Source organism: Pollachius pollachius (assembly GCF_949987615.1).
Source record: "Pollachius pollachius genome assembly, chromosome: 11".
Taxonomy (NCBI): domain Eukaryota; kingdom Metazoa; phylum Chordata; class Actinopteri; order Gadiformes; family Gadidae; genus Pollachius; species Pollachius pollachius.
In genome coordinates, this window is record NC_136944.1 from 9,811,417 (window position 1) to 9,881,416 (window position 70,000).

Genomic DNA, 70,000 nt, shown 5'->3' on the forward strand with positions numbered 1-70,000 from the left:
GGTGGAGCAGAGGTGAAGGGAGGTTAGTCGGACAAACGTTGCTGCAATCATGGGCTCAGGAAGACTGTGTCGCTCTGAGGGGCGCCGCTGGCCTCCTCGAGATCGGCAGAATGCTGCAGCGAAGCCAGCAGAGCGACTGTGTGGTGAAGAGAGGCCCTCCGTCAATGCTTCCCTGTGTGTATGTGCGTGTGTAACTGTGTGTGTTGTGTGCACGTATGTGTAACTGACATGTGTGGGTGTGTGTGTGCGTGTGTGTGCTTGGCACGTGTGTGTTTGTGCGTCGGTGCTGCTGCTATATTTGATTGCGTAAAGAGAGTAATTGCGTAACGCAGACGTTCACAGACATTGTCTCTACAACGGTATGTCTGTGTTTATGTTTGTGTGTGTACGTGTGTATGTGTGTGTGTGTGCGTGTGTGTGTGTGTACAATAATCGTTTCTGTGTAAACAGAGAGATATAGCAGCATTGGCAGAAATCCATGAACAAGAGAGAAACAATATCAACAAAGAGAGCTTGAGAGAGCCAGAGAAAAAGATAGATAGAGACAGATAGAGACTGATACAGAGAGGCTGGGATATTGAAACAGAGACAGATGGAGGGACAGGGAAAGAGAGGCTTTGATTTAGGGACAGAGTTTGGGAGCGATTGATAGAGAGACAGCGAGCTGTGGAGGAGTGTGCATCGGATTTACACAGTCTGTTGTGTATGATGAGACTTCTTTAAGTATGTTAGTGTTGCTGAGCTGAGCACAGCTGTGTTCAGTGTATACCTAACGTTGTCACACGCCCACTATTGGTCGGCATCTGACTTGTTATGTAGAACCGTGTGTGTGTATATGATGTTTGTATGCATTAAGGGAAATGAGTGTATCTTTGTGTGTATACGTGTTTAAGTTAACTTGTAGATTGAGTGTGTGCGTGTGTTAATGTGTGTGTGTGTTTGTATGGTTGGGGGTTGCGTGTGTGTGTGTAGATTTACTGTGCAGTGAGTGAGCCCTCTCAATGCACAGACAAAGAGGAGAAATCAAGTCAGGCTTGGGAATGGGGGGGGGTGTTGGGGGAGTTTCTGAATGACAGTGAGTCGATCATGGGTCAGTAGCTCTGCATAGCTGCTGCATGTCATGTCACACACACACACACACACACACACACACACACACACACACGTGCAGAGTACGCGCACTCGCAACCCGTATAAACAGGATGCAAGCCTGACAACCTGGGAACAAACAAAAAAAAATGGAAATGGATGGAGGGAGCCATCTCTCCTGGTCGTTTACGCTGCAGTGTCTAACCCTGGATCCCCAAGAACAGGAGACAGATGCCAGAGACAGTGTAGAAGAGGCTTGCCTTTATATCCAGTACTTATAGATATATACATCATATATATATATATATAGACTGTGTGTATATGCACACACATTCTCTATCGGTTCCGCTGTCCTCAGTTTCACACCTATAACTCACGTCATGCATCAAAGTCGTTTGCACTCAGCAACACTTCCCACTATGATTGATACTGCAGTACATCATAGTAATACCCACACCCACGCGCTCGAGTACACACGCACACCTAGAGACCCACACACACACACACATGCAAACTCACACACTGATACTTTCAGTGGACCCCAGGGGTTGGTTAGCCGGTCAGAGATGTGTCATAACTCTCAAGGGGTGGTTTCTTCACCGATCAATCTCAGCTTACCTTTGACCTGTTGTCATGTCCCATTTACATAGTTGAAGGAGAGGACCAGCCTGAGGGCAATGGTAGGAGAACTTACTCGTTCATTCAGTTTTAGTTCTGCTTAACTAACTATAGACGGTTGGCTAAGTTGTGTCTTTCGATCCACTTCTATTTTATAGGGGTTCCCAGTGAAAGCCCATCACAGTCAAATGACTGAGGATCTATCTCTCTAAACAGGAAGTCCTGTATCATCGGTGTTTTCCTGCACACTGCTGCTGCTGATGTGGCTGCTGCTGACCAAGGCTAACGCTACAACTGTCTCAGCTTTTTCATCTTTCCTTCCCACGTTTTTCCCATATTTATTTGAATGTGTGTACGCAGCATTTATGAAGCTGCCCTCGTCATTCTGTGATGCAGCTGGTGGGAGGAGGACAGGCTGGGAGGGGGCAGCCTCACTGGAGGCGCCTCCTGGGTTCACAAGCTGGGTTCTGACCAGTGTGTTTGCGTTGAAGATGAACGCAGATACCGCCACGTTATGTTCGTGGTCACCATGTATCCATAAGTGCTCTTTAAACACCTCTCTCTCTCTCTGACTTTAAGCTCAGGGGTATACAACCTTTTAAATACCCTATCTGATGCATCTTTCCTTTTTCCTTTATTTGCCTATAACCTAGTCTTTCTCTTGCCTAAGTTGGCCCATTAAGCGATTGATAGTTTACGATATACATCCTTCTAATAAACAGCTGCTACAGCCCATGCTATTAAACCATAAACAAATGCAAATACTAACCCTGACTCCCCCCAAAAAAAAATAATAATAATAAAAACATACAAATCGAAAAACCTGAAATAGTCAGTAATGGCCAGGCATTAACCGCCAACACTCATGGTAAATCCTCATGTCTGGTGTGCTAAGCTCCATCCGCTCTGCTCTCCTCTTCTCTGCCTTCCTCTCCTCTCACCGAAAACAGCTGGCGGGGGCCTGTTGGCGGAAGAAAACATCCCTCCATCTTCCTGTCGCTCGCCTACTCCCACTCCATATCTTCCTGTGTCATCTCTCCCCCCCCTTACCTCTCCCTGTCTCTCTGTTCTTCTATTTTCCAGATGAACTGGCTGGAAAGTTGTAGCATCCAATAAACATAGCGCTTAGGGCTTTTTTTTTGCTTCATTTCTGTCGTAGGCCGGCTGTGTTTGGCCTCTGCGGGCCCCTGTGTCGGCTTTCTGGCTAGTGAGACTCTCCAGTCGTTTCCTGAGTGAGACACAAAGGACCATGAGGCAGGGAGCTCTTTTCATTTAGAGATCCCAGATGTACTCACAATAGTACATTTAGCAAGTTACACATCCCACTCTCGAGTTTGAGCCAACTTTGCTTGGTGTGAATTGACTGCATCATACATGCAAATGCTAACTACACCTGAGACATGAGAGCAATTAGCAGAGGATTAAGTGGCCGAAAGGCTGTTTACGTTGTGTTAATTGCATATGTTGGTAATGCGACTAGATAATGATCTACTTTTGCATTGCAGCCACACCAGAAATGCACAATTGTCATACAGTGGCTCAGAAAATGTGTGTTGTGTTGTTTGGGATAAGCACGTAGACCTTCTTGCACATGGGTTTCAGTGCTCAAGGTTGTGTCCTCGGTCAACAAGTGAAGGTCATGTCCGGACTCATAAATTAAGGTGAGATTATAAAGACTGGGATCAATCAAAAGGAAATAACAAGGAAATTTTCCGGCAACATATTTACCAATGATTTGTCTGATGCTGCATACAGCATCCTTTGCGTTGCCCTGCAACAATAACCGCTGTCCTCCACTCTTTTATCTTAGACTCCTTCCTCTTCCCTGCGAAAAAATCATTACCCCAAGATAGAGACAGAGATATGAGATAGTGAGAGTTTTGCATGTGAACGGCTTGCTTTATATGCCATCAACAGATGGCAGACACACAGATGGCTAAAAGCAGTCTCAGTTGCGAGGCAAATCGCCTGAGCAGAGAATGTGTGTTATTTGAGGAGGAGTATACATTGTAAGTCACTTTTGAAAAGAAGGACTCAATGTAAATGACTTTGTGTAAATGCAAATAGCTCAGGGTTAGTTTTCAGAGGGAAAGTTAATAATAAAGGATGTGTACAATCTGAGTCAGATATACTAAGGAACTTGGAAAGCTAAGACTCAAGTCTTTCGATCTTTTGACATAATTTGTCCTTTTTGTAATTTGGGTCATGACACAGATATCAGAGCCATTCCCGGCTTGGTTTTTCCTGCCGTAAAGAGGATGGGTATCTTTAGGCACTTGTGTGAGGCATCACTTTGATACGAACAACCGATTGGACTGGTGGATGCTGTGATCAGGCTTGCTAAAGCTTCAAGTGATTTTGTCACAGTGTCCTGATGGGGGCTTTGGAGTGACAGAACAGTTTCTGTTGATTTGATGTGTCCTCTGATCCTATTTTCGTAGAAACATGACTCTGTATGTTTACTTAGAGACGACAGCAAACCTAACCAGCACTGACTAGTGTGGAAAAGATTTCATATTTTATTCAACAAGATAGGATAGAGGAACAGTCAGGCGGGTGCTGTTCCTTCCATTTCTGTGAGCATATGACAGCTATATATGCAAAGCAATATTCCTTGTTTGTGTAAAGTGTAAGTTTATATGTGTGTATGTATGTATGTTTATGTTAATCATCTCTGGATTTTCTGAATTAAGTTTTTGGCTGTTTAATTTTTATTTATTTGCTAACTGGTCCACTGAATAACCAACAACCACAAGACTGGTGGTTTAGAAGAAGTATAACTTCGAGAGGGAGATACATTTAGGAGGAACAGAGGGAATTATTTTAGCGAGAGAGAGAGAGAGAGAGAGAGAGAGAGAGAGAGAGAGAGAGAGAGCAAGAGGGAGAGAGACAGAGAGAAAGAGAGGGAGAGAGAGAGAGAGAGAAGACAAATATATCTAAGCATAGAACACAGGATAATAATTCTCGTGAATATAAATCTGTGCTGCACTTGCACAGACTCAGTCAGTCTGCTGGGGGGACTGCCCTTTTGGCCATTATGTTAAGAGGGGGAAAAAATGTGTGCAAACTTTTAAATCAATAGTACTGATGCCAAAGTTATGAGGGTAAAGTGATAAAGTGGGCGAGCGGCGAAGCCCTAGCCCAGGCTCAATGTGTAATCTTTATAAATCTTTCTAAAAGCTTTATACATTAAAGGGTGAATCATGTACTTGGAATCAAGAAGGCAGAGAGGAGGCTGCCGGCTCGGTTTTGGCACAACACATTGAACTGAACACATTGACGACCGTTTGAATTTTCCCGACATGCATTTAACAACCTTTCTCCTCGTGGTGTCCTCACGTGGACCTTTTTTAAAGTAAAATTATCCTTAATTATCCTGACAGTGTCTGGTGTAGCTGTATTTTCTGCCTGCCATTATTAGCTCTTGAGCAACAACTTTAGACTAATTTGGGCTCATTGCTCTCTTGTCTTCGATGCCTTAGGAGGCAGAACTCCAGATAAATGTACAGTCACTAATGGGGGAATGGGACTCTCCGATGTGGAGTGTTAGCTCTGTGTTTTGTCCAATCAAATCACTAAAAGCAGCCATCACCGGAATGGAAAAGCTTGATGCAACCGGGGGTAGTTCAATCTCAGATCTCATCAAAGTTTAAGAGGTTGCTCTCAGAGTGAACGGACACGATGTAGGAACCATGATGCTGCAGTGTTCCTACTGCATCACTTACTCAAGACCCATCTGTGAAAAGTGAATGTAAATGGCTTTGCGGTGAACAGCACTTTACTGTACCAGCAGCATATTGCACCAATTATTCTCGTTATGATTGTCCACCCACTGGCATTTAAATTCAGCATTTGTCCATATCCTGCTGTTTATCAAAACGTTTTAGATAACTGATCATTAGCACCCTTTTTGCTTTTTATATCCAATAAGTTGGTTTGTTGAATGTCCTCCAATTAAAAAGCCGAAAAAAGGATTGCAGCAATTTGTGTGTGTGTGCATCACTGCGTGTGAAATTGTATGCATGAGTGTCGGTCTGTACGTGCACACATTTGTGTGTGTGTCTGTCTGAGTCTGTGTATGTGTGTGTGTGTGTGTGTGTGTGTGTGTGTGTGTGTATCAGTGCTTGTGTTTATGTAGGCAAGAGTAAAGGTGTGTACGTGCATACATTTAAGAGTGTATGTGTGTGTGTGTATGTGTGTGTGTGTGTGTGTGTGTGTATGTGTGTGTGTGTGTTTGTGTGTGTGTGTGTGTGTGTGTGTGTGTGTGTGTGTGTGTGTGTGTGTGTGTGAGTGTGTTTGTGGTCTGTGTGGACTATGTGACTTCAAGAGACATTACTTGAAGTCAAGTCAAGTGAAGCTTTCCCTTAAAGAGCAGGAATGTGGACGGGACAGAAGATGATGGGAGGTCTGGTACTACCAGATTGTGAGGTAGCAGCCTGTGGAATTTGGCCTTGTTCCACATCACATACAATCTATCAAGAAGCTGGAACTGTCAGACGGAGCTCCCCCTGCACAATTCTTCGGTGGTGCAGGGGTTCTGCGGGATGTCGGATGGCTGTGAGTGGGCGTAAAATTGCCAGGATGAATGGATTACTGTATTGTGTAATGTGCATGCCATTGCATTATGAATTGCTCCACAAGGTGTAAGAGATTAAGTGTAAAGTTACCAGAAGGTTCTCAGTAACACTGGAACCCTTGTGACCAGCAGAAGGGACCGGGACATTCAGCTCTTCTTGAATCCTGTCGTGCTGATAGGAACGATGGTCATGTGACCACTGTAGAAGAGAGATGATTACCTAACTTTAACTTTTTACTTTTCATGGATTCATATAATGCAATGGGAAGTTGAGGAAATATATGAAGTAATTCCACTAGATGTGATTGAATTGATCACACACAAACACACACTTCATTGGTTTATGATGTTATTATTCAGATGTGACATACTTGAGTGACGGCCACGTACATACTTTGTCATGTGCACAGCGCGTTTTTTTGGTCCTTTTTAGCCCACCAACCCTATAACACTATATAACACAATAAATAGAAGAAGTAATGACAATTCGACCATCCCGGCAAAAGTTATTCATTTCCTGACACATTCCTAGAACCTGCTTACATCACTGCACTCACTCAGCTGGAATGCAACTCTTGCAGCGATTGCAGCAACCAGACTCAAAGGGCTTTTCTCATGACATTCTGCGACGAAGAGTATTCTGAATTAACTTTTAATGAGGAGCACCAGGGCCCTTCCCTTGTTTGTGTGGTTTCCATTGTTACTGGCAGCAGCCCGAAGCTACCAGCACTTATCAAAGCACATGTCCTCCTTATTATCGTGTCCTGTAGCAAACCTGGGGGAAATCAGGCGTTTCAATGTTTTTTTAAATTGACAGTTTGGTCACCGAGGAGAATGCTTTGTTGACATGGACATCGGACACTGTGTTGTGATTGGAAATGATTGATACCTTTTATACATTCATAATTTAATTTTTCAAGGGCAGATGAGCAAAAATAGTGTGGGTAGTTTTCAGACGTCTTCTCCTGGTCTCTTTGAGTTCTAATAGCTGTCTTATCCTATTGACCCTTTGGGCCATATATCCATCTAGCACAGCGCCATCAGCATGCCTTCCAGCTTACTAGTGCTGTGGCTGCTACACTCTATGCCAAGCAGATTAGACGGGTTGAATCCACGGTCTTGTGATTTAGCAACCAGTCAATAGAGGCACGTCAGACTCTCTGAATCAGATTTGAATCTCTCCCAGCAAGCTGTGCCAGGAACCTGAGCATCCGTCTTCCAGCTTGTCTCTCTCCCCCCCCCCCCCCCCCCCCCCCCCCCGTCATCATCGCCCCACCAGCATCTTTACAGAGACTCTTCGCAGAAACTTTCTGTCCTTTCCCAAAAAATGTTCCTGCCTCTGTGCCGTTTGGACATGAGACAGCGTGAAGAAATCACATTACTCAAGACCAAGGGTATTTTTCCACTTGACACAATTTTTTCATTGTGTCAATATTTTTCAGCTTTTCATCTTCTGGTCGCATTATGTCTTCAATGGAGAGCGAGAGCTTCATGTTTCACAAAGACAGCCATTGAGATTATATCAGAGAAACAGAGAGATTGTGTCATGAGGGAGCTTCGAACAGAGCAGTGATGCTGTCAAGCAAAAAAGCATAGATCACATGCAAACCGATCCATTCTTCCGTTTGACGTGCAGAGGGCTGGTCATGAGCCAAACATTCGGAGTCAACCACGAGATGAGACCTCATTGGCAGGAGGGTCAATTGCAGTATCTGCTTAACATTGGCAGAAGGGTCTCAAATGGCTGGCAGCCATTGCCCCCTATAATGTATTGAACTTGAGGGAGTGTATAAAAAAAATGCATGGTTAAGGTCATAAGCTTTTCTATGATCTTTAACATGCATTGAAATAGGCTTGTGACCCCATCCAGATATGTAAGTTTCCGTTTCGCAAAGATTATCAGTCTAGCCTTGATTTCTTTGGACTGCAACTCCCTCCCCTCGTTCCTATTGGTCCTAGCATTTTTCAGTTTGACTGATGCCCGACCAATTTGAAGAAAAAAACAAATGGGAATGAATAGGGATCTCACGCATTCCTCTCACGAGGACAGCATTGAACCGTGAACTGCAAAGAGATTTTTTCTCGTGGACATCTCATTAATGGGATTCCTACCAAAGTGATGCCCAGTGTTTGAGTGTTTGCTTATGTGAACAAACACATCAAGGCCTCGCGTGTCTCATGGCCTCACTGGGATTGTGTTAAAGCAGACCTTCACCGACCAGGAGTCGGAAGGAAACCTAATCCGTTTTCTTGAGCCGTAAGCCTTGACCTGCGCTAGGAAAGTTGACCTCACATCGTCATCGCTGTGTAACAGCAGCAAGTTGTGCTGGATTGCATAACATATCGCTTGAACACACAACACGATGTGCAAATATGGCACACTTTTTGGCGTGAATTGTACGTATACAGTATAGACCACGATATAACACAAAATAGATTGTGTATTGTAGACAATATAATACTGTGTGCATATTGCATATATTGCAATTTCAATCAAACTATATATCTACTTATCTATCTATCTGTCTAGCTTTCTATCTATCTGATATCGTTGTTTCTATCTATCTACTATCTATCCACACATTTATACATCTGTACTTTACTCACTTTACTTCCCATCTGCCCCACATTTCATCGATTTTGCTTCCCAGCTAATTTAAGATTATTCCTGTTCACTAATTGCCATATTATTAGGGCAACGGAGCCATATTCACAGAGCCATCATTAACCAACTGGGCACCGGGCCAAGCAAAGTGCTTCCTCGTCCATGACAAGGAGCTGTTCATGTGTCCGAAACCTGATGGTCTTCATCTCTCTCTCTCTCTCTCTCTCTCTCTCTTTCTCTCTCTCTCTCTCTCTCTCTCTCTCTCTCTCTCTCTTCTCTCTCTCTCTGAGAGTCAGAGAAAGAGATGTACTGGGTGTAGAATGTTTCTCTCGCCTCATTCATCACAAAAGGAAGGGGAAACAAGAGAGTGCAAAGCTGCTTAGAGCTGTGTGATTACGTTAAGGGGATTTCAATCCACTCTCACTGCAAGTGTGTGTGTGTGTGTGCGCGTGTATATATGTGTGTGTATGTGCCTGTGTGTGTGTGTGTGCGTGCATGTGTGTATATGTCAGTGTAGATGTGAGTATATATGTAAGTGTGTGTGTGAGTGTTTATATACGTGATTGTGTGTGTGTGTGCGTTGGTCTATGAGAGAACGAAGAGCGTATAGCAGAAGCTCCGTCTGCTGTAGCTTCAAGTGAGAATGACCTACTTCCTATGAGCATGCTCTCAAATGGATTGCCGTTTGGTGTGTGTGTGTGTGTGTGTGTGTTTGTGTGTGTGTGTGTGTGTGTCTGTGTGTGTGTGTGTGTGTTGGGGGTGGGGGGTAGAGGGAACATCAGAGAGATATGGGGATGGGGGGTAGGGTTAACGTGGAACCATTAAATGAACGATAAGTAGTGGTCTCTCAGGACCTGTGCCTTTGAATAAAATAAATGTGTGTCAAGTTTGATGTATGTATGCGTACATTGTATTGCCTTTGTGTATCTTTGTAGTGTGTGTGTGCATACATGCAGTATCACACAGAGCTCACCTGTGCATACAACGTGGTCAGGCAGTAAACGTGTGTTTATCTGTCAGCCAGACGGCGGCCGTCTGACCTATATATCTTTATGATGTGCTAATGAACCACTCTGAGCAGGTGGACCGTTAAGAACAGGACAACTGATATTTAGAGACAGAGTGTGTACAATTCTATATTTCATTGTAGGGGGGGGGGGTATCTCATCTTATGTGCATAATAGGACCGAATTTTGTAATAATTATTTTGTTCACTAAGCATTTATATATTATAATTGGCTGTACAACTACTGTGCAAGTATGTTTTTCCTTTAAAAATAAAAGTACTCTTGATTGTATTTTACTCTGAGTTAGCTGGATCTCCTGCTCTGACACACTCGATCCTGCTGTGCAGGGTGCAGGGGAAGGTTACCAGTTAAGTGTTTGAGAGTATAGAGAGATTCAGCGATTTGGTATGCACTGGGTCACATCCAGCCTAATCCATTTAACTGTGGAAGGACAGGTTGCTTGGCTGTCGACTGTATTCTCCACCCGCACAGACACACACACACACACACACACCTGCACACACACACACACACACACACGCACACCCGCACACACACACACACACACACACACACACACACACACACACACATACACTCACGGCATCTTTCTGTTTCTCATATCGCTTGCACGTATCTGCTACTGTTTTGTAATCTTGTTCTCTTTTTTCTTCTCCCCTTTGTTAAACGCTCAGTACCGGAGGACTTGTCTCTAGAGGAGAAAGATGAGCTTTCCAACATCCGGCGCAGGAAAAAAGAGCTGCTGGATGATATTGAGGTAATGACTCTCACTGTTCGGCTGATGCTGTTATGCAATGCCACCATCCCGTCAACCCAGCTTTACAACACATCAGATACATTGCACATCAAGGCAACTAAACATCACATCCCATATACTACGCACCAACCCCACTATACATCACATCACATATACTACGCACCAACCCCACTATACATCACATCACATATACTACACACCAACCCCACTATACATCACATCACATATACTACGCACCAACCCCACTATACATCACATCACATATATTACACACCAACCCCACTATACATCACATCACATATACTACACACCAACCCCACTATACATCACATCACATATACTACACACCAACCCCACTATACATCACATCACATATACTACACACCAACCCCACTATACATCACATCACATATACTACACACCAACCCCACTATACATCACATCACATATACTACACACCAACCCCACTATACATCACATCACATATACTACACACCAACCCCACTATACATCACATCACATATACTACACACCAACCCCACTATACATCACATCACATCACATCACACATATACTACACATCGACTATAGCTGTGAAAGGCCCTTTAAAATAATGGCATATTAACAGGTAGCTTGAGGACATGAACCAATATAAGTGTTGCTGTCAGCGTTTTTTGTCTATGTGCAACATGGCGTATGATGGAGAAATTATAGAAAAAATGCACAATGATGCAAAAGCTAATTCATGTTTGGGCACTTTGTCGCAGGACTGTGTTTAATCGGTCGAGCCTCTGTCTTATTGGAAGTGTCAGTATAATGCCTCAGGCATACAAAGCCTGAATTTCACCTCATGTTTGTGGTAGCGTGACACAAACAAGAATAAAAATCCAATTGTTGTAACGGAGCATAGCACACAAAGCTTGGCTGTATTTATGTTTGCGCACTTCAAATAGGACTAACTATCAATATTGGACAAAGACATTGTTTCGCCTCTGTCCCGACACGGCTTGTTCTTTTATCTAAACCCAATGGGTCGAGTGGTTTTAGCTAGCATAAAAACTAACTTGCTTATCTTCTCCATTGCAGCGGTTAAAGTTTGAAATTGCAGAAGTGATGACCGAGATCGAGCAGTTGACCTGCGTGGGGGATAGGTACGATTTTACCCTTTGAGCTTTTCTATTGTATCTTTCACTCTCTTCTCCCTCTCTTTCCTCTTTCAACATCTTTCAACCGCTCACTCCCCCGAGCCTCACACCTGTCATCCTTGTGTGTGTTTGTGTGTGTGTGTATGTATAGGTTTGTGTGTGTGTGTGTGTGTGTGTGCGTGTGTGTGTGTGTGTGTGTGTGTGTGTGTCCACCTGCACTAACTCGCATGCGTTTGAAGAGGGAAACGGAAGTAATCGCTGACCAAACATGTCTAAACATGCTCCATTCAGACCGAGGTGCTGATTGGTTGGATTAGCGGGGAGGGTGACAGCGTTTCTGTGCAGATGGCGAGGGGGCAAAAAGAATACACACACACACTCACACACACACACCTGTGCAGGTGGCTATTTCCATGTGGGATGTATGCAAATCTATCTTAAAATAGACGGTTGTTGAGAGGGAAATTTTACAGGAAAATACAAACCTTTCAAAAAGCATGACGGCTGGTTGACAGACAGGTCAAACCCATTTTCAGCTGTTTGTATATTTCTCCATCTGCCTGTTTTCATGAAGAGTAATAATAACCATTCATGTAACAAAACATTCATGCAACCACATAATTTGTTCAATAAATGAAAAAACAAAACCTGGGGTTGGTGTCTAATCATGTAGCTTGTGTCTGTTTTCTTGATTACAGCAAAACGACACAAAGAAACAAACAGATCGCCATGGGAAGAAAGAAATTCAACATGGACCCCAAAAAGGTCAGGCATCCTCTTGCTTCTCAAATTAAATTCTAAAGGGCCTATTGAGTTACGGCAGGCTGGTATTTTTTATGGTGGACATGAGATTACATTTTCAACATGATTTAATTAGACAGCGTAGGAAACCACACTGATATGTTTCCTGTTTTTGTTATTTTATCCTTGCAAAGGGTCAGCTGTCATATTCTAAACCTCAAACCTCAGGAACAGTCTAAATGCTTGCTCATTCAGCAGATGCTTTCATCCAAAGCGTCTGACAATGAATTTGTAGCTAAATGAAAAGGTAGTCAGACACGTCTAAGGCAAGCATTGATTAGATGTTTTAATCACAGCACGAACATTGTAAGCTTTTACAAGACGCAGGCAATGTGCAGTCCGTAAATCCGCAAAGTATACGACTTCGGACGATCTTTATAGAGAAAGAATGGATACATATTGAGGTGTAGTTTGCTTTTAAAAAGCAGTGTATTTCTTTTACTACAAACAATCAAAACATATGACATTTCATCCACGTTGATTTAAAGCGATGGCCAACAGGATGTTAAAATGTAAAATAACCATAACAAATCACAGGGATGTATCCACCACACATCTACCAAATAAATGGTCAGGAACATTTAGAGGGAGTATGTTAATCGAATCTAAAAGTCATCTTATGACCTCACTGTTGGAAAGACTCAGGGGCGTGGTCTGACGCTCCGCCCCCTCAGTGTTTCGTACTTCCTGAAGAACACGAAACGCCGTCCATAGGCAGCGTTGCCCTAATGTGAGTGGCCTGAATGGGCCACGTGAGTGAACAGTAATTGGTGAGCTGCCTAGCTCAGTAGCCAGGAGGGAAAAAGGACTCAACTCATCAAATCAGCTTGAAGGAATAAAGGGATATCGTTAGGCAAAAATGACTTGTGATTGCAATGGATTTCATGTGTGTGTTTGTGTGTATGTGTGTATGTGTGTGTATGTGTGTGTGTGTGTGTGTATGTGTCTGTGTGTGTGTGTGTGTGTGTGTGTGTGTGTGTGTGTGTGTTTGTGTGTCCTTGTGTGTGTATGTACGTGTGTGACTGTGTGTATGTGTGTGCGATTTGTATGTGTGTGTGTGTGTATGCACTTGTGTGTGTGTGTGTGTTTGTGTATATGTGTGTGGGTGTGTGTGGCCGTGTGTGTGTTTGTCTGTGTGTATGTGTGTACGTTTGCCATGTGTCTCCACAGGGCATCCAGTTCCTCCTGGAGAACGACCTACTCCAGCACACCCCCGAGGACATCGCTCAGTTCCTCTACAAAGGCGAAGGCCTCAACAAAACGGTCATCGGAGACTACTTGGGGGAACGGTAAGGAAGCTAAGCTATAATTCTCTCCCACCTCCTCCCTTCTCTGACAGGAAGAAGAGGAGGATGGAAGACAACAAGGGGAGAAGGAAGGGAGGCCCTCCCTTCCTCCCCACTTCCTGTCTTCCATCCTCCTCTTCTGGAGTAGTTGGTATACATAGGCGAGACTGGAGTTATGGAGCTGGAGGAGGAATCCTGTTTATACCTACATGACGTTTGTTATTGGTGTGGAATCAATTGGATTTGGGGCGGTTTGGATCTGCTTAGCTGAGGTAGAGCGGGTTGACTTGTAACCGGAAGGTTGCTAGTTTGAGCCCCGGCTCCTCCTAGCTGAGTGTCGAGGTGTCCCTGAGCAAGAGCACTTAACCCTAACTGCTTCGTACAAGCTGGCTCGCCTTGCATGGTTGACTCTGCCATCGGTGTGTGAATGCGTGTATGAACCATTGTAAGTTGGTTTGGATAAAAGTATCGGCTAAATGCCCTGAATGTGAACGTAAATGTTAGAACAACATGGCAGCCTAAGCCAGAACAAGAGGTTTCCCTTTTTGGTTAACTACCCCCCCCCCCACCTGTGATTAACACTTGAATGATGATGGTATCATTGGAAATGTTAGAATATTCTCATGAATCCATAATATAACTTTTAAATTATACAGATTCAGCTCCCTGCTGTCGGTGATATTTAACAGTGTCTCAGTTTCTTGGATGCCCCAAAAACATTCCTGTCAGCCGTGGCTCATTGGTGTTCCTAAAGATTCCACTTATTAATAGATCCATGTTCATGTTAGAATCGGAAAAGTTTTCTGACGTTAACCGTTGTATTCCCACCCTTCTGTGCTGCTCAGTGATGACTTCAACATTAAGGTGCTGCAGGCGTTTGTTGAGCTGCACGAGTTTGCTGACCTTAATTTAGTACAAGCTTTAAGGTGAGCAGTGTTTATTTTGAATGTGTGTGTGCTTGTTTGTGTGTTTATGTGTGTGCATGTGTATGTGTGTGTGTGTGCGTGTTTGTGTGCTTGCGTTCATGTTCAAATGCTTTTCAATTACTTCTATGAATACACAGCGTAGAAGTAATTTGCCACTCTTTAAATCGAGTACATGCTTTCCTTCTGTCTTTCCTTCCTTCCATCCTTCCTTCCTATTTTCCTACCTCCCTACTGTTGTGCATCTGCAGACAGTTCCTGTGGAGCTTTAGACTTCCTGGTGAAGCCCAGAAGATTGATCGCATGATGGAGGCCTTTGCCTCCAGATACTGTGGATGCAATCCAGGCGTCTTCCAGTCCACAGGTACCTAACACACACACACACACACACACACACAGCCAGGGCCACACACACACACACATACACACGGCCATGGCCACACACACACACTCACAGACACACACACACACACACACAAAAACGCACACACAAACACAGCAACAGCCACAGCCACGGCCACACATCCACCCACCCACACACACACACACACAGTCAGCTAATGCAGGCGGCCCTGTGTCTCAGGAAAGAAAACATTACTTGACCAGCCTTCCACACATCCCCCCCCTCCCCCCAACCAAGACACAGATCAGTCCCCCCGCCTCCAAAACCTCCACAGAGGCTCTCTTTATTACAGTGTATTATTCCTTTACACAGCAAGGACCTTGAGCTGGTCCTCCTCTCTGATGGATCCATCAGAACATCTCATCACATCTCCTCGTGTGTGTGCAACCCCCTTCCAGGCGTTCTCATCTCCCGACCGAATGCCTGTAATGGGGTGCACCAAATTAGTGTTTTTGGCAAGAGAGTGTTCTTGGACTTATGAGAAGGCTTCAGAGGGGAGCGTCATTCGCCCCAGTTACACGGGTTCAGCGGCCGGAGGGACATTGGTACGGAGGGTCTTCTGACAGAGGGAGGATGCGTTTGATATTGCGCTGTCGAATTCGGCATCACCGTTTGTCTAAACCTCATTAATTCATCTCCTTGACTTTGTTGTGGTTCTTCTTGTCCGGGTCTCATTCCTCTCGCTCCGGGGGGGGATTGTTAACTGCCATGCAGAGCTCAATAAAGGAATGGTAATTGCGTTGCGGTTGAACGCTACAACTCAGGGTCCCCTCTCCATCTGGTGTGTACATATCAACGGTGGTGGTGGGTGGTAATGATTAGTGAAGGGGGTATTGACCAGTGATGCACCCTCCCCACCTACCCTCTCCCGTCCCCTCTTGATTGTGGCGGTCAGGGATGTGCTAAGGAGGTGTGTGTTGGGGGGAGGTGGTCATCCATATTAATGGGGTTCCAGCCAAGGCTTCTTAAGTATTACACTCACGAGTCACATGGCGTAAGATGTTCCAAGTGTGTGTAATGTACGTATGTGTGTGTGTTTGTGTGTGTGTGGGTGTACATGTGTGTGGGTGTACATGTTTGTGTGTGTATGTGTATGTGTGTGTAATGTATGTATGTATTGTTTTACATGTGTGTGAATATAAATGTTTGTGAGTGTACGTGTGTGAGCATAAATGTTTGTGTGAGCGTGTGTGTGTGTGTGTGTGTGTGTGTGTGTGTGTGTGTGTGTGTGTGTAAGTATGTGTGAATGGGTTAAAAGTAGGGCAACAGAGTAACACTGGTGTTCTGAATTATTTATAGCGTTTAAAGTGTATTGGATATGCGGATTGCATGGATAGAGAGAGAAATAGATGGATGGGCAGACAGATGGATGGACTGATGGATGGATAGATAGATAGATATCAAGATAGGTAGTGAGACTGACGGGTAGACAGATAAATTACATTCACAATGACAAACAGACAGACAGACAGATAGACAGACAGATACATGTCCTTGGGAAGTCATATCTGTTGCGAATGGGATCAGGTTTGTGACCTAGAAAAGCGGGAAGCTTACTGGATTAATATCTCACTCCTAGCAGGCAGGGCAAGGTCAACAGGCAGCATACCCTCATCTAGATAGACAGCTGATTCATCCAATCACCGAGTCCATCCGGGCTAATGATAATAATTATAATACTGACGACCAACATAACAAGAGTATTGTAAAGAATGTATTGGTGACCGACCACCGAGTAGTATTGGTCAAGGTCACTGCATTAGCCGACCGAAGACGATTCTACAGAAACTCAGAGGAAGTGATATTAAGGGCTGATGTCATGAAGCAAGCCAGTAAACTGAATGGTTTAACAAAAACTTGATTTGACTGTTTAATACTTCCACAAGGAAAAATGAAAAATTTCCGTCTACCGTGGCTGTTAATGAGGCAATTTTACTTCATCCATCATCAGGATTAAGTCATTTTGAGGGCAATTCGTTCTCGGAACAAAGTTTTTTAATTAATAGCCCAGGTTATAATGAGATACAATTTACATGGGATCTGACTAATATGCTAATATCAGTGGCGGAGACGGTAAACGAATCACAGAACGACAAACCATTTTGAATGCAAGCATTCATTGGACCATCTTCTGTGTGACGTCATGTGTGTGACGTCATGTGTGTGTGGCGTGTTCGCTCTGCCCCCAGACACATGCTACGTGCTGTCCTTTGCCATCATCATGCTGAACACCAGCCTCCACAACCCCAACGTGCGCGACAAGCCCCCCGTCGAGCGCTTCATCTCCATGAACAGAGGCATCAACGAGGGGGGGGACCTGCCAGAGGACCTGCTCCGGGTGAGCCCACAGTGTGTGTGTGTGTGTGTGTGTGTGTGTGTGTGTGTGTGTGTGTGTGTGTGTGTGTGTGTCAAGTTGGGCATGATAGGTCTTGATAGGTTTATTGTGCAAATAAACCTGTCATGTGTGATAGGTTATGTGTGAGGGGAGGTATCGTTGTTGTAGTGTGTGTGTGTGTGTGTGTGTGTGTGTGTGTGTGTGTGTGTGTGTGTGTGTGTGTGTCCAGACTTCTCAAGTTGTGGTTCCAGCTGGAGGGAACCGTGCGTTAGCTCAAATCAAGTCTTTACATCTCTTTCCCTTTTATCGCTCTCTCTCTCTCTCTCCCTCTCTCTCTCTCTCTCTCTCTCCCTCTCTCTCTCTCTCTCTCTGTTTCATACCCAGAATCTGTACGAGAGCATAAAAAGTGAACCCTTTAAGATCCCTGAGGACGACGGGAACGACCTCACGCACACCTTCTTCAACCCAGACCGAGAGGGCTGGCTGCTCAAACTAGGTGAGTGCAAACCAAGCCCCTCTGATATGATCTGGCTCTCAGTCACATCGGAGGGTTAGTGTAGTGATTCAATATAGACCTGCTTCCGTCCAAAGTTACCTACAGTTAAAAGGGATTTGGGTCACTGGGAAACAAGTCATTAAGGTAAGGTTTAGACAGTGTATATGGAGACAGGTCATTTGGAACCAGGTAGGATTTGGACAGTGGATACTGATACAGGTCATTAAGGAGCAGGTAAGGGTTGGACAGTGAATACAGAGACAGGTCATCAAGGAGCAGGTAGGGGTAAGACAGTGGATACTGATACAGGTCATTAAGGAACAGATCAGGGTTTGACTGTGAGTACAGAGACAGGTCATTAATGAGCAGGTGAAGGTAAGACAGTAGATACAGAGACAGGTCCATAAGGAGCAGGTAGGGGTTAGACAGTGAGTACAGAGACAGGTCATTAAGGAGCAAGTAAGGGTTTGACAGGTAGTACAGAGAAAGGTCTTTAAGGAGCAGGTCGGGGGTTAGACAGTGCGTACAGAGACAGGTTATTTCGAAGCAGGTTAGGGTTAGACAGTGAGTACAGAGACAAGTTATTTAGGAGCAGGTCGGGGTTAGACAGTGGATACATAGACAGGTCATTAAGGACCAGGTAACAGTTGGACATAATGCCTTTGTTATTTGCCCCAGTGTGTGTTATTTGTTTTGAAGCCAGTGTCTGTGCACACCTGGCAACACACCTACACAGTAAACACACCACATGAATCATCATAAATATTTGTGGATTTGACCCGGGAGATCGAATGGTATAAATGTGCTTAATGGTATTTGCTTGGAGTGTGTTTGTGAGTGAGTGTGTGCGTGTAGGCATTTTAATGAATGTGTATTTTGTGTGTGTGTGCTTAAATGTGTGTATCTTAGTTTGCATTGTGTTTTAGTATGTACATTTGAATATGTGTGTGTGAGTGTTTTTGAATGTGTGTGTGTGTGTGTGTGTGCGTGCGTGCGTGTGTGCGTGCGTGCGTGCGTGCGTGCGTGCGTGCGTGCGTCCGTGCGTGCGTGCGTGTGTGCGTGTGTGTGTGTGTGTGTGAGTGTGTGTGTGTGTGTGAGTTAGTATGAGTGTGTGTGGGTGTGGGTGTGTGCTGAAAAGTGTGCTCGGAGAGTTTTTGGAACTGCTCATTTGTGTCCTATCAGTCCTGAGTTCTGTGTGCTGGCATGTGTTTTGCATCAGCACACCTCCGTCTTTCTACACTCTGTACTCACCTCATGGCTTTGCATGCATGACTCCCCCGCAACTGCCCACCGGAGGGCCTTAATGAGTCTTTGAAACTTTACAGCCCAATGAGCTTTTCTCCTGGTGTCCACTTCCTGATCCACCGTGGTGCTGAGTTACCAGGACGTTTGTTTGTTGCCCTTTCAGAGGTGGACATGCTGCTGCAGGCAGCTTCACTGTGGTTCTTCACCTTCGTGCATTCACATACACACACACGCGCACACAATTCACTCATTCACACACACACACACACACACACACACACAGACAAATGCGCACACATGCACAGAAACAAACACAGACATCATTTATTGTAACATTCCAACAACGCCTATGGAATGTCTCTATAGTGTAATCAAATCGAGCATATGTGTATATATAGTCTATTCCGATTAACCCAGCATGGTTTAAATAACCAGCACCATAACATTCTCCTGTGTTTCCTCTCAGGGACACTATTCCAGTAATATTTCTCAAATTTTACTTTTGCAAACGGATCCCTGGAGAACTTGAAGGAACGACGGAAAACACCGGTCATAAAAAGAGAAACTAACGGATAAAACAGGATTCCTCATCTCCCAGGGTGGAGATTTGAGTTTAAAAGACACACTTAAATAAAGAGGACCACCCTGTCGTTGTGTTTTGACGGTGTAGTAATATGCCACTTTGAGCAAAGCAGCAGAAGACGGAGTATGCTAAAGTATGTATGTATGCTAGACACATAAACACATACATGCAGAGGCAGCAGCATGTGTGAGCCATATCTCTGAGATTTGCTCATGTAGCACTTTTACTTTTAGTATCTCCTATAGTTACTGTTCTCAGCCTCTTAATACCCTGCGTCTGCTGTTGCATTGTACTGGGACTTCTGAGTTAATGTGTGTGTTTACATGTGTGCATATACTTACATGCCACGTGGGGCTGTTGCGCAAGCTCTCATGCTTTCTACTCACAGCCAAAAAGAGAAACGATTTATCTTGTCTTTGTGGATGACTTTGGTTGCACTGTTGCTGTTGTTATGATTGTCCTGGGCTGAACAATCAGGGGACATCACTCTGGAGTATTGTGTTAGATCGCTCCAAATGTGTACAGTCCTCTTCAACATGTGTACATGCTTGTGCCCGTGTTTCTTTTCTGTGTGTGTGTGTGTGTGTGTGTGTCTGTGGGTGTGTGTGCATGTGTGTGTGTGTGTTTGTGTGTGTGTCATTCTTTGCTTGCTCTACAATGTTAATATGATGCAAATTAATAATGTATTATTTTAATGAAACATTGTCCTAATGAGTTGGAATCTAAGAAGAAAATGTATGGTTTGCCAGATTTTTTATATATTACATATTTATTTTAGCTTACACCAATATGATTATTTTTCATTCATGATTACAAATGATACTCTATCTGTCTTTAAAACTGTAGGATATCTTCATGTATAGATCATTCATTTTTCAATGTACTTAGCACAGGTTTAGGGACATCCCTGTCAGATCACTTCCTGTCTGGAGGTGCCTTCCAGTCCTTCACCTTTTGGTCACTTCCTGTTCCTTCCTGTGCTTACTTCCTGTCAGGGGGCCGGGTGAAAACCTGGAAGCGACGGTGGTTCATCCTGACAGACAACTGCCTTTACTACTTTGAATACACCACAGTAAGTCTTCATGTTTAAAGTTTTAACACACATATGTGCATGGGATTTTTAGTTGTTAGTGCTTGTACATACAGTGGGGCAAAAAAGTATTTAGTCAGCCACCAATTGTGCAAGTTCTCCCACTTAAAAAGATGAGAGAGGCCTGTAATTTTCATCATAGGTATACCTCAGCTATGAGAGACAAAATGAAAAAAAAAAAATCTAGAAAATCATATTGTCTGATTTTTAAAGAATTTATTTGCAAATTATGGTGGAAAATAAGTATTTGGTCAATAACAAAAGGTCATCTCAATACTCTGTTACATGCCCTTTGTTGGCAATGACAGAGGTCAAACGTTTTCAGTAAGTCTTTACAAGGTTTTCACACACTGCTGCTGGTATTTTGGCCCATTCCTCCATGCAGATCTCCTCTAGAGCAGTGATGTTTTTGGGCCACACAGATTTTCAACTCCCTCCAAAGATTTTCTATGGAGTTGAGATCTGGAGACTGGCTAGGCCACTCCAGGACCTTGAAATGCTTCTTACGAAGCCACTCCTTCGTTGCCCGGGCGGTGTGTTTGGGGTCATTGTCATGCTGAAAGACCCAGCCACGTTTCATCTTCAGTGCCCTTGCTGATGGAAGGAGGTTTTCACTCAAAATCTCACAATACATGGCCCCATTCATTCTTTCCGTCATACGGATCAGACGTGCTGGTCCCTTGGCAGAAAAACAGCCCCAAAGCATGATGTTTCCACCCCCATGCTTCACTGTAGGTATGGTGTTCTTTGGATGCAACTCAGCATTCTTTCTCCTCCAAACACGACGAGTTGAGTTTTTACCAAAAAGTTATATTTTGGTTTCATCTGACCATATGACATTCTCCCAATCCTGGGAGAATGTCAATCCCATTCTGGATCATCCAAATGCTCTCTAGCAAACTTCAAACGGGCCCAGACATGCACTGGCTTTAGCAGGGGGACACGTCTGGCACTGCAGGATTTGAGTCCCTGGCGGCGTAGTGTGTTAGTGATGGTAGCCTTTGTTACTTTGGTCCCAGCTCTCTGGAGGTCATTCACTAGGTCCCCCCGTGTGGTTCTGGGATTTTTGTTCATCGTTCTTGTGATCATTTTGACCCCACAGGGTGAGATCTTGCATGGAGCCCCAGATCGAGGGAGATTATCAGTGGTCTTGTATGTACTCCATTTCCTAATAATTGCTCCCACAGTTGATTTCTTCACACCAAGCTGCTTACCTATTGCAGATTCAGACTTCCCAGCCTGGTGCAGGTCTACAATTGTGTTTCTGGTGTCCTTTTACAGCTCTTTGGTCTTGGTCATAGTGGAGTTTGGAGTGTGACTGTTTGAGGTTGTGGACAGGTGTCTTTTATACTGATAAGGAGTTCAAACAGGTGCCATTAATACAGGTAACAAGTGGAGGACAGAGGAGCCTCTTAAAGAAGAAGTTACAGGTCTGTGACAGCCAGAAATCTTGCTGGTTTGTAGTTGACCAAATACTTATTTTCCACCATAATTTGCAAATGAATTCTTAAAAAATCAGACAATGTGATTTTCTGGATTTTTTTTTTCATTTTGTCTCTCATAGCAGAGGTTTACCTATGATGAAAATTACAGGCCTCTCTCGTCTTTTTAAGTGGGAGAACTTGCACAATTGGTGGCTGACTAAATACTTTTTTGCCCCACTGTATATGTATCTGCTTTTTACTATGTGTCTGTTACTTGGGGCAGGATTATGTACACAAAAAGTGCAGTAAGTCTTCCATTTGTCTTTACTGTCTAATGGGAAAGCGTGTGTGTTTTTGGGAGTGAGGTTCTCCCCTCTCATTGGTGCTTATCTGTGCTAGCTGCTCTGTCAGCAATGTCCTCCCGCTACCCTGGTATTATCCACCAGGCCACCGTCATTACGTCCTGTCCCCTGGACAACTTACTGCACACACACACACACACACATGCCGGTTCACACACATGCACAGCACACGTGCACACACTCGTTTGAGTGCACCCACAGACACGTGCGCCCTGTTAAAGAGATAGGAACAACGGGTGACAGAGAAATTAAGGTTCAATTCAAGTGGGAGCAAACCATGTTTGTCCTCTCTAACTCTTGGTCTCTTCCCTTCCCTTTTCCCCTCCTCTGACCCCCACCTCACCTCCTCTACTCTACCCTCCGCCTCCTCCTCCTCCTCCTCCTCTTCCTCCTCCTCTTCCTCTGCCTCCTCCTCCTCCTCTTCCTCCTCCTTCCCTACCTCCTCCTCCTCCTCCTCCGCCTCCTCCTCCTCCTCCGTCTCCTCCTCCTCTTCCTCCTCCTTCCCTACCTCCTCCTCCTCCTCCTCCTCCTCCACCTCCTCCTCCTCCTCCTCCTCCTCCTCCTCTTCCTCCTCCTCCTCCGCCTCCTCCACCTCCTCCTCCTCCTCCTCCTCCTCTTCCTCCTCCTCCTCCGCCTCCTCCACCTCCGCCTCCTCCAACTCTTCCTCCTCCTCCTCCTCCTCCTCCTCTTCCTCCTCCTCCTCCTCCTCTTCCTCCTCCACCTCCTCTTCCTCCTCCTCCTCTTCCTCCTCCTCCACCTCCTCTTCCTCCTCCTCTTCCTCCTCCACCTCTTCCTCCTCCTCCTCCTCCTCCTCCTCCACCTCCTCCTCTTCCTCCTCCTCCTCCTCCTCCTCTTCCTCCTCCTCTTCCTCCTCCTCCTCCTCCTCCTCCTCTTCCTCCTACTCCTCCTCCTCCTCTTCCTCCTACTCCTCCTCCTCCTCCTCCTCATCCTCCTCCTCCTCCTCCTCCTCCTCCTCCACCTCCTCCTCTTCCTCCTCCTCCTCCTCCTCTTCCTCCTCCTCTTCCTCCTCCTCCTCCACCTCCTCCTCTTCCTCCTACTCCTCCTCCTCCTCCCCCTTCTCCTCATCCTCCTCCTCTTCCTCCTCCACCTCCTCCTCCTCCTCCTCCTCCTCCAGGATAAGGAGCCCCGTGGCATCATTCCGCTGGAGAACCTGAGCATCAGGGAGGTGGATGAGCCCCGGAAGCAAGTGGGTGGTTTAATAACAAACAAAAAACAACTTATTTTGGATTTCCTTAAATGGGAACATCACGCTCTGTCTTTACAGAATTTCCCCTTGAACATTATTCCCTCTCATAATCTCATAAAGGTCAGGTCTGATTGGAAAGACGTGAACGATCAGATGGTTGCTGGTTAGTTTTCTGACAGTAGAGGTGAACATTATTGACCGTACACTACATAATCCTTTACATGACCAGAAAAGTAGTAGGTATATGTTACATCTACTAACCAAGTTAGGTCTTTGAATGAGGTTATAAGATACCCACTCCTCTTCTGGTTGGTATTTAAGCTTTCCTAAAGGACCTCTGCAGGACACCAACACCAGTATACATTACAGCTCTATCTGTTATTTATCGTCAAGCGTTACCTGAGACGCACCACTCCGCTGCAGGGCACTGCACACTGCAAATCACTCCTTCAAATTCCTGCGCTCATTCCAGGACTCCATTTAAATTCAACCTCTGTCATTCAACCTATTTATAGAAACGTGCTGAGCGGTGTTGTGAGCCAAACGATGTCCGGATGTTTGTGGTGACATCATATTTTAGATATCAACTTGATCATGACCATCATGGCCAGGGCGCCGCAGCATCGGGCCCGAAACCTCGCCGCTTACATCACGATGATGTCATGATGACGTCATGGTTTACATTGAGATGTGGCCGAAATGGTTATCCCTTCAGCTCCTCTGACGTCACCTCCCTTTCCTTCTCCCCTTCCCCTTCCTCCCCTTGTCCCCTCCTCCCCTCCTCCCCTTGTCCCCTCCTCCCCTCCTCCCCTCCTCCCTCCTCCCCTTCTCCCTCCTCCCTCCTCCCCTCCTCCCTCCTCCCTCCTCCCCTCCTCCCCTCCTCCCTCTTCCCCTCCTCCCCTCCTCCCCTCCTCCCCTCCTCCCCTTCTCCCCTCCTCCCTCCTCCCTCCTCCCCTCCTCCCCTTCTCCCCTCCTCCCTCCTCCCTCCTCCCCTCCTCCCTCCTCCCTCTTCCCCTCCTCCCCTCCTCCCCTTGTCCCCTCCTCCCCTTCTCCCCTCCTCCCCTTCTCCCCTCCTCCCTCCTCCCCTCCTCCCTCCCCTCCTCCCCTCCTCCCTCCTCCCTCCTCCCCTCCTCCCCTCCTCCCTCCTCCCCTCCTCCCCTTCTCCCTCCTCCCTCCTCCCCTCCTCCCTCCTCCCTCCTCCCCTCCTCCCCTCCTCCCTCCTCCCCTTCTCCCCTCCTCCCTCCTCCCTCCTCCCTCCTCCCCTTCTCCCCTCCTCCCTCCTCCCTCCTCCCTCCTCCCCTCCTCCTTTCCACCAATAGAACTGCTTTGAGCTGTACAACCCCAACCACAAGGGGCAGGTGATCAAGGCCTGCAAGACGGAAGCGGACGGTCGTGTCGTCGAGGGCAACCACGTGGTGTACAGGATATCGGCGCCCACGCCGGAGGAGAAGGAAGAGTGGATCAAATCCATCAAGTAAGACCATCTCCCTAGCGCTCACCTCGGACAGGCACGAGGATATCGTAGTGGCTACTCCGAGCCGAAATGTACTGGGTTCAATCCCTGATGTCCACAGTCTTAACGGTAGCGGCCTTTGAGCAGGATGCTTAACGTCTAGTTAATAGATAATATATTACGTTTGACTTGTAGTCAATTAGTCCCAGGGTTTTCTTTCTTTCACTTCATGTTTGTTTCGACCCATCGCGTTGCTGAGGCAGAGATCAGTAAGTGCGTATTTGGCCAACACAAACTCAGCCAGCAGCAGAAAACTGTAAAGAAGTGTGTGGTATCAAATCAGCATTGTGTGGACTTAACTTGACATGCCAGATTGTTTGTTAGACAAAACCATCTCGGAACTAGTCCTTGGAAAACAGTTTGGATTGGGGCAGGTACTTTAAATAAATACTTGACAGGGGATTGAATGAACCATCTGTCTATCACTGTCCTCCACGTATCACGTAGATCAGGTAGTTCCTCATAGGACGCTGATTGGTCTGAACCACTGTGGTTTGGCCAAAAGTGTATGACTCGCACAAATCTCTTTGTATCTTCATAACGAGAGAGGAAACAAGCACCTAGGCTCTGCAGTCTCCCACCAGAAGTTTTGCCATAAAATAGCTGCACTACTGGAACCCAGATTAAGATGTGGCATACCACGTTTTACTCTTAATTGGGTAATTGCATTTATAGAAGCACTGTGGGAGTATATAGTATGGCCGTCCACTGGGCCTGTGTGGCAGGTAAGCGGTGTGGGTTTGTGTACGTGTTTGTGCGTGTGTGTTAGTTACAGCCCTGGTGTTATATGAGCTCCAGATGTAATTGCCTGCAGACTACACCTGGATAATATTCTGGGTATCAGACGATCTGCGAGCTCATGTTCTTATATCAGAGAGATTTGGAAATCTCAAATGCCAATCACAACTGTGGGGCCCCCTTTGGGAGGGAACACCGGTGAGGAATTTTCATAAACAACCAAGATGGCTGCGGCTGATTTGTCACACTTCTCGTTGCCCTGATTGGTTGTAGGTCTATCCAATTGCATCCAGATGCCTTTGTGTTGGGTCCGTTGATAAGGCCCCTTGGAATGCAAAATGAACTGAGACGTCCCAGACTTATTTGCATTTGCGTATTGGTCTGGTGATGTCGTGCCACATGGATGGTGCAATGTAAAATCAAGAAGGCTCAGCAGAGCGCTAATTCACTGTAATAAAGTACATGTATTCATAGTATAATAGAGATGACCCCAAGAACCCTTAACATTTAACCACAAACACTAATACATGCGTTTTATGTGTGTGTCTGTGTGTGTGTTTGTGTTTGTCCGTAGAAGTGTAGAAGTGGGTGTAGATCTCAATAGAAAATTAGGTCACAGACACCAATAATATGCGCTAATGCGTTAGCGTTAGCCTGGGCTCATGCGTTTGCCTTTGGGACGATAGATTCATGCATCTCTAGTTTCTGTAAGTTCCCGCTCCACTGGTGCAGCAGGCAGATACACACTTTCACCATGGGCAATATAAACCAACTCTATGGATAAATCAGCTGCACAGTTCATAATGATCGGAGCGGAATGCTCCAGTGGGCCGTCAAAATAAACTCACTGTTCTATGGTTCTTGTTCCTTGGGAAATGTTTTGTGGGAAAATGTTTGACAATAGTGGCCCTCCCCCCCAAAAAGCATAAACATCACAGTATGGTGTGTGTGTGTGTGTGTATAGAGCTGTAGAGCTTCACTGTTGGTGAGGGAAGAGTGGAGGGAATCAGAGATGTTTAGCCTGCTTCTTGCTTTGTGCTGGCGCTAACAGGATTTAGCATGCATGAAACTCGGCTTCTATTTGGAGCCAAAATGGCTTCCTGACGTGGGTGCTTTGATGGTATGGGGAAGCCTGATCCTGAATGGCTCAGAACAGAATGAGGAAATGGCACTGTTGTTTTTTCTTTGCTACTGTTTAACGTGTATCACAGCAGGTAGGGATTCATCATGTGTGAAGTCTGAGTGTGTGTGTGTGTGTGTGTTTGTGTGTGTATGGGCAATATCTTGCCAGAATAGGGAATCAGTGAGGTATGCCTGGGAAACTCAATGAAATATGAGTAAACGTGTGTGTGTTCATGGTGCGAGGGGTTAGCATGTTATTTCAGGAACCATGGAAACTAGGTCACTGCAACTTCTTTCCCATTTTTGATCCAGTTAGGGTAGGGGTTGGTGTCAATGTGCTTCTAGTATTTCCATATCAAAGATGCACAAGCCGCTCCTCTCAAGTGGCCTTGCTCGGTCGCTGATTGGTTCATTCATGAACTATGTATTTTCCTGATCTTTGATTGGCTGTTTAATGTACTGCATTTCATGGTTTTTGATAAACCTCTTTAATATATTATGTTATTATTTGGTCTTTGATCTTATTTTTAGTGAACAGTAATTTCCTGATGTTCAATTTGCTCTTTAATGTACTATGTTATTACTTAGCCTCTGATTGGGTCCTAACGTAATCCTGTCCTCTGATTGGGTCCTAACATAATCCTGTCCTCTGATTGGCTGTTCCAGGGCTAGCATCAGCAGAGACCCATTCTACGACATGCTGGCCACCAGGAAGAGACGGGTCGCCAACAAGAAGTGAAGGACAGTCTTATCCTCCACCTGTGACCTCAAACACCAACCCCGCCATACACAAATACACCATACACTCATCCACCCTATACACACACACACGCACGCACACACACACACACACACACACACACACACACACACACACACACACACACACACACACACACACACACACATACACACACACGCACACACACACACACACACACACACACACACACAAAAGCAAAGTCACATTCCATGTATAAACAGCACTAGCCAACCGGACCTGTGCTGCAAGTTGTTGGACATGTTGAGGATGAAACACACTAACAATTTACCTTTGGCAGACTTATCCAGGGGCCAATCCCCTAGGGGGCCAGAAGGAGAGTAGGTTAGGGGCCACAGGAAACAGGACTGCAAGGACAGCACTGTTCTGGACTGTGTCTGCGCACATCGACACACACATACACACACGCACACACACACACACGCACACAGGCAGACAATCACACACAAGTACGCTCCCGCAGGCGTACACAGACACACACACATACACACACAAACTGTAAAGAAGGACAACACTGATACTACACACACGTCGGTGTGTGCATGCCTGTGTGAGTGTTTGTGTGCTACTCTGAAATATTATGTCTCAAGCTTGACCTTTCTGTTGTCCCCTTCCATCTCCCTCCTTCCTCCTCCTCCTCCTCCCTGTGTCTTTATGGGGATTTCATTTCCTGAATGACCTGAGCAAAGCACAACTGCCATTTCGGTGCTTTGACAGGGGGCCACATGCAAACATGTGTATATGTGTGTATGATGTGTGTATGGTATGCAGTTTAACATATAGAATGTGTGCACTCTGCGTGTGCCCACAGCACTGTGCTTTACATGTACAAACTCAACAAAAAGAGATTTGCGTGGCACACCAAGGTCACAGCTCATATGTCTGTTTGTTTGCTAGAGAGAGAGAGAGAGAGAGAGAGAGAGAGAGAGAGAGAGAGAGAAAGAGGTTAGGGGTGAGGAGGAGAGGAAGTGTGTGTGTGTGTGTGAAAGATGACGGGAGGTCATCCAGGGGGCGGGTATGGACGGAAAGTTACATTTTGCAGCATAACCTCCACTAGAACACATTCCATTCTAATGCTCAAAGTCCTCTCAGAAACCGACAGCCTCAGCGATCTGCAGTACCGCAGATTGACAGTTCCGTTTTTTTCTTCTCCAGTTCATCATGGTTATAACTCAGCTGGACTGACGACAGTTGTTTGTGTAGACCACATCGTTTTGTAATGTGCATACTTTCATTGTGCTTTCTTTGTTTCTTTTTGTTGGGGAGGCTGATTTGATAGGAGATGAAACGTAAACCTACTTTTGGACTAAATAGCCGTGAAATGAGAGAATCTGTGAAAGGGCCTTTTTAAGACTGATATAAGCTTGGCTTAGTTATCATATGAAGCTCCTTTACTCTCACCCCCTTGTGTCTGCCTGCAAGGTATCCATGAAAGTTTCATGCATCCATGTGTTTTTTGTTCATATTCATTTTGTTATTTTGTATTTCTCTTGCTTGCTTCTTTGTGTTGCCTGTTTAAATATAAACACTTACAAACTGTCCTTGATTTTCTAATTTATTTTCAGTGAAATGTTTTTTACTATACTCGTAAATGTAAAAAAAAAAATATATGCCTAAGTTATGTATGTGTATATATTGTATAGGTTTTTTGTTCACCTTATGTTTTGCTAGTGTGGTTGTATGCTGTTTTGAAGCCAGTTATGTAAACTAGCTGACGTTCGGGGTGTTCTGTATCCAACAGATGTAAACTATATCAACCAAAATTGTCTTGACCATGATGACGACGAGTATGAAGATGATGATAATGTCGATGATGATAACAATGGGGATGATGATAACAATGGTGGTGGTGTTGGTGGTGGTTACGATGAGGATTGTATCACTCAGGCTGTTTTGTGATAATAACTGTGATGATTATAAGAATAAGCCATGACTGAGGGTATGACAGCGGTGTCAGAGTAAAGATGTGATTAACTGATGACTATATGACATAGATGACTGGTGAATATATTTCTGACAGTGGTATCCATCATCAATAAGCTTGATGGTGTCCATGATGTGGATGGTAATGTCGAAGATGATGTCAAAAACAATCAACGGTTTTGTATGTGATTGTAAAATAAAATGAAAGCCCTAACATTTGGGCAGAGTTTAGCTTGTACTACCCTTTGAGGGCTATGGTTACTTTTACTTTTATATTCCATGTATAATCTATTGGTCACTTTGTATATTATGTATATCTACCATATACATATATCTTATATCACCCGTGTGGCTTCATTATTATGAATGCGCCTTTTGACCTACTTATCTGCCTTTGTAGTGGCATCATGAATAATTAATCTGTCGCTTATGAAGAGGTATTGAGTAAAAGGCCTACGTTTTAATATAGATTTGGATTTTATATATATGCCTGCTGTGTGTTCAGATTATAAACCGATTACACGCTGAAGGACAACCGACAAGTGAAACGGGTGAAAGGAAATAAATAAAGATACTCTACCACCCTCTATCGGTAACTTCAGTAAACTACATCTTTGAAAAACCTTTTCCAGAATTAGATTTTTCTTTATTACTAAATTAACTGCTTCTATTTTAATTGGTTATGCCAGTTAGTTGGATACATGTGGCTGTCCATTTATTAGAAATTTAGAATTTAGTTATGTGTAATGCTGGTTACTCGTGAGCAGCCCAGTTTCTTGCTATATCAATAGCAATGATTAAACAGTAAAACCTTATCTTTTGGTTTTAATAAAAACAAACAAGCAACATAGAAGGACAGGATATTTTGGATAAATGTTTAAAATGGCGGTACAGTTGTACAATATGCACATAATAAAATTTACTATAAAATATAGCCATAAATATACCATAGCCTACATACAGTTGCCTATTGCAACCTTGAAGCAAATGTTATTGTGTATTGTATTGTATTGAGTGTTGTTTATCCATCATTTTGGTCTTTGAGACTAAACAGTCAATGCACACTTGACAGAACTGCTGTAAAGACAAAATCTGCGTTTTAAACGGCAAACAAAATCACAACTGAAAACACTAAGCCTGAGGCGGTAAAAAGTCCAAATATTATCTTCTATCCTACCCTACCTTGCGAAAAAAAAAAAAAAAAAAAATGAGCACAACATTATACAGTATTCTTAACATTATACATATCACTTCCCTTGATCTTCACAGTTTTGTATTTCGGCAAACATTTTGCCCCCACCTCCCCCTCCCCCTTCTGCACAAACCGACCAATCAGCACGGCGAGGAGGACACCCGGTCATACTCGGGGCACTTGAGCAGCGCCGGGTAGCTGGCGCCGCCCATCTGCAGCGAGGCCTCGCTGGAGAGGTCCGAGGGGCTGCGGCCGCGCGACCACGCCTCGGGGTGCAGGAACTGACCCGAGTGGTCGGAGCAGGTGCTGAGGCGCGGCCGGTAGAAGCTGGGGTGGCGGGGCTGGTACAGATCCTCCGCCGAGTAGCGCTTCATGAACAGGTAGACCGACATGACGCCCGCACTCTGGGGGGGGGGGGGGGGAGGCACAGGACGGCATGACTGACTGACCACTCTGTGAAAAAACTACAAATATGGATTCCAAACGGGAGCACTCAAGGGTATTGAGTGTTGCTAGTCACTATGGTGATGAGTTTATTGAGAAACATATGTGAGGTGTGTATAGTGAGGACCCTTCTTATTGCAAATTGTCTGATTACATATTCGATTACATCAAATCAGATTGCACAAAATCAGAGGTCACCGGATTATATTAGATTACATTTAATCATATTAGGTTGAATCACATTTGTTTGAATCAGATGACGTTGAATCCGATTATATCGAGTCAGATCAGATAAGACGGCCTACCTCTGTAAGCAGGAAGGAGATGGCGGCGAAGGCGAAGGACCAACCATACTTGTAGTTGAAGAAGGCCTCGCTGCTGCTGGTCCGGCTAAACATCTCGTCATTTATGGTGGAGATGTACAGAACCAGACCCACCACCAGAGCTAGGCCTGGTGGAGAGAGTATCGCAGAGAGGAGAGGACAGAGAGAGCGAGAGAGAGAGAGAGAGTGAGAGAGAGAGAGTGAGAGAGAGAGAGAGAGAGAAGGCGAAATAGAAGAAAATAATGGAGAGATGGAGAGAGATGTGTTGATATACATAAATGGGAGGGAGAGTATAAGGGAAAGATAGTGGAGGAAGAGAGAGAGCAAATGAGAAAAGGAGCATGGGAGACAAAATCCCTTAGTGTTTGGTTCTATTTTCTAAAGGTGAATGACTTGACATTTTGTCTCCTGACAGAAAGCTTTGAGTTAACAAACAGCACAGTCCTCCCTCCCTTTTCTCTCTCCCCTGCCTCCTCCCCTCTCCCTCCTCTGCCGGTGGGCGGAGAGAGAAAGAGACAGACCGACAGACAGACGGACAGACGGACAGACGGACAGACGGACAGATCGACAGATCGACAGACAGACAGACAGACAGACAGACAGACAGACAGACAGACAGACAGACAGACAGACAGACAGAGAGAGAGAGAGAGAGAGAGAGAGAGAGTAGGGGAGGATTGAGGGAGGGAGGGAGGGAGGGAGGGAGGGGTAGCCAACTGTGGCATGAGGCCAGGGAAACTACCTGGCTTGTCAAGGTTGTTCACGAAGAAGAATTGTCACCATAAACACCCAACAGCACAGAGACTAAAAGGAAATCTCGCTAACAAATATAAATAGGAAAAAAAGGAAATTCAAGATTGTGCAAAGTAGCAATAATCAAAGAAGCAATAACAAAGAAGCAAGGACCAAATTAAGTGGAGAAAGAAGAGAAGAAGAGCTTTATATAACACATTCCCCGGCTATGCAGAGACAAGCTACAGATCAGACTTAAAGGCCGTTTCATACATTTCATTATTTCATAGACTGATTACACGGCAATTTAGTCCAAAAGTAGGTTATGTTTCTACTCTGACATCGCAGACCAATTTGCAAATGCGTATTTGTCTGGAACATCTCAGGTCATTTTCAATTTCACAGGGGCCTTACCAAAGGGCGCAGCCGCAGACCAAAATGCCTATAGACGCAATTGACAAGATAATGGGTTGTGATTGGCCGACCAGGTAGTCGCTCTTAAGGGAGGGAGGACTGTGCTGTTCGTTAACGTCAAAGCTTTCTGTCAATCTAAGCCAATCTATGATTGGCTTGGTCTGGGGAAGCTGCCATCATTTTCTTCAGCACAACAGGCGTGATCAAAGGGCCTAGTTCAACTGACTCTGTACGCGATTGGCTGCTTGCCGCCGCTTCCCTGTCGTCATTGTGTTGAACCAGCCAATAGCGCGCCAAGGGGAAAAGCCAGCTTGGTGATTGGCTCCCGCAAAAACTTATGGGAAGCAGAAAGAAATGTATTGCCCTTCTCCAGACCCTTGTGCAGAGCGAACTCAATTCACCGGAAGAATGGGCGGGGCTACCCAGGCTACAGACCAGGGGCAGGTCTGCTGCAAATCTATCTGAACAGGAATCGGGCCAGAAGCATATCAAACATGAGCTCACAGCTACGCCTGGTTTCCAGGTTAAATCGTTACATCTACGCCGAGTACATCGCTCCCCCCCCCCCTTCTCCTTTAAGGAAAAATACAAAATAAAAGAACAATGAAAGCTTGCACATTACAAAGTGAAGACGTATTTTAGCAGAACATCCTTATCTGTAAAAAAAAAAAAGGGGATTAATGAACTTGATAATTCATTTGAATTGATCTATGTAGGTATATTGTTCTTCCCCTCTTCAGTCTTCATCAAATGATACAGACAAGGAATTTAGGCACAATACATATCTATAAATATATTATTTTCATCATAAAGTTGAATGTGGCTTGACTTTATACTCTTTACGTATAGTCCACCCCCACACCTGTTGTCACCAGAAGTCTCCAAACATTAGTGGTGACGTACCGGAGAGGATGAAGAAGATTCCAGAGACGAAGGCCAGGATGGTGCGGTGGGGGCGCACGTGGCCGATGTTGTTGAGGACGAAGCCGATGAACATGAAGAGCAGGCTGACCAGGGGGAAGGGCGTGGCCGAGCGAATCATCTCTGAGGACGAGAAGCGCTTACATCAATGAACCATGGGCCTGCAGCTGGACACATTGTTTTTATCTTCACTGGCACGGAGGGTGAGGTTGGTATTAATAGGAAACAAATACTTAAATCAATATAGCTAAATACATAAATAAATAAGGGGGAGGACTATGTACATTTTAATTAATTATTTGAGACATGTTGGTCCTTCATGACTAACGAATGCGAAACCACGCACACACAAACACTCTCCCAGGGGCCTCAGTGGCACGCACGCGCACAATGTTACCACCTCCTCCTTATCTTTTATACTACAGATGACTCATTCTGTGGGAAGATTTGAAAACCTCCGAAGGATAGAAATGTGGGACACATTAATTGTTTCCTCAAGGATTTAAATGGAAACTGGACGTTTATATGAAGAGGAACAATCAAGCATGCAGTTTGGGTTAACGGCCTCATGGAGGTGCAGCGGGGCCGAGCTGGGTACTCACTGAGAACGTTGACAGTGGACTCGGAGGTTAACTGCACGTTCATGGGCATTATGTACTCAATGGTGAAGCATCGGCCAGCCTCTTCACCTAGTGGGGAACACAACTTCAGTGACTGCCGCCTCTAGACGTTGAAAGAAAGGCTAAAGCCCTATATCATAATCATAACAGGGCAACAACTCTGTAATTGCAAAAACAATGATGGTGACTTCAGGCATGAATAAAATACAATAATTGGATACCTTAAATTTGAAATGTTGGCTAACACCCTGCCATTTAAATTAAAATTCCAATTAACTGAAAGCCATTTGCATCGGCAACAGACTAATAAACATAATAACACAGTTACAACAACACCACCAACACCAGCACCATGAGTCACACATATATACCGCGATGCTCCTGTGTGGTTTCATAATTTCATAATGACGTCAACCCTAACCCTAACCACTAACTCTAGACCAGGAGCGGGACAGTGTAAAGGATTTGGTAGGGTAAGATACTTCAATGCATATCTTTTTAATATTCTTGGCTAGGATACTTTTTGTTAGAATGAATCCTTTGGCACAAGCAACAGCCACACCTGTATACTACACCTGTAAAATAACTTAAACCACAAAATGGATAACGTTCGTATCAAGGCGGAAGAGGAGGTGGATTAGAATATCTCAGCAGAGTCAGCTTCTCTGACTACAGGTGTCAGACTGTTCAACAGGTCGATCAATAAGAGAATGCCCTTTTAGCTATGGATGTCTTTTTCACTTTTGGAATTGTTTGAAGGCTAAAGACCAAAGGGACAGAGAAAGTCAGTGTAGAATAACAAGTTCCTATAGGTAGGATGGTGCTAATCCGTGCAGGAATTTTTTTATTTTTTTTTGAACACAGTGCGACATCTTCAAATAGTATCGTTGCTGCTTTCGAGCTGTTGATTAGCAGCTCAGTTTTCCCTGTGCAAAACTGTAAATAGTTTGTAAATCAAAATAATCCACTTAATTCAGAATAGACTCAAAGCCGAAATTATACATTTACATTATTTTATCCACCGAGTGGCAGTGCTTGAGGCCATACATTTTGAGGCCATACAATATTGATTATGTTGTCATGAGCAATATTGTTCATATTCCTCTACAAATTATGCAAAACATAATCACACAGAGCCCCACAACATTTTACTGTATAATTTTCCAAAATTTCAGTCTGTCTTTGACAAATCTGGATTTGTGGTTGATAAAATAAAAAATCTCTCTCTCTATTATGTCCATTTTTTTATTACATCTTTTTGGTTTAGAGTTTTATAGTTTATTGTATTACTATGAAAACTGTGGAAAATATAACTTATGGTATTGTAAGGTATTGTCACGGTCGATAATGCTTTAACCTGTGCTATGTAACTTCTCTACTGTTTCCTTAACTACCTTTAGTAGTAAAGGAAACAGTACATGCCTTATGTACTCTTAATATATACTCAATAAAAAAAAACTATCTGAACTAAAGTTTCTCAAAAACATTTGCTTGTCTACGCGGCAATAAATCCAGATAATTTCTGTATCGTATTTATCTGGTCCACTTTTGCCTCAATGTGGGAAAATATCAGCAACTGCCATCTGGAACTATATAATTATAACCTTGGCTACAACACAAGCCACTAGATGATGCTAAAGGTTGGAATGTACTAGTGAAGGTTTAATTAATAATGGATGATTTTGCAACTGATCAACATTGATGTAAGCAACGAAAGTGAAACCAAAACAGACGGTTTGTGTCTTTGATGAGTGCCATGCCCTTGTAAAGCCACCTTTAAACATGAAGAGCATTGCATTGCATGGACCCACAATCAACCCAGCCCAGGAGCAAACTGTGCTATATGATGATTGCATCAGACAGACAGACAGACAGACAGACATGACATGACAGACGGACATCTTCAACCGCTTGTCCGGGTGGGGTCATGGGGGCAGCAGATCTAGCAGGGAACCCCAGAGATTATAACCCCACACTGGCCTGGGAACGCCTCGGGAACCCCCCATCAGAGCTGCTCAATGTGGCCCTTTCCCGGGCCACAGTGATCAGCTCTGACGGGGGGATCCCGAGGCGTTCCCAGGCCAGTGTGGAGATATAATCTCTCCACCTAGTCCTATGTTTGCATCAGGACAGCCTATTTATAAAACTGGCAAGGCGGAATGTGAGGATTGGGCTTTGTTATCAATGTAATTTGACCTGTTGTGTTTAAATGGTCTCCTATCAATTGATTGTCAAATGCTATAGGGACATGTGGCAATAAATGATCATTTGAATTGAAATAAAAGTTCACTTTGACAGGGACTGTATGTGATTACGCCCGGCACAGACAGCACACCAGACACCTCACACACACACACACACACACACAAAAGCAGCATTGTTATGGTGATGAGATGATAGAGCTCATCAGCTTGGCCTCAGTGCCTCAATTTGATGGCACGGCGTGCATACTCTATCTAACAGTGCCTCGAGAGCACTCCACAGAAATGACTCCATCAGCGACTGCACTCACGCCGCGGTTGGGCACTGCCGCCCTTTAAACTGCACAGGAGGAGTAGAGTCAAAAACGTCACTCAGATCATTAGCAGGCACTCCTGTTGCTCTCGCTCACACGTGTGTGCCCTTGATCTCGTTCGACCCCTTTGCACTTCGGAAAGTGTCTGATAGCGTTGCGGTGAGGCTAGAGACGCTCTTAACCCTGTGGATTCATCAAGCCAGACCCCAGCACTTCATTTGACATTGATTGCATACGTGAATAAATCCACATGTTCCATCCAGCCTCCATTGTACCGGCGATCCTGCAATACTTCCCGATCCAATCATCAACCACGCAGGATATATATACATTTAACCTATATATATATAATCATCGATCCCTCCCCCATCAGCTACCCATTTATCTTAATTATATCTTAATTATAATATTAATTATATTAATTATAACGCTCTAGTGTTCACTAGTATTTTAAAACATGATCTTATATAGAACAGTATATATGTAATGCATGTGTACCGATCCACCCCCTCATCCATCCATCCACCTCTAGCGTTCTCCACGACTCACCAGCCAGGAAGCAGACGCGCCAGAGGCCCGAGTGCAGGGAGCTCCGGACCTCCGTACTCTGGTTCAGGGGCAGGACCACGCCCTCCTCCAGGTAGAGCCAGTAATCGGTGCTGACGGCCACGCCCAGCAGGGCCAGCCCACTGACGGCAAACACGCTGCTGAGCAACGTCAGGGCCTTCCTGCTGCAAGAGCTCATCGTCCCAAACACTGGGGGGGGGGGGGGCAGCGGTCAGAGGATGGAAGGGGAAGCACTCCGCTGGGAACTGTGTTAGGGGAGATAGAAAGGGAGAAGATGGATTATGGGAGATAGTTGGAAATGTTGGCTCTATGCTAATAACCTGTGGTTATTAAGTTATTTGGTCATTCTACGAAACGGGTGCCATTTAAACTTTGCATTTAATACATTTTCCTCAACAGCAAAAACATTTTTTAAATCCACAGCATAAAAGATATGTTAATCTTCCAAAAACAATGTGTACACCATTTGAGTAGACAGGAAATAGATTTAAAAAATCGTTTTCTTACTAATAGGAATCATTAGGAAGCATGCAATTTAATCAATTTCTTTGAGTTTTATATTTTTTATTTTGAAATATGAATTTGACATGTCAATACCTTCATTGTTTGTCTAAACAATTACAAATTCAGTTCGAATTTTCTGACAAAATTATAATTGTTTAATTTGTCCACAAAGAAAGAGCATTATTTATCATAAATTTATGAAAAATGTCACTTCCTTAACACTTTTAACAAAATGACCTTAGATGAGGTGATAACTGATATGACGGCTTTCAATACAACAGCATCCTTGAAAAAAGCTGCATATGTAGTATATACGATTGTATTATACTTAACAAATACTAAGTAAATAAGCGATAAAAACATCAGTAATTGTCCATACATCAGTAGTTGGTCAGTAATAATGGAAATCTCAACGTTCAATACGAAATATGAAACATGAACAACGGTTCAAATTGTAAAACTAAAAATAATATAAATCAACTTTAAAGTTTAATCCACAGGAGGAGAAGGTAATGGAAACATTTTGTGATGGCTCTAAAAAACTGAAAAGTTATAGGTATTTGTCACTAGAAGTATGAATATTAAAAATATCTTCTAAAAAATCGTTCATCCAGATCCCAAAGGCTTCAAGAGCGCGTTGATACCGACTGGGAGAGTCGTTTCCATACATCTTTCTGGATTCCCACGCACAGAGATGTCACAGGCTGCAGTGCTTGAACCGTTTTGAGTACCTCATCAAAGAGGTACTACAAGGGCAGGTGCTTCATCTGTTTCATAGATGATCCCTGGATAAAGATCATTGTCATATTTAAGCGCACAACACTCATGGTCATATTTAAGCACACAACAGTGAAGTGCTGTGTGTTGAAGCACTGAAATCTCGGCTGCTTTGGTGTAGGGAACATACCACTGACTTTCTGTTATGGGATCCTCCCTGGAGAGAATGTTAGCACTTGGTGTCTTTTCATTGTGGATGGCAGTGGGGGAATCTGGCCTGGCATATTTTCCATTGCCTGCTCCACTGAAAACCAATTAACAGTTGTAGAGGTTTCTGTGAAGCTCATTGGAATCGGGTGTGTCACGGCTGTTGGTCACAAGCTTGTCTGTTCTTTTCTGAGTCCCCCTAACACCACGCTTGCCATGGCTTGTTTCAAAAAAGATCCATGTGCCACCCACATTTAAAACCTCATCTGTCCAGCTCTGTGCAGAAAAAGAGGAAATTCCCTTTCCCTAACATCGGTTTTATGTGTTCTCATATAGCTGTGGGACTTTTGTGTTTGGAGGATGACACTGTGCTAAAGCAAATCTTTTTCACCATCTATGTACAAAAAAAACAGTGTGAAAAGTACCTTGTTGGTGGCGGGAGGAGCCAAAGTGGACAGCTTGAATCTGTATTTGCACGTGTAATTTTCAGAGAGGTCAATGTGAATCACTGCCTCTTCTTTTGACAGATTTTCTTTCCAACACTGCAATAAGAGATCTGCTGATGAATGATGAACTTAGGCCCTTAGAATTGATGCTGAAGAGTGTGGGATAACTCCATTGTTTTATTTACTGCAATCTTGACAGTGGTAGGGCCCTCCCATCGCATCTTCCCTGTTTTTTCTCTGCTCTGGCCCATTGAGTGATTGTAACCTTTGCCAAGCAATCAAAACTGGAGAATTGAACCGTCTTGTCTTGGCACTCTTCATCATTCATGCACATTTTGCTTGAGGTGTCACAGATAATCATTTTGGTCAAACTCCCGAGATCAAGTAATGTAACTCCCCAACAATCAATATGAGATTTTCATGCATTTTGTACATACATGTGTTGTGGTCAGAGAGAGTGGGATGAACAACCCAAAATGGTTGACGCTTAGAGAAAAAAAGAGTATGATATGTTATTTGTGATTTCAAGAAATAAGAAAGAACTGCATTTAAGATTGTTCATTGTGTCAACAAGAAACCTTTTCTGCTTCTTCCTTGTTCCTGGTATTTGTTTGCTTTCGTCCTATCATTATCTGACAGACGTCATCTCTGGTGAAGAGGTTTTTGACTTTAGACTTGAACGCAGCGGTGTCTGTGGGATGTCTACTTGGTAGTACAAAAGGTTTTAATTCAAAACATTGCGACTATACTTCCAAGATAGAATCCAAGGGCATACTCTGAAAATTCTTGTAAACTGTACTTTTTTACAACCCTCCCCTCACTGTAAACCCGAACGTTCAAAGTAATTAAATAGATTAAGTAGTGCATACTCAAAGATAATAAAAAGTTATACTAACTTAATTATATCAAGTTGGTGTAACATGTTCTTCCTTTTTGAGTAATTGTAACTAATATTTTTTGATTAAATTGAATTCATTACATTTTTTATTATTTTTGCGGTGGTCACTATAGTAGCAATGAATGCCCTGTGAGTCGGTTTTGGTGAAATAAATGCTCTGGTGCTCCTGTTTCACGCTGTTCTAGTGTGGTGGAGGAGGTGGGCGGGGAGGAACGACATGATTTTGGCTCTTTCATTTAGACTGAGGCGGCTCTTCTTGTATTCAATCACCGTTGGCTTTTGAATACAAGAAGCTCTGTGGCTTGCGACGGCGCACGGCAAGATTTATTTATTTATTTTTTATTAAGATGATCATTTTTTAATTAACATTAACTTTTTTCCGGATTATCTAACCACATCTTATAAATGTTAGGGTATTTACAAGTCTACAGTTTCAATGTCAATTTGTCTGACGTCACGCGCAACGTGGGTTTCGGTGGGAGCAAGAAAGAGGAAAAGGAGCTTCGAACTTGAACGTCAACCCAATCTATACTCATCTAAACCAGTCTACTACTTATTTCCCCAACTATCAGCGCCATTTGATGAATTGGAAGTATTCAACATAAAATGAAGACTATTTATATATAAGACTATAGAAGACTATATATATATATTCCGATAATCGGATCAGAAGTGTCCATGTAAACGCGGCTAGTGACTCAAAATGAAGACCATAAATTGTCATTGGACTAGACAAATAAGACATGCCTTTTTATATTGGATTTCAGTGAATCTTGTATTTAATGTGAGTATCTTTATTATCTAAAGAAATGGCTTTATTGTTGATTAACCATGCAGTAAAGTTCAAGCGCTGCTGCTTTTCTTTACAGCAATGTTAGTTTTGCTTGATGGCTTCAGTAGCTTGACACTTTGGGGATCAAATGAAAAGATGATAAACATGGACAATTTATAAATGCAAGTATTTATAATTGGACACTTTTTGAATAGTTTTAATTGTTCAGTTGTAGATCAGTTTATGCCTTTGCATCAATGTTCCAGTTTCAAGAGGTTAAAACAGAGTTAAGGAAGATAACTGGAGATTTGATAAAGATACCAGGTAATCCAATGAATGTGAATTCTTCTATCCCCCTCCCCCATTTTTTTAAACATTTTAGATTGTGGTCTAAACTTTGTCATTTTTTATCTTTGCCTTTTAGGTTGCTGGTTCAAGAATGATCTGGAACTGTAAATTGTGCGCAGCTTCTTTCACCTCCAGATTAGTTATTTAGACACTACAGGCTGCAGAACAGCCACTATTCCAGAATCAGCTCTCTTCCATGCCTCTACACTGATTGCATTTGTACATTTCAGACACTTAATGCACTGAGTACTCATCTGTTAAGATATCATACAGCACAATCTAGCAGTTGTGCAGAGCAGAGTCAGGGGACTGTTATTTACATGCTTTTTATGCACATATCAGCAACCCTTTTCTAAATCAGACGTTTTCAGTCATCTCAGAAAGCATTTGAAAAATCATGAAACAGTGACGTGCCCATATATGGATTGTAGCTATTGCACAAATGTGTACTCCTCATTTAATTCCCATAAAAGTAGAGATCACCAAGAAGGTCTTGCATAAGACTTTACACTGATATTGTCAGTGAGGATCCCAATAATCTTCAAGCCAGTATTTCTGAGGGAGCTAGTGATTTGCATGAAGAAGGCCCAGGCCCGAGCAGAGAAGTGGGGAATGATGATCAGTGTGACACTGGCATTCTAAGAAATCAACTTAAAAAAAACGTATCTTCCTTATTCCTAAAGATGCAGGCTATCCTCCATGTCTCAAACACAGCTACTCAGGAAATAGTAGACCACTTGAATGACATCTTCTCCTTATCTGAGCCATTGATCAAAGAGGCAGTTAGTGACATACTGCAAAGAAATGGTCACATTATTACAGAACCTACACTTAGTGAAGTTGTTGCGGCTGTCATGGACTGCAATGTTCTGTCTACATCAACCTCTAAAGGTGCCGAGTTGAGTTCACACAAGCGTAGAAAAGCCTTTATTGAGCGCAACTATCCTTGTGTTATGCCAGTGGAGTATCAGTTGGAGGAACCTGGACATACCAGCATGTATGTTCCTATCCTTTCAATGATTCAAGAGTTGTTTAAAAACACAGACATTCTTAACAAGATTACTGAAAAAAATACTGCATCTGGTCAATATGTATCATGCTCCAATGGCTCTCATTTCCTTGAAAATGAGTTGCTGTCAACAGGGGATCTCATCCTACCACTCCAGCTATATATTGATGATCTTGAAATTTGCAATCCGCTTGGCACATTACGCAAAATTCACAAATTTTGCGCTGTATATTGGGTCCTCGCTAATGTGCCACCAAAACACAGGTCAGCATTACATGCTATACAGCTAGCAATACTGGTAAAAGTGACAGACGTCCGTAAGTATGGATATGCAGCTGTACTTGCTCCATTGCTGCGTGATGGTCATACCCTGGAAAATGACGGTGTCTTCATCGAAAGCGTTGGTCAGAATGTCAAAGGCACTGTCTTTTGTGTTTCTGCTGACAATTTGTCTGCTCATGGATTAGCTGGCTTTGTAGAGTCATTTAGAACAGGCCATGTTTGCAGATTCTGTATGGGCTCAGTTGAACAGTTTCAAGTAACTGAAGTCAGAGAGAGAAATTTTCCTCAGCGAACCAAAGCTAGCCATGACCTACATGTGCAAACTGTGAAAGAAAGTGACACGTTGAGCAGCCACTTTGGTGTTAAAGGTGGCTGTGCCTTGCGAGAATCCCTGAATTACTTCCATACAATCACAGGGTTTCCTCCTGATATACTCCACGATCTTCTGGAAGGTATCGTTCCCATGGAGCTTTCTCTTTGTTTTAAAGAGATGATCCAGCGGAAGTACTTCACTTTGGAGTATTTGAACAACAAGATTACATCATTCCCATATCAGCACACTGATAAAGTGGATAGACCTCAGCCACCTCCCAAAACTTTGCCTTCTCGAGGAACGATTGGAGGTAATGCACATGAAAATGCCACTCTGCCCCGACTTCTTCCATTGCTTGTTGGCAGTGTAGTACCAGAAGGTGATAAGGCATGGGCAGTTTTGATGGAGCTGAAAGAGGTGGTAGAGTTAGCATTGTGCCATAGCATCATTTACAGATGAAACCTCAGACTATTTTGAGTGCAAAATCAGTGATCATAGACAGGCACTGCTAGAGGTTTTCCCTGAGGTTAGGCTCCGTCCTAAACATCATTATGTTGAGCACTATCCTGCTCTTGTCAAGTGCTTTGGGCCCCTGCTGCACGTTTGGACCATGCGGTTTGAGGCCAAGCACCGCCTTTTCAAAAGAGTGGTGCATGACGCTCAAATCTTCAAAAATATTTTGAAGACAATGGCAATCAGACACCAACACATGATGGCATATCATCTTGCTGCACCATCATTTTTTAAGCCAAAAACTCAGGCATCCAGGATTGAATCTTCTGGTTTCAGCTCTACCAGAGGTTGCTCAAGTACACATTAGAGAACAAACAACTAGTGACACTATCTACAAGACATCAAATGTGACCATTGATGGCACAGACTATGTCTGTGGAATGTTTCTGTTTGTAGGAGTCAGCGGTGGACTGTCCAAATTTTGCAAAATAGAACAGATCTTCCTTGTAAATCCTAATGTATCTTTTCTGTGTCTTGATTATGACTCCTGGTATGTAGAACATCTACTGTCCTATGAGCTGTCAACTGCAAATACAAGCCTGTCGATCCACCTGCAGTCTTGTCTGAATGATACAATTCCTCTCTCAGCATACAAAATAGACGGCTCGCTGCTGCTGACCCTCAAACGCTTCATTGAAGTGAGACAGAACTGAGTTCAGGTAATAATGGTTATTTTATTTATCAGTTATTGGTCTTTATTCACTCTGTGGAATTATCCCATTGTATGGTACTCTTTAACGACCTGATTTTGTCTTTTCATTAGCACAATGGTAGCTGCATCCCCACAAATGATTCTTCGTGTTGTTGAGCAAAACCAGGCTAGAAAATTAAAACTCAGCTCACGACCAGCCAGTGTTGATGCACTGATCAACATTATAAAAGAACAGCTGGACATCAACCTTGATTTTGATTTGCTTTATGAAGATCCCGACTTCAACGGGAAACTTACTTCCCTTGCAGACATTGAGGAATTGCCACAAAAAGCTGTTGTGCACATCTCACTTTCACAAGACTCCAGCTCTATTGCATCTACTGTTCTACTTTCAGATGTGTCATCTCCAGAGCGTCTCAGCAGGTGGCCTCCAGGTCCTTTTCCAGTTCCAACATTTGCATTTGATGCAGAACTGAAACTTAGAGATGGAAATGCGGAATATGAGAAGCACAACACACACCTTAAGCTGACAAGAGACCTAAAGCACAACATTTTAGACAAGCTTGCATCTATTGTGTATGGTTTTAAGGCTTACCCAAGCGATAAAGAGATCGCAATGGTTGCTGAGGCTCTTGTAGCCAAACATCCCTGCTTGAAGGAAGCAGGATCTGAGACTGGCTGGAATGGATGGAAATACAGCATCAAGTTTAAGATGGGCAATTATAGGAACAAGATGAGGCGGGCAGGATGTCAAGAGGTCACTGTAAATTCTGGAAAAAGTAGCACTAATCCTGAAAATGAACCTTCACTTTCCAACATTAAAAGACCCAAGCGAGCAGAAGTCAACTTCCTACCTAACTTTGCCCAAGGAAAGGATCCTTCAAGCCTTGAGCAGTTGAGGCAGACAATTGTTGAAGAAGACTGAGAAGAACCTGCCCCTCATTAGAAAGATGATGGAGACACCATTTCCCCTACGGTGACAGACCATAGTGATGTCCTCCCCACCAGTCAACGAGCTTATGGACCTCTGGCCTGCTCTCAAAATAGAGTCTGAGGTAATATGGATCAGCTCTCTTTTAAAGTGAAAATTGTGATTCTTACTCATTTTGCAATTCTTCCAATTTTTAAGTCGTGTTGCTGTATTCTCCTCCTGCTGTTATTTCAATGTAGTTGTATGCAGAGTTCCAGCGGATTACGAATCAGAACCTGCCAAACACTTTCTATGCGGAGCTTGATCGCCATCTTCCTCGACTGATGACCTTATTCAGACAGAAGGCATCAAGAACTGGGAAGACAGCAGATGCTCTGGCTGAAATTTAAAAATCCACGATGAACAGGTAAATAGATTATTACACATTTCCTAGGTTGAACCAGTGGAACATTGAACAGGTTCAATGATTTAAATGAGCTTTGTGAATTTTGCAATTATTAGTCCACTTTCTGTTTTCTGCCATTTTCTGATTGCATTAAAGATGTGAACAGGTTATTTGTGGACATATGTTCTGATTGGACTGTTTAAAATCAGCTTTGTTCAGTGAACTCTTCTGTATATACAATTCTGTTTTTATCTGAGTAGGAAATCCATGACATCCACACCAAGCGCACTACGGTTCTCCACTGCCTTCCTGTGTATCTGTGCGAGGACGTTTCTGGATTTTTCAGAACCTGCACAGTAAGTCTCCTTAAGTCACTAACAGATTTTACTGTGTATTATACAAACAGTTAATCAAAATACTAACATGTTTTAGGACTTACCTTTTTATAGTCTACCCATACAGTTTTAGTGTGTGGTTTTCTTTCTCCTCACTATAAAGGAACTGTTTTTTTATTCAAAGTAATAAGAATAATATAATAAATATAATAAAAATAATTTCCTGTAAATGTCATTGAGCTTGGTTTCAGTCTCTCACACCGCTTAGATTTATGTGTGCAGAACATGGATCTATTGCTTTTCACCTCTTACAATGAGACCCAGGTCTCCCTTATTGGATTTCATTGGGACTTGGTTAAAGAAAGATAAATTATGTAATCTGTTCTGTTCCATGTGTTAGTTTGTGATTAGTATCTCTTTTTCATTCATTCAGGACGAGTCTGATGAGCCGGAGCTTGAAAGTGTTGCAGTGGGCCTCCTTACCGTCATCAGTGACCATGCCACAGTCCAAAGTCCAGTTCACTACCACCCTGTGAGAATCTCTCATCATTGAAAGTGATTCCATGGTCAGCCTCCCCAGACTAGGCGATGCCTTCCTGGTAATCTTTGGACTGATCTATGCACTACACCTGAGCTATCCGAAAGCACTGACCAACACTTTTGAATTCACTCAAAAGATTTTACTTGGTCTAGAAGGTGGTAAACTGTCACCCAGGTTGCAGAAATTCATCTGAAAGAACACTGCAGGCTTACCAGGCATTATAAAAGTTCAAAGTTTTCTTTTTGTCTAAATAATGCCTCAAAAAGTTACTGCACTTTGCAGGTGTTCAGCCAATAGGCCCAAACTACACAATATGCCTGTTTTCATTAAAGTGTAATTTCAGCGAAAATTGAACCCAGGGTCTTTTTCGACATGAAAACACATAAAATAAGCCCTCCAAACTCTTTTTTTCATTGATAATCGAGTATAGAGCTTGCCCGGAGCAACGCTAACAGCCCAAATGGCTTCTATGTTATGAGGGGCAGTGCGAACGCTTCCAAATCAGAATTTTCTAACCACTAATATTGCTCAAAATAGCACCAAACCTCTGCAGTAGCATGACTAGGGTCCCTACACAAAAAACGAAGCATCAACAACTTAGGGTACCGGGAATTTGTAAAAAAAATACTGTTTTACAAGTCTGCATTACCGGTAGGTCCAAGTTTACCGGAAGTCCATACTCACTGCGCGCTCCCACGTAAATAAAATAATAGAGGCGCCAACACTCGCTGTCACAAACCGCAAAGTATCAAGAGGGGCGCCTCTATTATATTATTTACGGTAGCCATTTACGTGGGAGCGCGCAGTGAGTATGGACTTCCTGTAAACATGGACCTACCGGCAAGGCACAGACTTGTAAAACAGTATTTTTTAATAAACTCCTGTACGCTAACTAAGTTGTTAGCGTAGGTCCTTAGTCATGCTACTGCAGATGTTTGGTGCTATTTTGAGCAATGTAAGTGGTTAGAAAATGCTGGTTTGGAAGAGTTTGCACTGCCCCTCATGGAAGCCATTTGGGCTATTAGCGTTGCTCTTATTTAAGAGGGCTTATTTTATGTGTTTTCATTGCGAAAAAGACCCTTGGTTCAATTTTCGCCTTTTGACCTGAGTTTAAAGGCTAAAGTTTTGTATGTTTTAATGTTTTTCTTAACCATTGTGGGCTGCGCAAGATGACCCAAATTCCACTGCATTTGATACTGGTTAATACATTTGCATTTTAGAGTTGTAAGTGAAGATGTTCTTAAAGGTCCCATGACATGCCACCAGGTGTGGTGTGATTAGCAGTTACAAGCCGTTTGTAGTAATCTGCCCCTTATGACATCAAAGGTGGGCGTGTGCCAGCTGTGATGTCATAACTCTGATTCTTTTCCTGACTATCTGATTAGTTGTGTGATAAATATCTATTTCCTATGGACTTTACTGACCAGGAACACTTTTGGTTTTTAGTTTATGTTTTGAGTCGCATGTTTTTAAGTAAAACAAACACATATGTGACTAATGTGTACTTAAAATCAATGAACAACTAATAAACATTGAGTTTTGTTAACATAAAATGGTGTTGTTGGGAATTTATTAAAGTGGTTTGTAAACTGGAAACTTTTAAGTCATATTAACTGCAAATATTTGAGTTGCCTCAAAAGAAAATCCTTAGTCAATTAACATATTAATTAAATATTTGAGTTTAGCTAAATGAGCACTTTAATTCAACTGTTATCATACGGTTCAAGTGGCAAGTCATCCAACCTTTTAAGTTCTGGAAAATGTTGACTTAAGTTAATCAACTTAAAAAAATTGAGGCAATCGATTGCCTCAATTTTTTTAAGTTCTGGTAACTTATTCGGGTTTACAGTGCTGTTACCTTCAAGATTAGTTGTCTTTTCCTTTTCTTTTCTTGCTTTAAAGTACTTCAAGGCTTTATGGCAGAGTAGATTTTTTCTGACTTTGGAGCTTACTCTGTCTTGAATCTGCTCGTTCAAAAGTAAGTGACTCACTTACTTTTGAACGAGGCGATTTGGTCTCATTCAAGCACTTATGTATTTGTCTGTATTTGTCAGCTTATTTTCTTGCCTTTTCTAATGATTTCTGAAGTTCTTTTTTTGTCTCTGTTCTTCCCCAAAATCGCTTGTCTCCTGAAACATAACAAAAATAAATTGGTAACTAACAACGTCAATGCTACACGCCACCTAGGTAGCTGCCACACTCCACCTATGTTACTTTAATTAGTCCTCCAGACAAGGACGCAGGATGGTGATGTGGAGGCCGGTTTATTATAAGATTTGCTGATAATAATACATGACCTGGTGCTCAGTGTTGCCATGTATGAAAAACTCACTGTATGCGGTGATGGCTGGTTTTACTTGTGCACATTGATTTCTCAATGCACAGGTGTGCAGCCTCACCCAGGCAGCCCCAGAGTCCAATCCATCTGACTCAAGCCAGCTGAGGCTGCTTAAACCAGCCATCATGTACACACACTCTCACAGTAACTTAATGGGTCAGTCATGTATACTTATATAATTAGCCATCAATGATAGGCCTGCTTCTTATTCGCTACACGTGTCCACTTATTATCAATCCTAACTGCATACTATCCTGACCTTGGGGATCCGGGCTGCTGCGTCGGCTGTTGGTCAGAATCTGGACTCTGAGGAGGGGTGTACTGCTTCCTAGCCTCTGCCTTCTCTTTCCTCTTCTTTTATTGCCTCCTCCACCTTCTATGCATCTGACCTTTCCCTTGCTCACTTAGATCACTGATGTTCTTATTCTTCTTTTGCTCTACATCCCTTCTCCATTGTTGATGCTCACTCTCTACGTATTGCTGCCTCCTCCCAGTATCAGCATCACGATGTGCACGGCTACAGGTAGAGAGTGAAAGAGAAAGTGAGGGATAAATTAATCTTAAATAGTACTACTTGATCAGGCATTTTTACTAAGGTTAAATTTGAAAAATCATTTTCTTTGCAATTATTTGTTTAAATATTTTAATAAAGAGTTTTCAATATCTATTTTGTGTGACGGGGTGGTTGGATTGAGCTTAACGGACTGCATCTAAGATTAAAAATCAACAAATAAAGAATGAAAAATAATTTCAGAAATTGCCTGCTTGTGTTCCTGGCTGTTCCAAAGGTTTATTTTAAAGGATGTCTCTTCCTCTTCGTGATGTCACTTAAAGCAACAGTACATTATTTATAGACAAAACAAGTTGTTTGACACAAGTCATAAAAATGTTACCAAAAACGTTTTTTTTAAAAAAAAAAAAAGATATATACGTTATGCAAACAGGTGAGACATATTCCTGAAAATAATAAGGGTTTGATATGAATATGACATTTATTTGCTGATAATTTATGTAAATATGTTGGTCTGAACGGACATGATAAAATTTCCAAGTTCTAAAGAACAATTATTGAGAATTCTATGTTACTCTCTAAGAGTTCATAATGTTAACAAGAACCCTTGAATGAATAGCTTTAAGCTTTGGATTTTTTTGTGCCTTATAAACCTCTTCAAAAATTGTGGACCCACCGTCAGAGAAGAACTACTACTATTTAGTTGTGACTATTTATTGATTTAGCAAATGCTTCTCTAATGCAACATACTTATTCAGATACATGCCATTAATGAGCATTTAGGAGGTTAGGCATCTTGCTCAAGGATACCCTACCGGGAGGACTTGAACTGACATGAACCGTGCAGCTGGGAGCCTAGACACTGCACTTTCACTACACTTGGCATTAACACTGCCATTGTAGGTGTTTGATTAAGTTACCCAAGAAATGCATGCACTCTCATTATTGCAAGAAGCTTTTAATAAAAGTGTCCACTAAACAGCATACAGTTTTTTGTGTGTTAGATTCGTATGTCTACTACTGGATAACAGGTATGATATTATTTAGGGCCGGAATCGATCCCTCATGCTTTTATTCTTCAAATTGATAAATAATGACACGGTTTGATTTTAAAGCATCACACGCACTACCTACACCTGCCCTGAAGGAGAAAGAGATGCATGCATTATTTCAGAAGGCTTCATCCATGCATATGTACGAGATCAGGGAGAGATGGAGTGATATGGTCATATATTTCATAATAGACTGGGAATAACCAAAGTGGGCTACTTGTCCCTTTTAATACATAATTGGATTTGTTTGGTTCAATAATCGACACATCTACTTGTGAGCATATTGACACCTGTTCATATATTACTACCGATAATTAAAAAATATCGTGTAAATTATATCGAAACCATTATTTAATACGTAAACAATGCCGAACGTATTAAGCGTTCTCGCCGAAGTAGCAACTGCTTATTTATTTTAAAACGTATCTTACATCAGGGACAACACATTTTCTGCATCTTATCATGCCCAATTTGAAAACAAAAGCCAAAAATATGTACGATGAACAGGTAATATTGACTCTATGAGAGTCGACGTGGTTGTCAGTTTCACCTCATCATTTAATAGTAGGCCTACTTTAAAATATGCATTCTTACCTGAATAGTCCTATGTTCAAGACGCCAGCGGTATGCTTGCCTCTTGCTTCCAAATAGATGTTTATCAGCTCTCAGGTAAGTATGCCTAATTTAAGGAGAAAACGGCTGCGCAACAGACAGCGAGATCGACGGATCAAATGTAAACACGTAATAAAAAAATTAAAACGAATGATTATGGGAACTGGGAGAACCAATTAAACGCCTGGAGTTGTGCTCAGCGACAATCGCAATTGTTATCGACTTGCCTACTTGTAAGCCCTCTTGTCGTCACCGTGCCCAAAACAGTTTTCAACTGGTACAGAATTGCGAACTGTGACTGGTGAAGAGAGAAAGCGCGGGAGGGAGAGAGAGGGGCTGAGGGAGAGCGATGCAGAGAAAGCGCGGGAGAGAGAAAGGGCGGTAGGGAAATGGGGGAGGTAGAGAGCGAGAGTGATTGAGATGCTGTCAGCACGAAGGACAGCTCCTCCGCATCGCTACGGGTGAAAAGATTGACAGGGCGTTCCGTTATTCTATATTGGACCACCGAGTGTTATCATAGCAACCAGGAAGCCTAACTGATAGTTGAAAAGCATATATATTGTCATTACATTAGTGCCATTTTCTTAAGATAGGTATAATATTTTTGTAAGCACTAAGAATACTGTTGTGACCACCAAAGTTATAGCAAAATAAAAGGACAATAGGCTTCCTAAAGAAGAAAGAGTGTGTCAGTACTATTTTGTCTATGCGTTTGGAATAATAAACTTGTCAATCGGATTTTATACCTTTATTCAGACAGTATCCTTTATACCACAATAAACAGAGGAACAAGAGTAATCTGGTTACCAAAAGCAGGGGGCACTGAAAGGGAGAACAAAACAAATAACTTGAGCCTACTGTGGTATCCTGACAAGCATGTTGTGCACATCAACATGGGCCCCACAGGTTGGTCTCCTCTGATACTGGTTCTCAATGTGAGACATTGTAAACATTCATTTATCTTCTCATCTTAAAAAAAAAAAGTAATTTTGGTCCAAATGTGACAGTTAAAACATCAGGTACGATAATAGTAAGTATTACGTAACTACAGGATGAAGACCCTTAAGTGCGCAGAGTCACTGACATTGGCAGCTTCTGAACGACAAAAACAAACAAATTTAGGGGTGAAGTAGGTTTCAGCCTCAAAACTAAGCAAGCTGCTGGCCAGAGCCTCCTCGCTACCACAACACGAGTTTCAGCTGGTTAGTTTGGCAACAACCCAATTAGCATAAAGCCAGCCGAACAAGAAAGGTACACCCACCAAAATCGCCTTAGCTTATACAGCTTGTTTAAACGCTAGCCAAAAGGAGCTCGGAACGGAGAAAGGCTACATGACGAGCAAGAGAGAAAGCGACGGGTAGAAAAAGAAAGATGTTGCGAGGCATTCGGTTGGCTGTACTCCATGCCTCACACCTTGGAAACCAGTTGTAGCATGCAGGGGCCTTTGTCATGCTTAGATCAGGCCTAGTCGCACACATGCACACTATTAAGCTAGAAAACATAGGGCTTTTGCTTTGTTCTGAGGGCCATCGAAGGCCCCATACAACCTCATGTCTGGCTTCCAGCAGGTTGGTTGACGACTGGTTGCTTGGTCTTGAGGAGACCGAGGCGAGACAGAATCAAACTGATTTCATGGTGCGTTGTAAGCTCTATGATACTGGCTAACGAAAGAAAACCTATGGAAACGAGACGAAACAAAACAAAAACAAAATACATCATGTGTAAGGTAATAAAGCACATTCAGTTCGTTTTATAAAATTTTGAAGTAAGATATCTTCTAATAACTTTTTTTAAACATATTTACAAAAAAATGGACATGAATGGTGTGAATCTCGCTAGACATAGGGGATCACAAAGCTTAATGTAAAAATGGGGGGAAAAAAACGATTGATTAAAAGTCATAAACTTTTCTTCAGAATAAGTCCTTCTCTCAAACATACAACAATTATATATCAACATATATCATACTGTTTACAATGATACAGACATTTATGGCATTCTAGAGAGCCTACCGGGTCAGAAATTAAGCATGCAACAGTGAACTGCCTTGTGAATATGGAGATAGTAAATATAAGTGAAATTAATACTCAATATTTGTTGTTCCACAGATTTCTGACTCCCCATACACGTCAGACATACTAATATTTGCATCTTCCTCTGTAACTTTCTTTATATTTCTGTAAATGTGTTTACATGTAATTCCCACCGTCCTATCAAGAATAGTGAAAATAAAAAGATCCAGTGGAAAAGGGTTTGAACTCGTTGATAAAAAACGGTCCAATATGCCGGAGACCTTGTAGTTCCTAAGTACTGCTGAGCAACTGATACAGCTGTCTATAAACTCAGCAGGATTTGTACTTATTTAGCTCCACGTCTATTTTTGGCACTCGGGTAACAGCACACCGTCTGTATATTACAATAGAAAACATAAACAGGATGTATTTTAACCATGGCAGGACATTTTGGTCAAGAATGTACAACAGAACAGGGACCAGGAAAAGTGTAATGTCAAGTTCTGTCGGGTGTGACGTAGCTCCTTGCATGGAAAGAAGTGGTATGGGGTTATGTACATCTTGCATCTTATTACCAGGACCTAGAAGGCATATTAGGGCCGTGTCTGCTTCTCACATTCAAAACACAGGAAAGAGTCTGAGTAATGTAGGATACCAGCGTGAAGGAATATGAATATATATCTATATATTTACGACTGTGTGGGGCTGTGTGGTGAAAAGAGATGGACGTTTTTTAAAAGTAACAGCAAATGTGTTGTGATGATGGAGATTTGATTTCTCTCCCCTTCTGGTTCTTCTTGATTCCTCTTCGACCTCTCCCGGAGCGTTGAGTAGAGGACGAAACAACGAGTCTCTCCCACCGTAGGATACTGAAGGATTGGCGTGTGGAATATCTGCAAAGCCACCGTTGTTGTCCCACTTTCTATCCATATCCCTCTCACTCGATCTTTCGTTCTCCATGTCCTCCTTCTCCACTGCCGTCGGTCCACTCATACCACGCTGTGCAGGGACGGGTGGATGAACTGTGTGTTGACGTAGGAGAAGCCGGCGAACTCGCTCTGGTCGATGTTGGCGATGACCAGCTGGTCGGGCGGGGTCAGCATGGGCTGGGTGCGCGTGAAGAACTTATCAAAGTTCTCCGCCCCTTTGCCGCCCTGCGAAGTACAAAGACACGGAAGACCATTGTTATTCTTCTTGTCTTATCGATGTCAGAGTGCAGTACGGTTCAACCTCCATTTTATCTTGTTATTTTCTAAATACTATGTTAATCATACAGTGGGTTTGAGGGTCTGTTATTTAGCAGATGCCTTCATTTGAAGTGAGATAATTTACAAGTTGTTAATGAGCCGGTAGGGGGTCAGGCATCTTGTTTGCGGATGTGAACAGATAACGAAGACCGCGGCGTGATTTAGTTCTAAAGACAACTGGTGGACACATTCCACGGAGACCGTCAACCCCGTCAGCTCAGGAGGTTGGGGAAGGCGGCACACTAGAAATCCAGATATTGAAGGGAAGGGTGTAGGAGTCATCATGATTGCATTCGAAAAACAGTCAAACCCAAAGCAGCATGGGCCGAGGTCATCTTAAGCACTGGGGGCAGTCATGTGTCAGAATCATTCAAATTCAATGTACAGTACATAGCTGACGCTTAATATACAGGGGACACCACGTAGCCAATTGAGACATTCACCATTCCTCTCAAGGGAATAGGACTGGGTTGTCAAGGTGTATGCGTGTTTACTTGCGTCAGGATTCTATTCTTTAACAAAATGTATGACAAATCAATCCTAAAAAACGATGTAAATGTTGAATATGGCTTCAACCAATGGGTCGCAAATAAACCCATTTTCTTGTCCTTTGTGCCTTTGAAATGCATTTTGGGGCGCCTTGTAATGCTGGTACTCAGAAGTACAATAGCGCAGAATACATAAAAACCAACGTAATAACATCTCAATGGGCCTTTGTGTTGTTGCTGTGGACTGTTTTCAGTCCCATTAGTGAGGAAATATGTGCACTTGCAATACATGCACCCACATGAACCCCACAATGCTTTCTGAGTCCACCAAGCCAAAATCAACCCACCACTCAACCTCCCCGTCTTCCATTACATCTGCCATGAAATCATGGGCACGGGCTGTGTGTGTGTGTGTGTGTGTGTCTGTGTGTGTGTGTGTGTGTGTGTGTGTGTGTGTGTGTGTGTGTGTGTGTGTGTGTGTGTGTGTGTGCATGTGTGCGTGTGTGTGTGTGAGGGCTATTTTGAGCCGCGGCCAGCGGTGCCTTGCCTCAGTAGGCGGAGCTGATAACGACGAGGGAGCTGAAGTGTGTGTGTGTGTTTAGAGGATACAGGGTTAACCCAACTGTAAGCTGAAGCCCTTTGTAGTCACAGGAAGAGACAAGCGTTTGCGAGGGGCAGAGGGGGTGGTAGTTGGGGGGGAGGGGGGGGGAGAGAGTGCTGATTGCAGCTGGTATTTAATGGTCTTTATAGCCTGTGTGCACACATGCACACAAATATGCACACAAACAGTTTGTAATTGCACGTACAACAGCGAGATGCACGCACACACACACACACGCGCACACACACACACAGACACACACAAACACACTTTCAAATTCAGAATGAGCGCTATGAAGCGACATACACAGATATTCACATAACATGTTAAAATATATCATCTGTATTTTGGGGACGGGGACTTGTCCTCACCACTTTGGGTTTGAAGGGGGGCTGGATCTCTCTGTTGGCCAGGCGTTCCCAGTCGATGCGTCTGAAGAATGCCTGCTCCCTGATATCCCGTTCCCCCTCGGGCCCACAGCCCAGCCGCTTGGACGGGTGCTTGGTCATCAGCTGAGAGCGAGAGGGGAATCACAAGCATTACAACTTTTATTGTGTATGAAGTCAGACTTTATAGATTAGGTTATACAACATTTGCCAAATTCCGTTCTTGTTTTTAGCATCGCAGCACAACCCGCAATCAACATCGGCAAAAGCTGCAACCTGAGAATCATAGCATCAAACAACAACTTGCTTCCAGTCCCTTACTCTGTCTACAGGACCGGGAGAGAGAGAGAGAGAGAGAGACAGTCCATTGGCAGGAAGGAGGGAGAGTTGAGGAAGTATGGAGCAGTAAGCTTTGGGCTTAAGTGAGTTTCAGCTTCATAACTACTTGTTAATATGGCTATGGAATCAGATGACTGGCACACTAAAACACACACACACACACACACAGACACACAGACACACACACACACACACACACGCGAAAGCACACTCTCTTTATTTTTCTCTCTTTGTGTGTGAATGCTGAATAACAATGATATCCCCTTAAACTTCACACATCCCACAGCTTTGAGATGGAAAGTGGGATTGGAAGTGCCTTTTCATGGCCATCTCTTTGATGTAGCCATTTTCAGCATTCTATTTTTTCAATGAGAGGAAACATTGATGTTTTAATTTATACTTCTATTGGGTTCCATTAAGCTGCAAGGCACACTATTAAGTGTGGAAGTGATGGTAGGGTATATCAAAAGACTGGCTGAACCTGTCTGTGAATATTAATATTACAAAATTGACACCCGTGGTGATGTTGCAGTGTGATGATGTCAGCTCACAGACAGCAGGTTCTCCTGCTGTGCAGGTGCACACCAACAATATTAATCATTTGAATGACGTGAAAAAATGTATAATCCTGGTTAAAACTATTTCAATTATTCATTCACTTAATTAAATTCAACACAATTACATGAAATCATCTAACACCATTGCAAGGCAAAACACCAGAGAAATTATTAAAAAAGGATAAAGGCTAAAGAATGCATTGAAACATCATTTCTAAGTTTCCATTTGACGTAACCCTGTTCAAAGGTGTGGATGCTAAATTTAGAACTCCATTTTCAGAATTTAGATCTGCCCGTTGGTATGACAATAATCCTAACAAAAGCACCCTATTATTATAATCAACGGGAGATTCCTGGGCGAAACCCCCCCCGCGACCAGGGCGGCAGGGCTCTGTAGACCACAGCAGCCCTCCAGCAGGGCTCTGTAGACCACAGCAGCCCTCCAGCAGGGCTCTGTAGACCACAGCAGCCCTCCAGCAGGGCTCTGTAGGCAGGACTCACTCCCTTGCAGATGGAGACGGCCTCCTTGGACATGGACTTGGGGTAAGAAACGTTGTGCTCCATGATGGATTGGAACAGCTCGTCCTCATCCTCTCCATCGAATGGAGGCTGAGAGAGAGAGCGGGAGAGAGAGAGAGAGAGAGAGAGAGGGAGAGAGAGAGAGAGAGAGAGATTTTTTAGCAGATCTTTATCGCAATTCTTAATTTCACCAATGTCTTATTCTTTTAGCTAGTTCATCTTGTACAAGATATGAATATTATCGGTAATATTGTGGTTCATAAATTATGAACCACTATATAATGAGGTATAACCATTATATAATGAGGTATAACTCCGGAGTACTCTCGCACGGGATTTCTCTCGCACGGGAAGCCAAACAGCAAGGAGACAGCCGACCACCACATAGGAAGGCCCTTCCAAAGATGTTGGCCATTTCCCCACATGACAGAAACAGAGCACGTATTACCCACCCGACACGCCAAGGTGGCAGATCTGATGTGCGCCCAAGTCAAAATCAGAGACATTAGGAACAAAATGAGGAGGTAATTTGTTAAGGTTTCCAGATGAACAGCAAGCCCCAACGCGTTTACGTTGGAAGCCAAACTGAGGGATCTTTTGCCAGGAAACCAAAAGGCTTGGAATTGGGCTTCATTATACACAGGTTTAATTGAATATGACTCATGGATTCCTCTGACAGCTCTGTATTTCAGGTGTCAACAGAGGTGTGTGGCTGTGAGTGTGAGTGTGCGTTGGCCATGTTGATAACAGACCTTCATCCATAACGCTGCTATTCTTCTCACTCTAAAGAGAGAGACCTATATAGATTTCGTCTCTAGTTTCTTGCATCTTTCATGTATTTTCCTTTCACCTAAGGTATGGCAGAGCATATAAAATATAGATGTCTGCGACCACTCTGAGAGCGGAATCCATGAGTGCCCCCTCAGTGTAAACACACTGAGTGGGATTCACCATTCACTCATTCATTAAATGAATGATCACTCACTACTTAGTAAATCCTTATTATTATATGATTTACTTATTCACGATAACCCACTAACTCACTTACCAACTAATTTGTTCACTAGCTATCTAACATACTCATTAGCTAGATATCTCAATAACTACACTTACTCACTCACTTACTTTCTTACTGACTAACAAACTAACTCACTCACTGTATCAGTATCTTACTGACTCACTCCCTCACTCACTCACATTCACTCTAACTATCTAACTGAGTAACTCACTTACTCGCTAACTCATTTACCATCTAACAAAGGAACTCCAATCAATCCTGATATATAGAATTTCATAAAACCATCCACCAGCTGTATTCTGCCAAGTGGTTAAGAAAATGTGCCTAATGTAAAACAACTGTGTACACAATATAGTATCAGTATTTTCATGAGTGAGATGTAGGTTTGAGTACAACTCAATAGGCCTACTTACAATATGTCAATATCAGCAATACTAATCTTAACCAATTTTGAATTCCTGAAAGACGAAAAAGGTGATTACCTGTCCTGCCAGCATCTCATAGAGTAGAACGCCATACGCCCACCAGTCCACAGACTTCCCATAAGGTTGGTACGCAATGATCTATCAAGGGAATGAAATACAGAGGAAGGATACACATCTGATTTCTTGACATAAACTCCTGAACACAAATATCAAGAAAGCCATTATTCATTTATTCGTCTTTCGTACTCACATGCACTTTGCAAGACATTCAGTGTGCTATTCAATCGTTTAGCCAATTTCTTTTAGATGCATGACAGTAAGGTGTAGATGGAGTAAGGTATCTCGCTCAAGGATGCCTTCATTTGGGTTCAGACCCAGAACCTCTCAGCATGGAATCGAACACCCTAACCACTGCATAATACTCTCCTGCCCCTTAGAGTACATGTTCGCAGGCCATACAACATTATATTTCAGACATACTAAAGACATCGTCACGGCTAAGAAATCTATCCGTTTCAGTTCAAGCCTTTGCCCTGATAAGTCACCCATACACAATCAAGAATTTAAATATTTTCAAAATTTGTTTTAGTAATTTCAGGGCAGGGGTCCGACGTTGTGATAAGCTGGAGAGATGATTTAAGGCTGTGCTGCCACACAGCAGAGCTCTCTTTCCACACAAGTCGCATGTGACCACCGTTAAACACGCGGAGCTATTTTCCACTGCCATAACAAAAGGCTCGCTGTCCAACCATCCAATTTACCAACCAATCGTCACTTCCCCACACAAATGTTACACACACACAAACAACACACCCACACACATCCCACACACGTGTACGCATGCGTACACACAAATATACAAGCACACACACAGACATCAACACACACACACACACACTCGCACTCATTCGTCAACACAAATATACGAGCACACACAAACAAACACATACACACATGTGTACACGTTCATGGACACATGTACGAGCACACACATGCACAGGCTTACAACTGCATTTAGCTTTTGTCGGTTTCAAAAAGGCAGCAATGTAAAAGCTGAATAATAAGTAGAAAGAAATGTTTACATTTCAGTTTAAGCCATGATCGTTCATAGTCACTTACTACTTAAAATTGCCTTCTTATGTTTCGCCCTTATTTTTATCACGTTCGTCTATGATTATGTGTTTGGTGTGAAGGAATAATTAATCAGTAAGCTGATACAAGCATCAAGAACCTGACCTTTTTGTTCACCCATTAGTCAAAACAAATGAATGATGCATTAATTATGATACAGCAATTAATATAAATAATATCATTAGTGAATAAACTTGTAAATACATGCAGAACATATTCTGCATTCAGCATCAGGTTTTTTCCTCTCACTAGTAAGAGGCTTTCACCTGACTTCTACAATCTTTTATAACATCTAAAAAACAGAAGTAACAAAATTTGCCAGATTCTAAATCTGTATCTTTGCATGCCCACGGTTGAACATGAGCGCGTCCCCGCCCTCACTCTGTATGCACAGCGCAGTACACATTAATGAGTCAGAAAGTGGTTTAAGAACACCATTATCACTCTGTTATTGGGTGCAAAGCTTTAATTGATCATGTTAAAAAGAAGAACAGAGGCTTAACATCGGTTAATAGAAATCTCAGAGTTCACAAGTGCAAAAGTATCAGACGTTTAAAAAGTTTCACTCTTTTGAAAAAAAGGGGCCACACATGTAAAGACAAACCTACGCAGGTGCTTGGGAGCAGTCTGGGCAGGATAATGCAGCGTAGGGTTTGACTCCCAGTCGAAAAAAGGTACTGAGGTTCGATCCCGAATAACTTGAGCCTGATGCCGAGGCTCAATCTGGTCCTTAATGGCATGGCTTAATACAACACCATTTCCCTCGTGACCTGCAGGGACTGACTCCACCGTCACTCTTTATCTGACCGGAAACTGAACTACTGTCATTCTCATCCAGGTGTCTACAGACAGCATTGCAGAGCTATTCATGTTTATTTCCGGGTAGAAAAGCGTCAAGTCATTCGATAGAGTTGTAACCAAGGAGCAGCTGACTTTAAAAATACGGAAAATGCCCGACTGGATTCGGGTTACTCGGATGGGCGTCTTACCTCGGGGGCGATGTAGTCTGGCGTTCCGCAGAAGGTGCGTGTGTTCATACCCTCGTACATGTTCTCCTTACACATGCCAAAGTCAGCGATCTTGATGTGGCCCTCAGAGTCCAGCATGACGTTGTCCAGCTTCAGATCCCTGCCAGACAGACCAGGGAGTGTGTGTGATAGGGTGTGCATTGTAGGAGTGCGTATATTCTGTTATAACAAGGTGACCCCAATTAACCGTTAATTAAAGTTCCCGTTTTAAAGGTCGACTCTGCTTGACTATCAACATGAAACCTACCATTATTTTTCACTCTCCTGATGATTGAACGTTTATGTAGTTATATTTAGCCCAAGAGCATATTTCGACTGCCCAGAAGCTTCTCTCCATTTAGTTATGTTCCCTTGACTGCATTTGTTATGGAAAAAAGGACATTGATGTTACATTGATTTTGCTGATTGCTCTCGAGCATGTGCTTTGAGAAGCACAGGCTATCACTTTGCTGTTACAAGTGATACACGTTCGCCTATAGCTTGACACAGCACCAGAAGAGAAACGACATGAATGATAATTCATAAAATGGTTTTGTTCCACGCTCTGCTCAGGGCTTATCTGTCTCAAAACACTCTCACACATAGACACACACACAGACCCAGACACATACAAACACACACCCACACAGACACAGACACACGCCCATAGACACACAAACATACACTGTGTTAAAATACAATCAGTCATTGTCCTCAATTCGATATTCAGACGCAACTGCCTTCTCCTGGTGCTGAATGTTGGTAAATGACAAAGTCTATAACACTCTTTTCCTCTTCCTTTTCTGAGGTATTTTCCTGTTGCATGTGTCAATTCTTTCATAAAATTGTTTTGCCTTGTATTCCTCTTCTTCTCTGGACACTGGCTGGAAATGAGAAGATGTAGTAGTTTGTGTGTCTGTTCGGGTGTGTGTGTGTGTGTGTGTGTGTGTGTGTGTGTGTGTGTGTGTTTGTTTGTGTGCCTGTGTGTGTGTGTGTGTGTGTGTGTGCGTGTGTGTGTATGTGTGTTTGTATTTGCTCATAAAAGGAAAGGTGAGTAAGCCAGGCTCAAACATGCCTTATCATTTCTAATAAGTTTTGGCCGTCGTGGTTTGATCTGCAGCAGAATGCTGAATGCAGGTTTGTATTTCAGCAGACGTGAAACATAAAAAACAACTTTATACACCTTCTAAATAAACTGTGTGCCGCACTGTTACTCTCACCTCTTCACGTCCTCGCTCTCATGTGTCATGTGCACACACATTTAAAAAATATTTTCAATGATCACTTAACTTCCCCATTCCTATTAAAATAGGGAGGCTGGTTACTGTTTTATAATGAACTCTCTTCTCTAATTGTGCAAACATCCACCTCAAGTGCAGTGAGTGTTGCCAACTGTATATTTAAAGCCAGCTTGCTGGCTTTAAATATATCTATGAGGAAATCTACACAATCTATGAGGAACTCATAGATTGTGTTTAGAGCTTGCAGTTAATAACACAGTTTTTGGAACTTGTATAAAGTTCCAATGACAGCTCGCATTTAAAGCCAAGATGGCGGCTTACTAAGTAAGTCCTGTTTACATGCAATGAAAAACAATGAAGAACCCACCTATAGATGACTCCCTTTCTGTGCAGGAAGAATAAGCCCACGGCGATCTCTGCAGCATAAAATCTGAAAAGAACAACAAAAAAAAACAGTATATGTTGTTAGATCTATATCATCTTTAATCCACAGACACCGAGCGCAATCACTTAACTCTTTCAGCGTGCGTCAATTCAGGTTCTAAACGTGGCTCTCCCACGTTTGCCTGGTTGTACTGAGATTTATTTTTTGAACCAGGGGTTTGAAGAGGTGTAAATAATCCATAATCAACAGCCCTTCTTGATGCCTGTATTGGTTTGTGGTACAGTCATCAGCACCGGTCTGAGCAATCACAGCAGGACTCTGCTGCTACACCCCACATGCTCATCTCTACAAAGTATGTTTCTTGGTTGCGTTCCTGAGGAACACAATTAACGCATAGAAATAAATAGCGTTGATGCAGACAGTACCCCTGGACACATGCAGGTACCAGCTGTTGGAATCCCGGATTCTTCTCCCAATTTACACAAGTGTTTCAGTGCGTGCATAAACAAAACCAGCAGGTGATTGGCTACACGCAGAGCAGTGTTAGGGAAAATGTCCAAATACATTGTTAACTCTCTTTCCATGCCGACAGAACCTTTTACTGAGAGCCTATTTATTAAACCTACTAACTATTGTCTGGTTGTACGCAATTGTCTCTGTTTTATGTCTATTGTCGGTCTATTGAATTGTACACAACCGTGTACAAAAACCTAACTCTATAATTTCCATGTGTTGAAATAAAAGGTCTAATACTTCTCACATGTATCTAGCTACTTTCATAGTGTTACACCTTTTCAAAATACACCTGGTCATTAACATAGGCAATGAAATAGAGGTGATGAAACATAGGTGATGAAGGTGAATATTCATATCGTCACCCTCTTAAAGTAATGGCCTAAGTCACTTTTTTGCCAAAATGATTTTCTTGCCTGAATCAGCTCTTTGTGATGCTGGCCACCTCTGGTAAAATCCCCAACATCCTCAGTTGAACAGATCATGTGATCCTAACCCTTTAGTGTAATGGCCTATGTCATGAGTTTGAATTAGGCCAATTTATTTTGCGTGACTTAGGCAATTGTATCATCATTATTTGTATATCAAAGGTTGTCATAACCTTTTTGTTTGAAATGATTCATAAATATCATATACTCTATATATGGTTCAGTTTTTTCTATTTTCTGAACAACTTGAAAATATGACTATTTAATATTTTTTAAAATGACTGGCCATTACTTAAAGAGGGTGACGATATGTGCAAACAGGAGCTGACCCTCCTGCATGATCTGGGGGAACATAATCCATGACCAAACACGGTAATCAGCTGTATGCAAACCAACAGTTTGTTGGTCCCTTGAAAGCTTTACATGATAGGGCGAAATTATAAGATGACCTGTGTTGATAGATCCTTCAGAAACACAAAACGATTCAGCTGTAGTGAAAGTGATAAACCTCAGAATGCTTTCAGACATACTTTGCAGAAAAAGTCTGATTTCCATTCATGGTGTCCACAAGTTGCCGAACATACGCAAACATGTCGACAACATGAAAGCATTACGGCAACAGAGTAGGCACGGAGAGGGATAAACGAGCATTGGTTGGGGTGACAGCATGTAGCACATAAACATAGTGTCCCCTGAATATTCAGCTGGTTTGGCAGGTAGGGTCATACTCACACTGCCTGGGGCTCTTTAAACTTGCCCACACGTTGGATGTGGTACATGAGGTCCCCTCCATTGATGTACTCCATCACAAAGTACAGCCGGTCCTGTGGACAGAGTAAGGTACAGGTAGAAAGTGGCTGATGTATGCTTTGATTCTCAGGTTGCAGATGTTGAAGACGATGAGGACGATGATGATTATGCTGCGATCCTAAAAGAACAGAAAAATATGCTCAGAAGCATTGAATTTTTAGCTTGTTAAAAATAAATGAGTCACAATAATAGGCCTGTGATACAGTAACATAATTATACCACTCCTTTACAGAACAGAAAATGTTGTATAACCTCATCCATAAACTTCATGGAAAATAAAAGTTGCAATGCATGCTTGTATAAACCCTCCTCCTACAGCCTCTGATGAAAATTAAGACATTATTCATTGTTAGGAATTTCTTTAGATTTTCTCTCTCTCTCTCTCTGAGGACTTAGTATTCCAGAGTCAACGCAACAGATTGTGTGTGTCCAGATCCGTATGTCTGTATGTGTGTCTGTGTGCGTGTGTGTGTCAGTGTGTGTGCCCTTTCTATACAATGTGGTCTAAGATGAATAGTATAGATACAGTCACCAAAGAGAACACACACCTCATGTTGGAGGGGGAAACAGAATTTATGAATGAAGTGATGATCAGCGTGCACACACACACACACACACACACACACACACACACACACACACACACACACACGCACACACACACACACACACACACGTACACACACAAATATTTCCTCTCATAAAAAATGAAATCGCTCCACATTGTGTCTAGATTCTATAGACAGAACAAAAGCAGTGAATTAGTTTTAGAGGACACTCTGAGAGCCAGTACACTACAACATGCACGGTACTACAACTTGTATTTTTAAGGGTGTTTTTGGTTGCTTGTGTGCCTCCCTCAACACCTGGGGCTACAACACGTTTCACACTTTTCCTTTTAAAATAGCCTAAAACAAAACTTTCAAAATATTCAAGTGTTCTCATGTGGTCATTAAATCAGAGTATGTGATGTTATGTTCATAATATCATAACTTAAAAAGAGGATTGCCTTTTCATTGTTGGCCCACAGTGGTCAGCATATTGCAAAAGGACTAGACCAAAGATGTCCTTTGCAAACCATTTTATTTTTATACTCAGGTTTTATACGTGGCTTTGGTTTGGTCACTTAACCTTCTGTTTACTTAAAGGACCCCTACTATTTAATCATGGCTAATCAACATCACACCTGGTGGAATAATAAAATAGGGGACCTTGCTTTTCTGACTTGACACACATAATGATCGCTTGCCTTCATCTTAAGAGATTTTGGCAAGCAAACAAAATCTTGCCAAATCATTTAATTGGTTAGCTTTAGGCAACACAACTTCTTGGTTTGGTTTAGGCAACACAACTACTTGTTTAGGTTTAGGCAACACAACTAATTGGTTAGGTTTAGGCAACACAACTATTTGGTTAGGTTTAGGCAACACAACTAATTGGTTAGGATTAGGCAACACAACTACTTGGTTAGGTTTAGGCAACACAACTACTTGGTTAGGATTAGGCAACACAACTAATTGGTTAGGTTTAGGCAACACAACTAATTGGTTAGGTTTAGGCAACACAACTACTTGGTTAGGTTTAGGCAACACAACTACTTGGTTAGGTTTAGGCAAGGAGAGACTTGGGCGTGGCGCGACGGGTTAGGGCTAGAGTTGGTTGGGGACGCACCACGGTCTGGAAGCAGGAGTGCAGCTGTGTGAGGAAGGGGGGCTTATCCCTCTGGGCCAGCACCCTCTTCTCCACCATGGTGCACTCCACGTCATCGTCCTGGATCACCACGTCCTTCTTCAGGATCTTAACAGCGTACAGCTCCTCAGTGGACTTCATCTCTGCCAGCATCACCTGGGTGGGTGGACAACATCGATAGTGGACAACTGGGTTTATAGGTTTATTCTTTATATGCTATATGGCCCCGTTTTGCGAATGACAATATCCAACCACGACCTCAACAAAGCCCCCCGTGTCATATGGTCGGTTGTATTCACGGGTCACCGTTGCTATGGCGCTCACCTTGCCGAAGCTTCCCTTCCCCAGCAGTGCCAGGAAGTGAAAGTCACTGAGGCGGACTCGGTCCATGATCCCCGACGGCAGACTGAACCTCCGGTGGTCCGACGGAGTGATCATCTTCTTACCGGGACCCATCTTGGCTTTCTGCATACACACACGCACAGACACCGAGCGCACACACACACACAGACACACACACACACACACACACACACATACCGTAGTGATTTAATGTGATAGACAGTATCAGGGTTGAATCATTTTAGGATTGTGTGTGTAATTATTTCTGTTAAAGTACATGGTGTGCCAAATGTATCGAACCATTTACATTGTGAAAGGGCACAATGTTAGTAAGGTTAGTTCAGAGTACATCTGCATGCATGAACAACCGCCTTTTTTTTTTTTGTCTTTGAAACAATGAAAAAACCTAACCCTAAATTAACAGTTCAGCCAGTCAGATCATGTAAACAAGGGAGAATATTTGAGACAGTGAGCAAGCACTGCTCTGGTGTCCGTCTGGTAGCTCTCTAAGGAAAGAACAATGAAAAGAAATGAACAGGATTTTCTCTCTTTATCTCAGAGTTTGTTTACATTTCATTTAGGATATAGGAACCGGTACTGAGACCTCATACCAGACAGACAGTTCTCCTGTACATTCTCTGCCTCTGAAAATATTAGCGTTGTTAGTAATGAAACAAGTGACAAAAATGTGAACAACAAAGTGACATAAATTAGAAAAATGTCACAGTGACATGCCCATGGTCAGCCCCTCGGTTCAATATTCGACCTCCCATTGGCTGGCTGATGCCGCGTATAGCTCTCTGACGACAGAGACAGCTCTGTTGCTAGTGTAATTTAGAAACGCTTGAAAGCTTGTGGAGTAAGGGGAGGGAGGGAGGGAGGAGAGGACTCTGTGGGGGGGTCCCAGCATCCCCTGTCATTATAATGATTGCACTGTCCATTTTCTTTTGGTTTTGTGTTGTGGTGTTTTTTTCACACACTGGGCAATAATGTGTTCAAGACAACTGAGAATTTGGATAAAAAGGAGTTGCGACTTGTTTGAAATGAATTGAATGGTTGTCTAACGCAAACGTCCTAGGATGGAAATTGGGGTATCATTTCAGGGCTATCAAACATCAAACATAACCTTCAGCGTAACTGGGAACGATTCATTATTTGTTGACAATCTTGTGTAATTATCCAATATGTGTTTATATAGTTTATATTCACTCTGATAATAGCAATATTTGGAATTGTATAGCTATTTTACCAATTAAATAAGCTAGCCAGTGTTAGTCTCTTTTCTTCTCAATAGCAAAAATTGCGGCTGATTGTATCTTTTGTATTACAACCCTATTAATACGCAGAAGCTGCCATTAAGGCTCAAATTGGTTTCTGTTACTGTCAGATTACAGGGGAAAAGAGGCAACTGGTGGAGCCGGCACACAATTATGTTAGGAGTGTTGAATGGGATCAGAAAGTCGTGATCATGTTTTGACAAATCAGGCTGACCAGATGAGCTGGTTTCTAGAGAAAATCTGTCGTCCACAAGTTTCTGGGGTTCGTTTTTTTATTTTTTACTGTTGCTGTAACAATAGCAACTACATAAAAATATAGTGATGCATGAAAACTATATGTAATACAGTTAAGAGAGCCTGATAAAGGGACAACAAACTGTCGTTTGAGCCCCCACTGCGATAAAAGCTTCACCCCAACATTTAAAAACTATCTAAGTGCTGCCATCATGTGGAGAGGCTAAGAAATAGCGCTTACGATCTACATATGAAGTTCCGGTTACCATTCTCTGCATCACTCATCATGGACTTTTACGCATACAACACGTTGTATGCAACGTATATTATTAAGCCACTTATTAAACCTACAATCCATAATAAGTGCATAATCCTTTTTCAAAATAATAATAAAAATGATATCTATCACGGTGAGTCAAACTTCCTCATTGGCTCACATCTAATAATATAATTATTAGATGAATAAGATTAAATAATACAATTAGGAAACAACTCTGCATAGTAACAAGCCCAACAGATTGTAAGTTTAACCATGGCTTCATGTACTACTAGCGTTCTATAGGCCGGACTAGCATTAGACTTATAGAGGGTAGCGCAAAGGCCACACTATAAGCCAATGAGGAGCAGGTGGGACAACCTCCCAAACAATGAGGAGCGAGTGGGTGAGGATCTCCTAGCCATCGATCTTTGAAGAATAAGTCCCGCCTCCGAGGCTCCTGGTTCCCTCGTCAAATGTCTATGGGGAATAACATGGGTTTTTCTAATGATCGTACATAGCAAACTCTGTAGGTGGGGAAGAAGTAAAAGCTGGGTATCGTTTTGAACGACACACTTTTTCCATCTAGCTTCGGCTGGGTTTTTGGATTGTCGGTGCCGGTAAAATAGTATTAACAATAGTTTACTACTTTAACGGCACCGACAATCCAAAATTCCAGTCAAAACTAGATGTAAAAAGTGTGTTGTTCAAAACGTGCCGCAGCTTTTACTTCTTTGCCACCTACAGAGTTTGTTTTCTACGATCATTCAAAAACCCGATGTTATTTCCCATAGGCATTTGACCGAGGGAACCGGAGCCTCGGAGGCGGGTCTTAATCTTCAGAGGTCTATTGACAAAGTGCAATGATGGAAAAGAGCACTAAAGCCCACCAGAATGCCGGTCGGATCTACAAATTTACTAACAAAGCTCTGTGGAATGGCTAGATAACTCAAACTCAGCAACTGTAAACAATGAAGGCACAAATGAGAGAGGTTAAATTAAAATAGACCATCAAAGAAAGGAGAGAAATGTCTTGTTTCAGCCATGTGCTGTGGGGGCGACGGCCATTGTTAGTAAATTCGATTCCTCTCACGGAAATCGCAGACAAAAAACAAACCGAAACAAATAACCAAAGGGCGGTTTGTTAGCACAGGAGAGAAAAGCATGCGTGGTGGACACACCGTGCAAGGTGATTAGCAAACATATAGATCATTAAAGAGAGAGTGAGTGAGTAAGAGACAGATCTAGAGAGTCATAGTGTGGAAGCAGGCAGAAGTGCTACCTTGAGATAGTGGATATTTAGTTGGCAGGCCTAGAAGAGAAGAAAGGAGGAAAGAATGCTAACTTGTTAGCATGGTGAAAAGCTAAAACGCTGTGAACACGCTCAATAGTTGCTCCGTAGCAACCCCCGGTTAACTATGCATGTGATATGTACATAGATATCTGTCACTGGATCAAGAATTGATTTAATTAAAAGAGCTTTATGTTAGTTATTTTAAATTTCTGATGATTATTTTTATTACAATTAATCCTATTACTATGTACTTGGTCATTATTTTCAAGATAAATGTAAATTAATTAAACTCATTATGTGCTAAAAGAAATTTGCTTCTTATATATTTACTTAATTATTACACCTCTAACAAAAAAACAGAAATTAGATTATTGAGAAGAAAACCCTCTTCTCTCTTTTCATTTGATGATCAACATCAATGGGCCTGACCTTGGTTTCCAAGGCAACAGAGACTGTGTGTGTGTGTGTGTGTGTGTGTGTGTGTGTGTGTAGTGTGTGTGTGTGTGTGTGTGTGTGTGTGTGTGTGGATGAAAGCTTGTGCGGAAACTTCGAGGCACAGAAATCAAAAGCCATCTTTTCAAATGAGGACAACAAGCACTATGGCTCTGCCTTGTATCCTCGTCTTATAACCAAAGATACAGTACAGATAAGATAGCC

The 70,000-nt window shown here is 42.9% G+C and overlaps 3 protein-coding genes across 3 annotated transcripts in view; 1 reads left to right on the forward strand and 2 right to left on the reverse strand.

Annotated features, from left to right (window-relative positions):
• Window positions 1-10,644: 10,644 nt before the first annotated feature.
• cyth3b (cytohesin 3b) lies at window positions 10,645-30,334 on the forward strand. The gene is made up of 12 exons (XM_079747015.1): window positions 10,645-10,673; window positions 11,760-11,824; window positions 12,517-12,583; window positions 13,790-13,908; window positions 14,751-14,831; window positions 15,080-15,192; window positions 17,421-17,569; window positions 17,951-18,062; window positions 20,886-20,962; window positions 23,902-23,973; window positions 25,293-25,447; window positions 28,013-30,334. Exons 2-12 carry the CDS (start codon window positions 11,787-11,789, stop codon window positions 28,083-28,085), a joined length of 1,056 nt encoding a protein of 351 aa, XP_079603141.1. The 5' UTR covers window positions 10,645-10,673; window positions 11,760-11,786; the 3' UTR covers window positions 28,086-30,334.
• Window positions 30,335-31,382: 1,048 nt separating this feature from the next.
• cacng5b (calcium channel, voltage-dependent, gamma subunit 5b) lies at window positions 31,383-37,956 on the reverse strand (the record flags this gene model as incomplete). The annotated part of the gene is made up of 5 exons (XM_079746806.1): window positions 31,383-31,646; window positions 31,992-32,137; window positions 34,059-34,199; window positions 34,679-34,765; window positions 37,761-37,956. The coding sequence occupies 5 exons, from the start codon at window positions 37,954-37,956 to the stop codon at window positions 31,383-31,385; spliced, it is 834 nt and encodes a 277-aa protein (XP_079602932.1).
• Window positions 37,957-52,009: 14,053 nt separating this feature from the next.
• The window catches only part of prkcab (protein kinase C, alpha, b), a gene marked incomplete at its 5' end in the record, with an annotated part of 38,099 nt that continues 20,108 nt past the window's right edge, over window positions 52,010-70,000 (reverse strand). Inside the window, 9 exons of the mRNA XM_079747097.1 lie at window positions 52,010-54,310; window positions 55,864-56,004; window positions 57,276-57,383; window positions 58,794-58,874; window positions 60,857-60,995; window positions 62,483-62,545; window positions 64,174-64,265; window positions 65,923-66,096; window positions 66,265-66,405. Of these exons, the coding sequence (XP_079603223.1) occupies window positions 54,146-54,310; window positions 55,864-56,004; window positions 57,276-57,383; window positions 58,794-58,874; window positions 60,857-60,995; window positions 62,483-62,545; window positions 64,174-64,265; window positions 65,923-66,096; window positions 66,265-66,405 (1,104 nt within the window). The 3' untranslated portion in view covers window positions 52,010-54,145. The remainder of the gene's footprint in view (window positions 54,311-55,863; window positions 56,005-57,275; window positions 57,384-58,793; window positions 58,875-60,856; window positions 60,996-62,482; window positions 62,546-64,173; window positions 64,266-65,922; window positions 66,097-66,264; window positions 66,406-70,000) is intronic.

Bases quoted from the DNA above. Each gene is read 5' to 3' on its own strand.
- cyth3b (XM_079747015.1), top strand. From the start codon at position 11,787: ATGACCGAGATCGAGCAGTTGACCTGCGTGGGGGATAG. The intron at 18,063-20,885 runs GTGAGTGCAAAC...ACTTCCTGTCAG, and splicing joins GGGCTGGCTGCTCAAACTAG to GGGGCCGGGTGAAAACCTGG. The intron at 25,448-28,012 runs GTAAGACCATCT...TGGCTGTTCCAG, and splicing joins GAGTGGATCAAATCCATCAA to GGCTAGCATCAGCAGAGACC.